Raw genomic sequence first — 72,089 nt, 5'->3', positions numbered from 1 at the left:
TGATGGGTAAGCATACCAGGCTGAGCCAACCAGAGACAACCCGAGACCGAAAAGGATGTTGAAAATGGGACCTGCATAACAGCCCGATATAGCTACTTGTGCGCCTTCAGGGCCACCATTCATAGCCAATATCAAATTTGTTATCAAATCACCAGTTGAGTTTCCCCAGGAAAGAACTGTTAATCCTAGTATAGAAGGACTTATTCCAAATATAAACCCGAGTGAAACTATCAAGCCCACCAATTCCTGAGCTATTATATAACTCCATGTAACACTCATTAAGAACCCTCCTGCTAGCCAAGGAAGCAGGCACTTCTGTGGTGGACTTGACTTCTCAGTTGTTACATATGCAAGAACCCCAAATGTCATTCCTAACATCAACCCAATTCCATATACTATCAGGCTTGTGTTTAGGGTGGCAGTCTCACCCTGGGCATTCCAAATAGTTGATAAGAGAACTGGTGCCACTGTCACTGAAGCAACTGTGGCTGGCTTGGACCATCTCTTTTCACAAACAACAGGAATTGTCAATCTCCTAGGTAAGTAAAGAGGCATCTCAAGGATCCGGATGAGTTTACGACAAGGAGCTGATAATCGTACACAAAAGCAACATTTGTTCATTTCTACTTCAGTACCACACTCCAAATCACATTCCTTCACATAATTTTGCTCCCCTTTTTCCATGCTGCTTAAAATTGGTATATTCAAATCACTGCCATAACTTGAACTAGCGTTCCTTTCGCTTTCATTTCCACCACCATTCCAGTGGACTTGCAGGACGTAAACAATAATGAAGTAAACAATATACATCGACAGAAACCCCATTGCTCCCCACAGATTGATCTTGCCATGAATCAGGATGAAAGTTAAGGATGCAAGAACAAAAAGGAAGAAGCAAGCATCCCTAACAAAGGCACACCTGTTAACTCTAAATTCCTCTTGCTTCACCAAAATGTTTATGATTCCAACCACAACACAAGAAACAAAGGAAGCACCACCTAGTACTGTATTAAAACCAACGTTAGATGTCCCGTCACCCATAAAAGACACTAGGCTGGCAAAAACATCAGGGGCACCATTGCCAAGTGAAAGGAGGGTAATCCCAGCAATTGTAGGAGACAAATTCAACAGCTTAGACAATTTTTCAAGTGAAGAACAAAAGTATTCAGAAGCGGTGTTTCCCAACAGATAAAACAATACTAAAAGCCAAAGAAAAGAAAGACAATAGCCCAAAAGAGGAAATCTTCCAAGATTGCAATAGAAAAGGTAAAGATAGTCAATATAGCCTTGGGAGACGCATGGGATATTTGATTTAATGTAAGAGCACTTGGCCTTGTAGTCATCCAGACTATGCAACCCCTGGCAGTCTTGTTGATCATTTTCCTTGAAAGATTGAGAACTCCCCAGCACAAGAAACCCAGCAGAATTGAATTGGATGATCAAGAAAACACATGCCACCAAGAGAAAAGAGATATTCAAGAACAAGACATATTTCTTGTGCTCAGGTATGGAGACCATGGTGCCTAATAGAGAAAACTCGATCAAATTCCCTCTTGAACACAAAAAAAGGTAATTAAAAAAATCATGATGAAGGAACAGGGCCTAGAATCACAAGACTTCTAGTTTCATTCAAGTTAGCCAAATTTGAATGCAACAGCATCAAAGAAAGAGATGGAGAAGCTAAGGAAACAACTCAATCAAAACCCTTTCCCTAGACAACAAGATCGCACTAAATCAAGGAAAAGAACCGGGTACAGGAAAGTAGAGGCAGATAGATTTATTCTAGAAAAAATTCTTCTGAAAAATGTGGTTGAGAAATGAAGACCATTATACCAAATACCAAAAACAAAACTAACCCCTTTGATGATACGTGTTTCGAAGAATGCTGGTTTGAGGAATGCAAATCGGAGGAATCTCCTGATATGGGGCTGTGAAGGCAAAGCAGATAATCTGGAGGGGACCAGAGGAGGCAACAATAGCATCAGATATTATACTACGAGTGAGAGACTCATCACTGTTCAGGAAGAGGGACACGGTTAAGGAAGGACTGGCACACTTGCTTTTCTAACAGTGGCAACAGGACATCGATGTAATTTTATGTGGCAGACGTCCTATGGCATGAAGGGAAGTGATCTCACTGAGCATGTGATCCTTGCGTGTGCTACTCTCGATGATGCAAGAAGCATCTCTAACCAAGAACAACCTGGCAGAAAGATTTTGTTTTGTAATATTTTATTTTCCTTTTCTATTTCTTCTACATGGAATTGGGAAATTGATTTACAGCCACCAGCCAAGTTCATCCGTCTCCCATTAATAAGTGAATCGATCTCCACTTTGCCGACCACGCCAGATCCCAACTAATTAATATATTGATTTCTGTTGCATTATCTTCTAAGGAAACTTTGGCGCCCGACATCTCTTGAAACACGTTGGAAGGAAAAAAAAAAAACAATTCTTTAGATAAACGACAAACTTAGAGGAAGGGATTTAGACAAATATCTCTTAGGGCAGGTTTGTTATTCGTTTCAAAAATGTTTTAAAAAAATTTAATTTTTTTATTTTAAATTAAAATATAAAAAATAATTTAAAAAATAAAAAAAATATTATTTCAAAATATTTTTAAACAAAATAAAATATTATTTCAAAATATTTTAAAAATATATTTTAAAAAATAGCTATTATCACAATTCTAAACATTTTTTTAAACATATTTCCTTTCAAATGCTTGTTGTGGCTGTAGTTCTTAAAAACAAGGTAAAAATTTGAATTTTATTTTTATATTTAAGTGTTTTTAAATTGTTTTGATATATTGTATTAAAAATAAATTTTAATAAATAAAAAATATTATTTTAATATATTTAAAAAAATTAAAAACAACTACAAAAGTATAAAAAACCAACAAAAAACAAATCAGCATATATATAATTATTTGAAAATCCATGGACATGAGAGTATTCCAGCTATAGCTTTTCCGCTACTTTAATTAATTATCTTCGTGTGTTATCCAAATAAGTAGGATTAATCATAAAGTCAATGCTTTCACATTAAATGTGAATTCATCAGTGTCGAGACTTAATGACATCATCACATGATTTTGTCTGGATTAAATTTATTTGAAATGGCAATTTATAATTTACATATCGTTTTCAAATATAAACTCTTTTATTTATTTTTTTTCTCTGGCAAATCAGTGCATCACCAGCCCAAAAGTCGTGAGACAAGTGACTAATAACTATTCAAAATAAATTTATTTTGATCATAAATCATAATATATTCAAAATATATTTAGTGATATGATTATTTTTTTTAAAAAAAAAATTAATCAGCCATAGTTCATAGTAATTGCTAGCTGGCCGGACAAGCCTTCGAAGTGTTAATAAATTATAGTTTAATTGGAGTTAGATTTTTTTTATTTTTTTATTTTTAAAGATCTCAAGTTGAGGGCAGAATTATGTTGATTGGTTCGGATTACGGCACCCTCAAAATTTAGAAAACCCCACATTCCAATCTAAAACTTTTAGATGTTCTTAATTATACCCTTCAGTTTTACAAGTTTTGCACTCTTAAAAATTAATTATTTTCTTATCCATCCCTCCAATCCTAAATCTTGGTTGCTCGAGTTCAAACTCTCATGACCAATGGTAGCCCAAAGCCACACCAATGTCTCATCCATCTTCTTTCAATATCTTCTTCTTTTCCTCTTTTCAACGTGTCTTGTTACACTAGATTTGTTCTTGTCTCATTATTTTAACATCAAGAGCCGAGACCCTTTCGTGCTAGACGTCGGCTCCTCCCTGCATCTTAGCAGACGGCGTGAACTTCACTGCCGCACAAGGGGGAGGAAGGATGCCCGGGTAGATATCAACGTGTTGACTTTATCCTTTGAATTCCTTCTTGGATTTTGTATTAAAATCCCACTCTGCACCCTGGCTGGAGGTCATTGGTTAGTAGGGTTGTCTTCCGTCGAAGAAGAAAGGGCAATTGTCTTATCTTTCCCAGTAATAAATTATCAAGGACGGTGACGGGGGAGCATCGTTTTCCTTATCTTGATGTCAACTCCTGTAAATAGTGAAAGAATCAAATTCCATTCCGTACGTCTTCTTAGCTAGCTGGACTTGTATCCTTTGTCTCTTGCTGCTATGGTGAAAATGATTGTTGATTATCAGTGCAGAAGCTCATCTTACGGTTCATTATCCATTGCTACTGTGTTCATCAACTCATGACTTATCTTGGTGCTGTTTCGAAGTTTTTATTTAGAATCAGCACTGTGGCAAAAAGGAGTTTTCAAAATATCTCAGTCTGGTGTATGGAGCCATGAATCATGTAGATATCTAAATTAATAGAAAGATGTCGCTCTATAAATATCTAATTCTTCATGGCATGATGAAGGTTTATTAACAAATAATAACTATCCCTTTTACCTCAGATAATTAATAATATACAATTCTTCAACTGTTTATCAATATCATCAAAGATATGTTAATGTAATTCAAGTTGTTATTAACAAATAATAACTATCCCTTTTACCTCGATAATTAATAATATACAATTCTTCAACTATTTATGTAATTAGAGCAATGTAATTCAAGTTGTTGTTGCATTAATTATATAATTATAGCAATGTATCTTAATAATGACAAAATAGTGCATTAAAACCACTATTAGCAATACATCACTACCCTATAATGACAAAATAGTGCATTAAAACCACTGTTAGCAATATATCACTACCCTTCATGCATATCATGCATATCAGGAAAGCTAATATTATCAAATTGTTAGTGGACAATGTCCATATTGGTTATCAAAATATAAAATAGATATATTACAAAATAATTTAACATCAAAAAATAATTTTATAAAAAAACATATAAAATATATGAGATAACAAATGCCTAATAAGGCTCACGTGCATCCAACTCATCAAACATGAATTCATATTGTAAAACAAAAAAAAGATAGTGATAATAGAAAACAATTGCAAATGTACGAATATGTTATCCACTTTAATATGTTTTCTTGTTATGATCCTTATCATTATATATATGCCACATTTATTTTGTATATGCATTCTTTACCATCCATGTCATTACGCAGACAAATGAATATCCTTTGATTTTTTTTGGTTCTCCATCTAATTAGATACTCATCTACTTTTAATTTATTATATTCAGGTCTCATCTACTTTTAATTCATTATATTCAGGTCATAGTAATAGGCTAAGTAAAGGTTAAGAATAAAAGATATAAAAATTTTTATACATGGTGTTAGAATAGAAAGGGTTCATGAACTGTACATCATCAACATTTTTTATAAGGTGCTATGTAACAAGGTGTAAACATAATTAATGGTACAATTATCATTTTTTATAAAGAAATTTTTTTTTTCATGAAAGTTAATTGTTAATCAAACCTCTTGTTGATGACCAATCTAAAAGGGTCTCAACTTGAAATAAGTCAATTTTAAGATTAAATAAGCCAATTATAAAATTAAATAGATTATTACTTTTAGGGATTAATTTTTAATTCTTGTCAAATTTAGAAGATCAAATAAAAAATATTATAAATTTATAACCATACTAAAATTTTTCCATAATTCATTCTCAATGATATCCAAAATCTCGAACTATGTTTTAGGTATCAATTTTCAAATTTTTTTAAAAAATAGGGATTAAATTCATTTTTTTTACAAATAAAGGTCCAGATTAAAATTTGGTTATCATGAACCTCAAACCCAAAATTTTTCACAAATCATATACTAATTTATAAAAATCTTTAATTCATTTTCATCATTTAAACATATCATAACTTAAAATCATCATCATTATCCAAAATCTTCTAAAATCAATTAATTAAACTCTTACCTTTACTATTAATTTTTCCATTAAACTTCACAACACCACTTTAAATCACTTTAAATCTCTGGAATCTTAAAATCAAATCTAAACTTGAGAATGATGCAAATAAACCCAAAATCTTACCATAAGACTTAAGAAAAACCATTTCTTCTCCTTTTCTTCTTCTAGTTTCATTCCCTTAAAAATTTTGGACACTTCTTCTTTTTCTTTTCGTGCCATTTATATTTATCAACTTTTTTATAATTATCAAAATATAACTCACTTATTTAGATATGTTTACTCCTTCAAGGATATTATTGTCTTTTCCTATTAAAATTTTCCTTTTCTTTTAAAACATTACAAAAGGGTTTGTACTTGAATTACCGCAACAATGATGCAACTGCAACGTTTAAAAATTTAGAAATTTTAATGCTATGACAACAATAAAAATTTTTATTAAGCTATGTTAGTAACGTTCTTGCAACTCAACAAATTATATTACTTTTCAAAATAAATTTTTTATTATGTTATTTCTTTTAAAAAAATATGGGAGTCTGCTAGTTTAAAAAATATATATTTAAAGTTACCCTTTTCTTGATAAAATTTAATTTAGTTACTTTTAATGGGTTTAAAAATTAAAGAATTATTTAAAAAAAAACCACAAAAAAAAGAAAGAAGGGAAACTGATGGGTTGGGACAGGAATGATATTGAGTGACAAATGTATTGGGCTAAAGTTTGTGCTGAAATTCAAACCCACAAACCCATCTATAACTAACTATAAATACGGATCTCCCACTCCCCGAGCTTTTCCAGCTCTCTTCTCCATCGTAAACAACGATCGAACGGGAGGCGCCAAAAGATAAGAAAGAAACCAGAAAACAGAATCGATTTCCCCAAAGTTCGAGTTTTGGGTTTTTTATAATTCGAGAAGTGTAAACATAATAGCTCTGTGTTTTTGTATTGATTCAATTATATAACTTTTCTTTTCTTTTTTGCGTTCAATGGATTCTACCATTAGAATTGGTTCATCGATTGCTTTTCCCATTTCTTCTTCTTCACCAAAATTATCAAATCTTCGGAGCAAAAATAAGATTGAATATGGGTTTCGATTCGGTGGAAATGGGTGCGTCTCTGCAATCACTCCTAATGGCTCTGTTTCTCCCTCTGCTGCTTCTCATGGGGTTAGTTTCAATTTTATGGGAATTTAGGAGATCGCTTGTTATTAATTTAATTTTTATTTTATTTTCTTCCGTGTTTCAACAAATTTTTCCATGATTACTATTGTTCACTGGCATTTCTCATTTTTAAAATGAGAGGAGTGCAGCTAATGTCTAGGCCTTTGTTAGGATTTATAGAAAGGTGCAATGTAGAAGCGAATGAATGAGGGGAATGCTAAATAAATTGATGTGTTTTTATCAATTTTTACTCCCAAAATAACCACGAGATTTTAAAATGATTTTGCCGGTACGTTTGGTATACATGTGAATGAAGTTCATGGGTGCTAATTCTTGTATGATTATTGTTATGCTGTTGGTTTTTCATTTTCATGTGTTTTCCAATGCACAACTTCCTCAGAAATTAATTCTTTGATGTTCCAGGAGTCAATTTCAGTGGGAGATGTGCATAGAAGAAGAAGCAGTCTTGAATCTACGTTTCGTTATGACAAGCCTATACCAGAGGAGAGAATTGAGGAGCCTGTTGGTATTTCTTTGGCTGAAAAAGTAATTGGAGATAATCCTCGTTGCACTGATTGCCAAGCCAAAGGCGCGGTTCTTTGCACCACTTGTGCTGGTTCAGGCCTATATGTTGACTCTATATTGGAAAGTCAGGGCATCATTGTCAAGGTCCGGTGCTTAGGTAAATTTGCTTTCACTTCACAGACCATAATCTAACAGATGCAGTATACTTGTACTTTCTGTTGTCTGAACTCCACTTAGCACTCCTATTCCCTCAAATTTGATTTGTGGTTATTTTAGGATCATCCAGATCTAACTTGAAGTTCCATACCGTATCATGTTTCCAATGAACTTACTTTGATAATGGATTTGGCATCTTTCACTATGACAAGTGACTAGTTCTGGGAGCAACTATTGAAATAGATGCCTTGAAAATACTTGCATATTTAAAGTATAGCCTCAATTGATTTGAGAATACTTTTTTTTTCTTGTGGTAAAGGGATAGCGAGCTGTACACTTGGGTCGTTGGTGTGGGAAGAGTATCTATCATCTCTTTTCCACTGCACCCTTTTTGATCCTCATCATTTTTCCTACTTTTGTACTAAGCATGATCTCTCAATTCAAATTTGTACTCCCTTTATGGCTCCAGTCTTTAATCCATATGCACTTGTGCATGCATAATTTGGAACACAAATGCCTATGGTTTTTTCCTGTGTAAATATTCTGGCAATGCTTGTTTTGTGAAATCATTTTGGTAAATGTCAAATACCATCCCTGGATTGGATCTAGGAAGTTCACAACGTTATTCCTTGAAAGCTATTGAGTGTGGCCTTACAATTGGATGGGATATTGTCATAAGTTTACTTTTTTACTTTTCGCCATATTAGGAGGATATTAATAGGTTTGCTGTGACTTCACTCTGAGGAGCTTTTTTTAGGAATAAATATTTATATTATTATTGGAAAAAACCAATAGCAACTATATTCAGGTGATATCATCTGATGGTTTTGTCCATATAGTGATTAAGAGTGCAGAATATGAGTGTTAAACCTAAAGTTATACTTACATGTTATTGAACATAAAAGTATCTCCATATATTTTGGAAAGTAGCAAATCTTGAGTAGCTCAGCTGGTAGTCGTGCATGGGTCTTGGTCTTGTGGTGTGATTGCTAATGGTAGCTGATTGGTGGTTATCTTGATGTGCTTGTTATATATGGCAATGAAAATGATACTATGTTATATATTTTTTTTATGGCAATGAAAATGATACTATGTTATATTTATTTATTTATTTGTAGGTTGTGGTGGAACCGGAAACATCATGTGCTCAGAATGTGGTGGCCGAGGTCATGTTGGACTCAAGTAACTTTTGCGTTTTGCTTTCTCATTGCATTTTGTTGTACCCTCTTGCTGCAACGTTTACAGTTAGGTTGTCATATCTGTTGTAGTTACGTAGCCTTGCAATGTTGTATTAAAGTTTTTGTGCATCGACCTTTTCATTTCTCAATGGTATTCTTCCTCTATAATTTACCCTTGATTTTTTGAATGGTCTTGATCTGTATCCACTTTACTGGCAAGCTATTGATAATGTTTCCACTTCCCTTTTATTCAATCGGTTTGATGTTGTTTTGCCTTAGAAAGTATCAAAAATGGATCTCAAAAGAGTTTCTTAACATGATTGCACTAGAAATCAAAATTTGGTAATTTGCTCTGCATCAATGCATTGGAATTTTGTCCTTTGTGACCTGAGATCTGCTCCATGGAGTGTGACCATGCAATGCATTGGAATTTTGTCCTTTGTGACCATAGTAATCATTCATGGAGTGTGACCATGGTAATCATTTGATTCAAGGGAGTTAAATTCAATATTTTTGAAGATGATCTACGTGCAAGAGAACTTGGGCAGATTATACTGAATATAAAAGCTGACTAATATCTCATTCACAGGACAAGTTCTCTTTTACAAACAAAAAAATTGCAATCCTGACGTGTTTGCATAATCACATGCCTTTCAACATCAATTGATGTTGCTCTGGTCTACGTGGTGTCTGGTGCAAATATTCAATCTAAAACTATGAATCTGTACTCAGCAAGCTAGATGAAGTTAGCTCCCCATGATTGTTAATCTCCGTATCTCTGGAACTCTTCGAGGCGAAATATAATAGCTGGGTCAAGCCGCGAGTTCTGTGGGTTCTCTGTGTACGCAATGTAGTAAGCTGAAACACATGATTGCAGCCATGCCATTTCTATCCGACACTGCAAGCAAAAAAATTGTGTATCAGTTTCTGAGTATTGTTGTAAGAAATGTTTCCAATTTTGAGTTGCTGATCTCTTACCATGAAGTAGCCAATCAGGAATGCATAGATTGACACCTCTGTAGCATAACTCTTATGAACTGCAAATGTCCATGCTCCTCCAACTAGCGTGCATATTGCACCTCCTGCCATCCCAGAGAGAAAACAGAAAGACCCTGTCAGATCTCTGTCAATTATAGGTTCCAACCCAAGTCGCTTCAGCATCTCCCATGTATCCATGGATGCCTGCACAAACCCCTTATTATAAACTCCTACTTGCACAAGACCCCACCGATTCCCATAGCTAACCAGAGTCGCGGCAACAGCAGCATAACAGTTAGCGCAGGAAAACAAGAACTCGTCTGCGCCCCCCGCAATCAAACTTATTGCTCGGGCTGAACCGTGGACTACAGTAATAATCGGCACAAGGACTGAGCTGATGCACACACTTCCCATTGAGTATTTGAACGTGTCCCGTAAAGCAATTCGTAAGTCCATATCTAGCCCATATGCAAAGTGTAGGTATTTGACGCGTGCAATTGTAACTTGCAACGTGTTTCTTATCACTTGCGTGCTCCATGCCAGGCTCGCAAGGATCGCTAAAATGAACAAGTAGTCCATTACAGTTCCAACAGCAGTGGCTCCGCCAATACCAGATACCAAGAAACAGGAATACACAGTGCCTGTGATGATTGAAAGATTGACCACTGTTGTAGTCTTAGCTGGAGGGGAAGCAGCAGCAATTGATAAAACCTTGGTGGCATAATTGAATCGAGGATTCACCCAGCAAGCATAAAGGAATAGGATCAGAGCAAGAACTATTGCAATTACGCCTATTGTTAAACCTGCAGCAGAGCCTATTAGTACAAACAGCACGCCAGCTGCACAGGTTAGCAAGGGGCTAAGCCAGAAGGCTGTTCTCAGTGCTCTTGAAGGGTTGCAGAGAGTGAACCATTGCCATGTGAAAGCCACAATTCCAGCGCATCCTGTTGCAGTAAGGAGTGGAGGATACCACTTCTTGGGATGAAAATGGTGGCTGTGGGCAGAGAGTAGGCCACGGATGGTGAGGCAGGTTACTAGGATGGCGATTAGGACCATGTGCAAAAAGAAAAGGACTCGAAAGAGCCTCAAGACTAATATCCCCGCCACCATTTCGGTTTCAAGCTGGATGCTTGATTCTTCAACCTGCAAAAATATTAACTAAGCCAGTTGGTAGATAAGTTACAAAGTCAACTCACTGTATCTGATGCTCAAGAACTAAGAAAGGAATGATAGTACTCTAAAGAAAGGAATAATTAGCAAGAATTAAAGAAGCAAGAAAAGGAACATGAAATGCCACCTGGGGGGGTGAGCTGGTTGGTGATTATGAATGGAAGTTTTTCCTCTTGAACTTTAATGTGGAAGTTCTGCACGTTAATAGCTGTAACTGTATCCTTATTCATTTCCTTGGATCTTTTCATTGATGGCTACTAAATTTTACACTCAAAAGTCTTGGTCTTTCTCCGCTTAAAACAAATAACCTCTTTGTTTTATTATCTTCCACTTTCTTGGCGGCCACGATTCTCCAAAATCACAGGCCTCAAAAACCTCAAATTAACATCGTTCTACCACTCTTGTTTTACTGTTCTTTACAAGTCAAGGGGTATGAATATATCACTGTTAAGACCTAGACTTTTAACTTGTGAAAGCCTTCTTTGACAAAATCTTGTAATTGCAAGAAACTGACCAAGTCCCTTCTCCTTCACATTTCCTCTCAATCTGATCACGTATTAGCTTGTGTGTGAGTTTTGGGTTTAATGAGCGGTGCAATATTGATTTGGAAGGTAGAGAAGTTAAGAGATAGGTCGACAGAGGTGACTTGTCGAAGGGGTTTCTTATCTCTCTAAGCTATTTCTCGTGATGCAGTTAGCTTTGCTTAAAGAAAGTGCAGAAAAAGAAAAAGGCGCAGCTGTTTCTTTATAGAAAGAGTGATGTTTGGTAGGTTTAACTAAATCTGTCCATCAAATACTGAAGAGATCCTCTTCCAAAAGATAACCAAGGTTCAATGTTACTCGACCTTCAGTACTGGGAAATTACAAGTGGAAGATTCAAATGTAACGCAATCTTGGACAAGACTTTAGACTGGATTGAAGATGGGGGCCCGGATTACATATTCTATAAATCATTTCTGGCCATGAACATGGCAAGGAGGGAGGACCAAGAAGAGGTTCATTTTCTTGTCACCTTGCTAGAAGTTGACATTTTCCTACACAATGGAGGTAGCCTTACAGTCTCTGAATCCGATCCCACCAATCCGAACATGAGATATTCAAGTAGAAACATCAAAGTGCAAGACTAATCTCCTATTTTGATTTTCTAGGGTTACGTTGACGATGACTGTCAACCAACCTATCATACATCAACTACGTTAGGTGGGGGGTGACTTCTGGTTAATTACAAGAAAACTGCTGAACATTCTTACAAATTATAAAATACCAGTGGTAAGTTAAGGTCAAGCTAAGCATATTCCATCACCTGCAACGAGCCGTGGAGGGGCCGAGGGTTGGGATCCTTTCTGGGATTTAGAAACAGATATATAGAGACCAGAAATCAAGGGTATATTTGCAATAAAACTGGAGCTGCAATATTAAGTAAATTGGTTTCGTTTCACAGTACCATATCAATCTCCTTGTATCGGTTTCCTCCTTAATTCAAAGTGTTGATCACAATAACAAATTAATTGTTTGTTTGAATTTGTGTTCCATAGTATTTTTCAAAATAGTTTTTGTTAAAAATATATTAAAATAATTTTTTTTAAAATAATTTTTATTTTTAACATTATTATATTAAAATAATTATAAAATACAAAAAAAATATCATTTTAATATTTTTTTAAACCAAAAATATTTTTGAAAAATATCTAGAAACAAAATCAAAAACACTTTCATAAACAATTTAAAAGACTAGTTTTCCATGGCAAGGAAAAAAAGGTAACCCTAAATGATACCAAACGAACTTCAATCCACTCTAATTCATTAATGAAGTTCATCTTTCTTTTTAGGTAGGAGAGATTTAATTATGACAAATTATGTAATGCTAGAGAATAATTCCAGTGGTCAAGCTTCTGCAAACAGTAGGAAGACCATTAGGTGGTCAGAAGCTGAGTGAGTCTCAATTAGAGTTATAGGCTAGGCTAACCATATAGTATTATAGAGCTCGGCCACTTCAAAATCTGGGAATCTGCCAAATTTTTTTATTGATTTTTTATATAAAAATAAATATCATATTAATTTTAAAAAAATTAATAGAATAATACCATTTAAATTTTTTTAGTAAATTAATATATTTTCTGTTTATCGCATTTTAAAAACATAATATTTATTAAATGTTATTATTTCCAAAGATCACTATGACACTTTATAAGAGCAATATCAAATATAAAAATTAATCTCATAGGGGTTAAGGGAAGAAGAGGAAACTAAAGACCTTCAGAGACTCGTGCTCTCTTTGTTCCTAGACAAGCTTTATCAGTTATCACATACAAGAAATGATCTAAGCTTATAAAAGAAAAGTGCTAACCAAATTGTATATTTAAGGCTAAATTTAGAGCATGTTAATCACACTTAAAGTAATTTTTATTTAAAAATATATTAAAATAATATTATTTTTATTCAAAAAAATTATTTTTAATATTAACATATTAAAATAATATAAAAAAATTAATTTTAAAAAATATTTTTAAAATATAAAAATAAATAAAACCTTAACAAAATAATGTGACTTGGTGATCTAGCCTAACAAGGCCTTGGAGTAGACTCTGGCCATCTTCTATTGAGTTGGGACCATCCTCCGAGAAAATGAATGGGAGGGACTGTAAGCCATGACCAGGCTTATGTGATTTCTTATAATAGTTTTTGCATCCATCCCGGTGATTAGTCTAGTTTAAGATTTGAGTTTTAGATTTTTATCTGGTCATTAAATTATTTGAATTAATTTAATTTTTTAAATTAAAATAATATTATTTTAATAAAAAAATAAAAATTAATAAGTTATAACTAGACTTTTGATCGGTCAATCGGATTATCAGGTTAACCAATTAAATCTATTAGATTATATTGATTTTTTTTTCTTTTGTTTTCTTGAACGTGGTCTGATTTTAGTATTGAGCCTGTCAGATTTCAAGTCGACCATTCTAACTAGATCAAATTTCAAAATTATGGTTCTTATATAGTAATAATTTATATTATAACTTGGTAGAAATACGACGATACTAGAAATATATAACTAGTTATTTGATTTGTATTTTAGTGTTAATAAAATAGTTTTTTTAAAAAAAGAAATTTATATATACTAATTTTTTCAATGTGTTTTTATAAATAAAACAATTATGTAAAAAAAAAACTCATGTACTCAAATAACTCAAATAACTCGAGAGCTATAAGTGTTAATAAGTGAAGAAAAAAGTTATTAATAATAATAAAAAATAAATTTATAAAAATTAAAAGATAAATATAAATAAAGATACTTAATTTCATAATACATGATATTTACCCGGTTGTACTTACTGGATTTATTTATTAAAATTATTTATTTATTAAATCAAACAACAATAGAAATAAACGTGAATATTAAATTGATTAAATAATATAAAATAAAAAAATATAATGAAAGGCTGCATATTAAAAATAGTTTTTTAATTTTTATTTTATTTTCAAAAACAAAGTTAATATATATATAAAAGATAAAAAAAATCCTAGATAAATCATGATAATCTTTTCAAAAGATAAAAACACACAACATCATTTATAAAAAATTTCTATCCAAAAATGTTAAATAAAAAAATTACAGATAAGCAATATTAATTAAAATATAAATTTAAGAATTATTTCAAAAAAATATTAATTTAAAAAATATTAGAAAAAAAACTAATCCAAATATTATGATTTAACTTATCAAATCTATGCCCTGGATAATAGATTAAACCAAGATTAATATTTGTTTTATTAAATTTATATTAAACCTTTAAAAAAAATAAAAATATGGCTAAAAAAATATTACATAAAAAAAACAAAATTACATAGGAGCAATATTAATTGAAACATAAACTTAAAAATTATTTCAAAAAAATGTTAATTAAAAATACAATATCATAAGAAAAAACACAGCTTAAATATTATAGTTTAACTCATTAAACTTACACCTCGTAACATTAACAAAACTTAAATCAATATTTTTTTTCTTTAAATTTATATTTAACCATAAATTTAATAATAAAAACAAAAAAGGTTAAAAAAGGCCAGATTCTTGAGCCCATGCCCTAGCCTGCCTAGGCCATTATAAAGAAAAACTCATTCACGTGGGTGGGCTTCAAGTTCAAGCCTGGACACCGGAGCTTTTTTATATTTAAAAGGGATAGATAACTGGGATAGATAACTTATTTTTTATTTTTATTTTTTTGAAAAAAACTATGCAAGTAACACGTTGACTGTGAAGGGCTCACCAAGGGAAGCATGAACATTCATACCAAAAATAATATAAATAAATTTTTGTATTAAAAATGATAATTTTAAAATCTAAATTATAAGTTGTATTATTTTAAAAGTTTAAGAAACTAAGTATATTGTTGAAATATGTTCTACACTTTTAGTATGCCATCTATGCTTGTATTTTTTTTTTTATTATAGACTCTTTTTTTTATTCAACTATTTTCTAAGAATAAAAATTAATTGATTTTTAATTAGAATGAAATCACCTATCAAAATTAAACTTAGAGGACCAAAATGAATTATAAAAAATACACAATATCATCCACAAAGTTTTTTTTATGTGTGTGAACAATGCGGCTCCACAATCCTTAACCAGCACATTTTAGATTATAAGTAATGATAATATGGCACAAGTCTATAGCCTGGTACATATCCGGACACAAACACAACACTAAGATATAACTTGGTATAATTACAAATTCTAAAAATTTAGGATATAATTTTTTATAGATAGAAATTAATTTTTTAATAATTATATAATATAATATTTTTTGAAATAATTAACAAATATCTCCTAAAAATAAATAATAATATATTGTTGATCTATGCTTACTTCAAAATTATAAATTAATTTGAGAGTTAATAAATAATAAATTTGTTTATAATTATTAGGATGATAGTGAATAAATCATTGATAATTTCATTTCTTATATTTCAAGATTAATCATTGCTACTTATTTCCATTTTATTTTAGTATTTTATCATAACAAAAAACAATTTTTTCTTAAATAAATGCAACAATAAAAACAGTGATAATATCATATAAAAGAGAAAATAATTCCATGATGCAACAATAAAAACAGTGATAATATCATGTTTCTTATATAAAAGAGAAAATAATTCCATCAATCTTTATATTTTAGGAGTTGTATCCCACATGTCTTTTTATATGCTTAATTGCATCCAATTTATCATTAAATATATAGTTACTGTTTCTTTAATATATCATGCCGTCAAATTTTTACCATAAAAACGCAATTTACGGAGCCCTTTTTCCTATATAAAAATTACAATGATTACTTGTTCTTCTTCTTCTTCTTTTTTTGTAAATAGTTGTAAATAATTTATTTGAAAAATATAAATTCCTACGAGTGGAATGTTTTTGTTTCTTCAATCCCTAGCACTAAAAAATATTTTAGACTTACTTTTTTAGTAAAATTATAAACTTCATCCTAAAATAGATTATGTTTATTTCTCGACATCAATATAGAGGATGCATTGATTATGTTTATTTCTCGACATCAATATAGGCATCTTTAGAATTATTTGGAAAAATATTTAATCAATAAAAAAGATTAATTTTTATTTATTAAAAAACTAGGTATTCGTTTGTTTTTTATTTATTAAAGATTAATTTTTTTTCTTTTCTAAAAAATAAAATAAAAAAGTAACACAAACTTGAAAAATATATAATATATTTATTTATCCATGCATATATAATTTGAATTTTCAATTGTTGTAAATGCTTTAAAGAAATTAATATAATATATAATTAAAGAACTATATTATTATAAACTTTTAAAAAAATTGAAGGACCTTTATGTGCATTCATCTAGTTTTAAAATAGAGTTTTCTTGATTTTTTTGTGTTTATATAAAACAATATTCAATATCTATTTTAGATCGAAGCTTATGATATGATATATAATTGGTTTAAGTAAAACTAATTTGCTAGGTACGCAATTCAATTTTTTTAGTTAGTAATGTTTTCATACATTTTCTCCATTTAACTTGATATATCAATGTTTAGTTTTTTCTTTTCTTTTTTATTTGCATATGTGGGAAGAGGAACTCATTTTATGTGTTATTTTTCTAATAAATGATGAAATAGTATTGGTTAAAATTTTAATATATTAATACATAAGTAATTTATGGATCTTAATCATAAAATATATTTAAAATTACATATGTTTTAGTACTGTTATATATTATTTGATTGATGATTGACATCTCTTATCATCTAATAAAAAACCATCGTTATCATTTCTCAACATATCTTTCTGCTTTTCCTTAATCCCAAATGCATCTAAGATTGATTTTTTTGCTTGTATTTTTACATACACAATATATATTAAATCATATAAATACATATCATGTAAATCATATAAAATCATGTATTTTTACATACACAATATACATAAGTAATTTTAATTTTATAAAAAATAATTAAATAAAAATATATTTCAAAAAAATAAGATTATTAAATCTAGTCATGACTATAATCTAGATCATAAATTAAATGGGTTAATCTGAATAAATTTAAAATGCAATCATTTTAGTATATTTTCATAATAAAACATTAAATTAATATATTTTTTCTTTTAAAAATCAAACAAGATTTTAATGTGGTGAATAAGTTTAAAATGTTTTTACTAGGTTGGCTGTGTTAAGTTTTTTTTTATTACTAATGTAGTTTTTTTTTATTACTAATGTAGGTATTCGAGTTAGTTTGCATGTATTTCGACTAAACTTATAAGTTTGGAAATTAACTATCATATAAGTCTTCAATAATTCTAAGGTTGGTGAGATTCAAATAACGATTTCTAAAAAGCAAATTTAGAACTTAATCAATTAGCTACACTCCTTAATGTTACTAAGTTTATTTTAAAACTTAGAATAATTAGTGATCTATTAATAAATGTACAAGCTTGATTAATTTTAATTTTAAATCTTGTTTGTTTTTGTGTTTTAAAAGTGTTTAGAAAAAAATTAAATTTTTTTCACTTCAATTAATTTTTTAGTATTTTTAAATTATTTTGACGTGTTGATATCAAATATAATTTTTTAAAAATAAAAAAATATTATTTTAATATAATTTTGAATAAAAACATACCGCAACCATTAGTATTTAGGAACGGTGTTGATATCATGTTTTTCAAAAATTTAAATATTTGTATTTAAAATTAATTTTTTTATATTTATGATTATTTTAGTATATAAATATTAAAAATAATTTTTAAAAATTAAAAAAATATTATTTTAATATACTTTTAAATAAAAAATATTATAAAAGTTACTTGGGACGGTGGGTTGGCTACTTTCGAGTTTACCGACTAACCCATGTGAAATTTTCACTCTTTTGATACCTTAATTTCTATCCACAAGTGTCCACTACAATCCGATCCCAACCTTATTGAAGGCCTAACTAATTTAGTAATTTCATCTCTTTCCTCTTCTCCATCTATACTTAATGAATCTCCATGGCAACAACTGCTATAATGACAACCGGAGGCCTTCCCTTTAAAGCAAGGAGCTCCGTTGTTGTTCCCGTTCTCACAATACCCTCCTTCGCCATTAAGCCACCTTAATTTCTCCCTCCCTTCATCACTTCCCTTAACATTTTCTTCTTCTTCTTCAATTAAATGAAATGGGCATCAAACTGTTTATGATCTCATTCATGGTAACCTCGATACTCTTCTCTCTACTATACATCCCAACAAAACTAACCACACCCATTGCCAAATACAGCCATGTTATCAACTTGAACATGTTGAAAGACCTCAAGCCATATCCAGTAACGTTCGCGTACTTGATATCAGCATCTAGAGGTGACGCGAAGAGGCTAACGCGTGTGCTGAAGGCATTGTACCATCCAGGGAACTACTATCTGATTCATGTGGATGCAGATGCACCGGAAAAGGAGCATAGAGAAATAGCTGAATTTGTGTCCAGTGATCCAGTTTTTGGCCTGGTGGGAAATGTTTGGATTGTCGGGAAACCAAATCTGGTTACTTACAGAGGTCCTACTATGCTTGCTACGACACTCCATGCAATGTCTATACTGCTGAGGACCTGCAAATGGGACTGGTTCATTAATCTCAGTGCCTCTGATTATCCCTTGGTCACCCAAGATGGTATGGTGAGTGGCCCTTTTTTTTTCATTTTATCTGCACTATCCTGTTATCTGTCCACCACTGATCTTGGCTTTTGTGTTTTACAAATCTTACTTTCATTAAATTCTTGTTGTTTTTGCTTCATTTTTGTTTCCAGACTCTATGTTCAATAATGTAGTAATTATTTCACCTATCTTGTTATCAGATCTGATCGATGCCTTCTCTACCTTACCAAGAAATCTCAACTTTATACAGCACAGCAGTCGCCTGGGATGGAAACTGTAGGGGACCTTTTCTCTTTCCCTTTTCTCTTTTTTGCTCATCATTTTTTTTTTTAATCTTGTGAAGTTATGAGAGGAATTTGATTATTAAAAATATTATTAATATTAATCGCCATCAGGAATAAGAGAGCCAAGCCAATCATGATAGATCCTGGTCTCTCCAGCCTGAACAAATCAGAGATCTGGTGGGTAATTAAACAAAGGAGCCTCCCAACTGCCTTCAAGCTCTATACAGGTCTCTCTCTCTCTCTCTTTCTCAGTCTTTTTGTTTGCTATGAGAAGGACCTTACTTATCACAAGACATTGCCACCATGACCTTCCATTCTCTTGTCTATGGGCTCCATGCATTGTTTTTCACCATTTTTATTTTTATTTCTGCCCCACCTGCTTATCAACAGCATGTGAGCTCTGAAGTGAAGAGACAGCACGCATTTCATAGCACATGGTACTCGCTATAAGATTTGTTTTTTTAAATGGAATTACTAATTTATGGGTTTTGCTTTCTGGCCATTATTTTGGATGTATTTGAAAATATGCCCAATCTTTCCAAATGTCTTACTAGTAGGACCTTGTATCATTCATATTTCCATATGAAGTCATTGCCGACAAAAAGTCCGTCCTAGCTTTACTTAAATGGTAAGGATTAGAATGCAAATCACATTTTCTAAAGCTATGCCCCCCTTTCAAATCTCCTAAGCTCTACATCAAAGACAATGCATGTTTGAAAGTACAACGGATGTTGTGTTTTAGGTTTTTTTTTTTTAAAATATATTAAAAAAATATTTTTCTATATCAAAACGATTTAAAAATATTAAAATTTTTATTTTTAAATAAAAATATTTTTTAAATTTTAAGCAAAATACTATTTTAACTATGATATCAAAGTCATGTACCTTCAGCCTTTTTTTTTTTTGGGATAAAGAAATATAATATAAAGGAATCTAGTTTTTTTTTTTAAATTTAATCAAGTAGTTCCATTTTGCAATCAATCTTCTACTTGTTAACAAAATTCTTGATGATTGTTGAATAAGACCTTGGACCTAATTAATGGTAGCTTCAACAAACTGCAAGTGGCAATATTAGAAATAAAAAATAAAATCACATCTTGGAAGATTAGGGTTAACTTCCGGCTAGATGGTTAGGATGTCATATCACAACAATTCAGGTAAGCCGTAAGCCAAGTACCTACGCAATCATTAATTAAACAATAGAAGTGCAGGTATTTCCGTTTCTTTTTCAGATGAAAAAAAAATTAATAAATAAACTCTACGCCAAATTATCGTTTTAGCTTTCGAACATCAAGCCCGTGTTCAAAGTGAAAAAAAGTAACGAGTGGGACAGTGTACAAAGTGAGAAAGACTGATCAGTTCAGACGCCACTTTCCATCAAAGATTTGATGTGCTGTCTTAATGCATCTTTCATGAAGTTCTAATATTTGAGTGCTGCCCAGAATGTGTTAATTCTTGATCATACAGCACAGACAACTGGGTAATGGTAGATAACTTCTTGTCGATGCCAGCTAGGTTTAATGTCATGATCAGCATTTTGAATTACTCTCAGAACATGTTAGGCATCCCATCACCAACCTAACCACGTCTGGCTCCACCATTTCGCAAGCTGCGCAAAACCTCAACATAGCCATTGAATCACTACCTGACACTGAGATGTGTCCAGGTTGGATTTCTAGGTGAGCCCTTCAAATGACCTACAAAGGGGACCAAAGACAGACAACTGTATGTTGTAGGCTGCACGATCTAGAAAATTCACATGACAAGGCCCAGTTGATGTTAGGATACACGTGCTCTCCTGTTCTTATGGAGAACTTTGTAGATTTTTAATAATGAATGCCCCCATTGAAAGAAAGGAAAAGACAGTAATTATTCTAAGTTGCTTTGAATTGATTCCAAGGGGCAACATGCAGAAAGAACTGAATATAAATATTCTTGACAAAAGAGGACATCAAGTCATGTACTTATACGTGTTCCAAGTCATGGATTTTATCGATTTCCTTTTTAGCTTTGTAATTACGGGTATGAGATAGATGTGAATTTAAATCGTTTGATTTCTTCCATTAATGTTTTATTTTGTTTTCACAAAATAAGATCAAGATTTCAGAATCATTCCAAATTGCAGAAAACATAGATAATGGCTTTGGTTGTGGATGTGGCAGTTTCCTTTGCAATATGGAGGGCTGGCAATCTTGATTTTTTCTTTTCAGATCACCCCTTCAAGCTGTTTCATCTTCCAAAAATACATTAAACATAATGTTCCTATGAAACAACAATTTTCTGTGGCAGTTTCCAATTTTAAATGGATTCATCTATATAAGTGCAGTGTTTTTCAAGTTTCCAATAGTTACAGCAATCCTAATTTCTCTCAATTGCTTTGCACAACAGGTTCTGCTTGGACAATACTGTCAAGATCTTTTGCTGAGTACAGCATTGTGGGCTGGGACAACTTGCCAAGGACTCTTCTTCTCTACTACACCAACTTTGTGTCCTCCCCTGAAGGCTACTTCCAAACTGTAATTTGCAACTCTGAAGACTATAAAAACACCACAGTTAACCATGACCTTCATTACATTACTTGGGATACACCTCCTAAGCAGCACCCTCGGTCCCTAGGAGTTAAAGATTACAGAAGAATGATCTTAAGCAGCCGGCCATTTGCAAGAAAGTTCAAGAGAAATGATCCAGTTCTCGATAAGATTGATCGCGAGCTTCTTAAAAGATACAAGGGACAGTTTGCTCACGGGGGCTGGTGTACCAGGAGTGGCAAAAGGCATGGAACATGTTCAGGTTTGCAAAATGAGAATTATGGTGTTTTGAGGCCTGGACCAGGATCAAGAAGGCTGCAAAATTTGCTGACCAAACTTCTTTCTGAAAAGAACTTCAAGCGGCAATGCAGATGAGAGTACTCTCGAAATGAAAAAACAAGAATAAATGCGTCGTATAATTACTGGGCTGGTTGTTTTGCGAGATATATTGAGAAAAGCTGATATAAGATGCTTATACTGAAATCATTACATGTTAATACCAGCTAGAGAGAATTGATAACATTTTGAAAGACTAGGATATAATTAGACACCAAGTTTTTTTTTTGAACTACAAATAAAGATGTATGAAAATTGTACTAGAGGTTGTGGTTTAGTGATTTTAGTGAAGAATTTTTTATCTTAGCATTCGGATTTGATTTTTTTATGTATATTTATTATTTTCGTGAGATGTTTTATTTATTTGTTAGGTTTACAGTAGATTCAAGAATTAATTATGATATGTATAAACTGATTGAGACATCACAAGTTATATATATACATAAAAAATGTATAAAAATTGCTTACAACCATGTCGTCAGTACAAGTAGAATTTAATTCTACTGTCGAAGTCATTCTCAAAATCTATATTTCATTTCGTTTCATAATACTAAAATAAATAGTTGTGAGGATTTCAATGATTAATTTTTTTTTCTTTTCTTTTTTATCCTGACAAAGGCATTTTTTTATTAATAGCATGGTTATTTGAATAAAAACTTAAAAACAATTAAAATAAATATTCATATAAATTTAAATGATTTAAATTCAAAAGAAAAACCATGCATTTCTTTAGTTGTAACTCCCCTTCATTCATTTCTTTTACATTTTGATGAAAAAACATGTTTTTTTTTAATCATAAGCATTGGCCTCTCAAATAAAAATTTTCTATGATTTTAAAACAATTTTTTTAAAAACAAAAACAAAAAATAATGGTTCAATAATGTTGATGTGACTGTATTAAAAATAAATAATTAATTTGAAGTAATAATATAATAAATTAATAATAAAAAAATATGTATTTTTATTCCTAAGCAAAATAATATTCAATGAGAATAAAAATATGTATTTTTATTCTCATTGAATATTATTTTGCTTCAATTTATTTAAAAAATTATTAATATAATTTTATACATAATTCTTTAAATTGCAAATAGTACCATAAAAACTCTATTCCTGTTTGAGAAAAAGATATAAATTAATTATTTTTCAATACTATTACTTTTATTTATCTAGCAAGAAATTTCTTTTAAAATATTAAAAAAAAAGTCAAGTGCATGAAGCCTCTTAGTGCTTAGGCTTGCGAGACAAGGCTTGCACACCTAGCTTTACTACAAAAAAGAAAAAAAGAAAACTTAAACTTGTTTGAGCTTGATTCTACAGGCTCTCATCATTTTTTAGCTTTTTTATATTTTAAAATAAAATAGTATTTAGAAAATTAACTATAATGATATTTAAAAATTAATTCAATTTTTCCTTATTTCTTAAATGATATTTGAAATTTAATATAATATTTTTTAATTTTTTAATTTTAATTTTTATGATTCTATAGGAAACAAATGTGCACGAGTTTTAAAAAGATTGGCATAGATATTCAATGAGAATATAATAAACATTTTATTATTTTTATTATTATCATTTTTTACATTATCCTCTTCAATTGATTATTCTTTTATTTTCTTATGCAATTGTATGAAAATAATCAAAATATAATCTTTTTTGTTTTTTATTTATAATTACTTTACATATTATGATATTTTTTAAAAATAATCACAATTTTAATAAAAATATATTTTCCCTCCAAAATTAAAATAAAATTAAGTAAAAAAATGAAGTTTTGGTTAAGTAAATGCATTTGTTTCTCACTTAATTTATAATGTATTTAAGAGTATGGTTGTGATTACTTTTCAAATTACTTTTCACTTAGAAATATTTAAAAAAAATATTTTTTTATTTTTAAAAATTATTTTTGACATCAGCACATTAAAATATAAATTATTAGAGTTTTTAAAAATATTTATTTTAATAATCACAAGAAAATCAAAATTTTATTCCCATTAAATTAAAAAAAGAGAGATTTATATTTGCATAATATATTTATAAAAAAGAAAATCATCTAGAATTGCATCTATCTTTTGCTTCTTAAAAGAAAGAGTAGATTCATGTTTTAGTTTTTAATTAATATTAACAACTTTAAAAAAAATTAAAAGCCTTACTTTGAAACGAGATTGGAGCTTTTTATGGTAAATATAATTTGTAGATTTTTTTTAAATACTCATGAATATTCAATGAAAATAATTTTATTGATTTTAATTTTAATTTTTTATTTAATTTCTGAAATTCATTGTTCTTCTATTTTTTTTATACTGCTATTATCATAACATTATTATTATTATTATTTTTTGAAATTTGTTTTCTATATGACACTCAGTTTTGAGTCTTTCTCAATTGCCCTTGTATGTGAAGAAGAAAGTGACGCCTTGTTCATCATTATACGATATTTCCCTATCCCTATTAAGCTTGATATTGTGGCATCATCGCAGAAAGAACTAATCCAAACCCATGAAAATGGGCTTTTAAAGGTACCTAACTCTCATTGTAAAAATATTTTAACTCTAGATTTACAGAGATTCATTACTAAAATAAAATAAAATAAAATAGTGTAATGATATTTTTATTTTTTAATTAAAAAATATTTTTACCTTTCTAATTTAAAAAATTTAACATTAGTTGAATCGTTTGATTATTTTAATAATTTAATAATGTTATGATTTTTTTTGTTTGACCGTTTTTGAAAATGCAATATTTAAAAAAAAATTATGTTAGAGGGTGACAAATTTGTCGGCCTATTAAGCTTTTGTCCACCGTTGGATCTGCTCTAATTTGGGTAGGGAGGTTCGCCCAACTGTCCTCTTCACTCTGAACGGTGGAGATTGGATTTGAAACTACTTTGCATAGGTTGGAATTCCGAGTTTATTTTTTGCTAATTTTTAGGGTTGCTTTGTTTCTCGTTAATACTTGCTGCTTTAACCGTTTGATTAGGCTGGTATTTTGATATATTATCTCAATATATCATATAAGGTGATTATCTCAAACTTTATTATCGGGATTTTGTGGTTTATTTTTATTTGTGAGATTTACTTGGTTTGTAATTTAGTGGTTTGGTAAAAAAATAAAAATAAAATTAATAAGCGTGAACTGTGAGTGTGTGAAGAGGTAAGTGAGAAACCCTAAATTTTTTTTAGACGGATATAATTGTGATTTTTTAAAATTTTAAGATTATACCTGTATTTTGGGTTAGGTTTAGATAGGATTTTGAATTGGATAAAGTAATATTTATTCCTTACATGAACTTAATCTTTTCACTTCATGTATTACTAGAACCTGACCCAAACTTAAGAAAGAATCAATATTTATTGATTTAAGGTGAAATTGATACTCCTAGCTGAGAGGTATATATCTTTTTTGTTAAATTTAATATTGTTTTTTTTTATTATTAAATTTTTTTAATAATTGATTTGTATATATCTTTTTTGTTAAATTCAATATTGTTTTTCTTATTATTATTAAATTTTTTTAATAATTGATTGAGTTGTTTTTAAATTTACCAAGTAAATTAAGTGATGTTAAAATAATTTTTACATAATTTAACTTTAAACTCTAGCTAAATAAAAAGTCAAATAGAAGGTTTAAAAGTTAATTTGATGAATTGGGTTTTATAATAATGTAAAATTGATTTTTTGAACATTTTTTTAATTAAAAATAACGGTACACAAGTCATGTAAACTAGTATTTTTAAATATCCATCCTTTCATCAACCCCATCTCATAAATGATCAAAATAATGGCAACCTTTTCCACATTATACATCCAAGAGGTACGCCTTGAAAGCGTTATTTATTGCTAAAAAATAACTAATAAATCAATCAATGGTTATAAACCACATTACAAAACACTTTTATGTGATTATAACTTCACCAAAAAAGTGAACCAAACCGGGCCACCACTCTTCTAAAGAATTTGGTCCGAAAATGACGGCAGTCGCCTGAAAAAACTAACCGGGACAGATGGCATGTCGTCACGGAACCTTGGGTGACGGAGGTAATAGAACCCAGATCCTAACACAAACACCTTAAACGGAACCACATAAAATACCAATGAAGCAACTAAGCAAAACACCACAAAAATCCCAGTAGCCCTCGGATCCCTCCAGTTCCACAAGGCTTCTAAGCGCTCCCCGTGGGCTGCAAAATCTCCTAAGAGTGTCTGGGCCCGGCCAGCCAGGGCCCGCAACCTATCATATCGGATACGAACCACATCTTGTGATCGTGTGGTTGGGAATCCATCAAACTCTTCATCAAGCTCATCAGGTCCCACCATGTCCACATAAGAGAGCCTCGAGTCCATGTTGAGTGGGACCCTTTGACGGTAGCGAAATCTGAACGCTAAGATCAGGAAGGCATACATGAATACGGTGGGGAGCACCAGATGTGGACATAACACAACAGCTACAAGCAGCACGTGCATAAGAACACTAGTGGGCGGGTGCACCCAGGTGCGAATCCCTTCAGTCCAACGTGCCAAAGTTGCGACGCGTGTGAGACACCCCACCACCCTAAACCAATTAGCCTTGCTCCTCCTCATGCTCCACATGTGTGTGTCACTATCCAACATGAACTGGACCACTTCCTGGCCCAGTGGTGGCTCAGACCTGGTTAGCCGAGCAGTCACCAAACGCATTGCTGTATGTCGCAAAATGTCTTGCTGGGTTGGACCCAAAGGCTTCACATAATGCATTCTAGGCAGCATTGGTGAAGTGTAAGCTTGGATTAGACTTAACCACGATGAGCATGAAAATCTAACGGCTATTTCGATCTCTCCCATTTTCTTGGCCCCACTAGGAAGTAACACCGTAAGAGAATATTGATTGAAGTACACCCGATTAGTATCAAGGGTTGATAAACGGATCCTTACTTTACCAACCCTAACATCTTTGCCTTGTTTTCCTGCAGCTTCATCATGCTTGTACCTTCCATTATCAAATACACCAATGGTTAGCACAGTGCATGGATCATATACATCCCACGTGTATTGCTCGTTCCACCGTGGATTAAATCGGTCGAGGATCGTCCGGGTCCGGACCCACTTGGGCCCATACTTAGCCACCACGTAAGCATCAGTGGTCCCACGTGTACCATCCTTTGTTTTCACAGGAAGCAAATTAGTGGCTCCTCGGATTCCAACTTCAAGCAACCCAATTGGAGCCTTGGCTAGCTGTTTAGCTGCTGCCCGAACATCACTAGTCACGTGAGCTGCCTCATCTAGCACGTGATACCCACCTTCTAAACACACTCTCACGTGTATCCTGCCCGTGTAGGGTTTGGTCTCATCACCTACCAAATTAAACCATCTTGATTTAAGCTCTGTCCGATCATCTGTCCTCCTTTCTATGCTTGCCACGTGTATTTTGGCATGCCCCACTGACTGCCCATTAGTCACATCCTCCACTGTCACAGTCAAGAATGGCTCAAACGGCTCAGCCGCCACAAAAACCAAATCCTCATTCCAAGTCGGATTAGCCGAGCTAGCAGATGTTGACCCAACAGAAGTCCTACCTGTTTTAAAAAGCTGGGCCCCAAGTTGAGCTTTAACGTAAAGTTCAGGGTTTCGAACCTTAGCTTCGGATCCCGAACCCAAATGCAAATCTTGGGTTTGGATAACCGTTAGTCTCAAATACCAAAGCTTTGGGGACAGATACACCTTGGCTCTGGTCTCCGGTAATAACCCACCTGAATCCGATTGCCAAGCCTCTTGAAATGCCTCATCAGCCTGAGTCCCAATCCAAACGGCGAGCATGACTTCATTTCCCGCAGAGTTCTCCGATTCCAAAGCGTACCATTGTGGAGCCAAAGGACTATCCGGGGGCACCCTCTTGGGCACCTCTTGCAAATCAAAAGATACAGTACCCAGAGAACACTCTTGTGTTGCCTCTTCATTCTCTTTCTTCTCTTCTGTCCAAACTGAAACTTCTAAAGAAGTTGAATTCAATCCTTCTTTATCGAAAGCGAAGACTCTATCCCAGTCTTTGTCACTCTGGCTCTTGGTTTTGATACTGTGTGTACCAATCATGAGCTTGGCATAAACTGGGCTTTTGGATTCGTTGTTTGCTGTTTTGGCTTTCACTACTCGAACATAGAGAAATGGCATGCGATCCACCAGATCATAAGCGCTTCGACCTCGATCACTGGCTAAAGACCGGAGTTCAAGATCACCGATTGTTACCTCAGATCTTTTTACGATCTCCGCCTTTTCCTTTTCTTCTTTCGACGGCTTCTTTTCACTCTCGGCCAACGGCGGATTCTCCACCTTAACTGGAGGAGCTGCCTCCTCAGGTTTTTTGGTATTCTCCTCTTGTGGCGGTGGAGCTGGCTTCTCCTCTTCTTTTTTTGCCTCTTTATTGGGCTCCGTCTTTGGCACTTCTTTCTTCTCCTCTTCTTTTTTCTCTTCCTCAGGTTTCGCCTCTTCTGCTGGCTTATTCTCTTCCGTCTCTGGTGCCTTCTCCTCAGGTTTCTGCTCTGCTGGTGGAGCCGGAGGATCTTCGTCGATGTAGTAGACTTTCAGCCCCAGCTCTCCTTTAATCTGCGAAAACACGCTTCGTTTCTCCAACGGATAATAAACAAGAGTTTCTCCTTCAGATTTAACGAAAGCACTACCAGCAATCCTTACTTTGCCCAGAAAAGTGCTTCTTTTACCTGTCTTCTTGTCATTGTAAAGACTGATCTCTAAAGTCTCAGTAGCCATAGAGTCAGTATCGTGGACAAGAAACTCAAGCTTCTCATCCCACTCTGGATTCAGATCTCTAAGCTTGGTCTTTGTTCTCCTTCTTTGGCCATCAAAATCTACAGTAGCAAATGCACTTGCTGTTCCTTGGCCATCTTTTGGCATCAAGTTTCTGGCATTGCAAACCTCAACTATCAGTTTTCTTGTACAGGTTTCTGCCATTCTTTTAGTCTTTGGTATCCGAAAAAAACAATCAACGAGTTGTAATAAAATGAGAGAAATTAAGGATCAAGAACTGAAGAACAAACAAAATGGTTAAAGAAAATGTTTTTAGAGAGAGAGAGAGAGAGAGAGTTTTCACTTTTTAGAGAGTGAACGGTAAAGGGAGTGATGATGGGTATAAAATGGAAGGGAGGGGCCAGATCGCAGGGTTTAAAAAGTCATGAGGAGGAGCGTGGACACGTCAGGAACTACACGTAGGACAAGAATGGACACGTTGAGAGATCTTTGGGTTGCGAGATTTTGGGCAGGTAGTACCGTAGTGGAGGGAGGCAAGAGCAGCGTGGGTGTTGCTGATAGAACTGAGCAGCGTGCCTGGTGCTGTTCTGGGTAAATATATAGAAATATGTTTGCAGATTTAGATCTTAATAAGATTAGGGACTGGCTTTTGTGGTTAATTACTACAAGAACGTCTGTGTTCTTTTCATTTGGTTACTAGCTGTGATGGTGAGTGATTTGTGAATTTTACTGATGGAAATCATGAACTAACTCTCCATGTTAATAGATTAAAAGCCCACGTACGTATCTGACACAGATGTTTGCCAATTTACTAATCTCGTTTAATTTAAGTATCCTATCATGCATTTCTTGGCCACGAAGTTCAGGGAGGAAAAAACCCCGTGGTTTCAGATTTGATGATGTCGCAACAAAATTGTAGTTTAAAAAAAGTTTATTTATTAGATAATTGATTAATATTTTGATTATAAAAGTAATATAATTTATTTATTTGTGTCAAAGTAGTTGCTGGTGGGTGTTTAACATTTTTTATGGATTTGAAGACTCTTTGATATTTAAATATGTATTTTTTGAAGAGAAAATATATTGATATTTTAAAAATAAATTCTAAAAATAAAACATGCCATGGAGAATGGAGATGAAGAACCTCTTCTTCTAAGGATTCAATGGGTCTTTATAACCCATCATCATTTTTTTTTATTGCATTCAAACCTTTTGTGTATCAAAAAGAAAAATATCTCTAACTTAATTAGAGGAAAAATATCTTTATATATATGAAAAATATCTTTATATATATGTAGGCTTAATGCTTAGTTTAGCAGATTATCAAACCTATATATGTGTGGGCGTAGCGTTTGGCTGAGCCTAAAAAATTTGGATTATCACTCGATCTTTGGTTATTTTAAATGAGAATCCACATACAAAAATAAAAACAAAATATATTGATCCATTAGTAGCCCTTCAAGCGTATTTATTATGCAAAGATTTTAAAAAATGTTACTAGTAGTAAGCGAGAGCTTTTTTTACCTTATTCATAAGATGTTTCTATCCAACAAAGGAATCTTGTGATTTTTTATGGCTAGGTGGCCTATCTTTAATTGAAGGAGGTGTCTTGGGAAGCAAAATGATAGCTTACATTTAATGCAGTAATTGAGTGGATTTATGAAGATTTAAATGATATGAAAAGCCATTTATCCAACAATGAGGGTTAGAAGATGTTTCTTTTATAACCCTATTCATTCTTGCCTTTATCTTTTCTTATAGATTCTGTAATTTTTGAAAAAATAATTCTATTGAAGACCCCGAACTATTTTAGTTCTAATACAAGTAGACAAATTTATTTCTAAGCATCTTTCCCTTTTTACTTTAAACTAAAAAATAAACCCAAAGAAAATCAGATTTGTCTCTAAAAATAGAGGTGTTGATGCCCCGAAAAAGGAGTTCAGGTTTTAACCTAAAGCTAGAAGAAGTAGCAGGGGGTATGGGTCCATCAGACTAGGCCACATGACTAGGGGTTGACATCATAGTGTTCATATCTAGTACGGGAGAGAGTAACTCTCTTTGCAAAAGTCCTTCTATTATCATCAAGGAATCCTAATAGAGATGGAGGATACCTTGAACTTTGAAGGACGATGTTTTTAGCACTCTAGAAGCGGAGGATATAGAGTTTGTTTCTCGCTTTTAACCAGAAGAGTACACAACTCAGATGCCTGACTAGGTTGAGCGTATCAGCCAAAAGACATTTATCTCTTGATGTGATTGGATGAAAGGTTGAAAAAATGATGGACGATTACCCTATCATTGTTGGTGAGCTCTTTATTTATGAGAGCTATATTCCTAAAAAAACAATAGTAGAAGTCAGAACTCTAGTAGAAAATAAAATTGAGGGAAGTCGTACTCCCCCAGCCAAGGGTCAAGTAAATTTAACTCCTTCTAAAGTGATTGCAGGTGCTGCCACCTATTTTAAAAGGAGTAAGGTCTTTACCTCTATAGAACCTAGTGTTCCAGTTTCGATTATAAAGGCTTCTTTGGTGGCATTTTCTTTGCCTTAACTTCTAGTTTTGTTGGTAAAAGCTGTAACAACTAAGCTTTTTACTCAGGGGTCAAGTAAATTTAACTCCCTCTAAAGTGATTGCAGGTGTTGCCACCTATTTTAAAAGGAGTAGGGTCTTTACCTCTATGGAACCTAGTGTTCCAGTTTTGATTATAGAGGCTTCTTTGGTGGCATTTTTTTTGCCTTAACTTCTAGTTTTGTTGGCAAAAGCTGTAACAACTAAGCTTTTTACTCGGGTTGAGGAAACTGAATTTGAGGATGCTTTCACCAATTTTATTCTGGGTCGATCTCCCTTTAATTTCCTTGTCTTGATAGAAAATGAGAGGCAATTTATGGAGGCTTCTATTGGTAGAAGGTTATGCATTTGAGAGGCTCTTTTTAAGGTGGTGAGACTAATGAAAAGGATTCTCACCATCCACTCAGACATCTTCATGATGTCTGATGAGAGCTATAAGCATTATTTGGCTCTAACCAATCAAATGATGTTTAATGTAAATAACCTTCTCATTTACCTTTTGTTTAGTTCAATGACTATTATTCCCAACACTTGTTGTTTAGCAAACTTTCATGATGTGCACCCATTCTAAAAAGCATTTAATGGCTAAGAGGAATCATGTAAGGGATGTCATTACCATAAACAGGGCAAATCGAGCTACCTTTGAGCGGCTAAAAGAGGAAAATATTGGTATAGAGGCCGAACTGAAAAGCCTCGATGTGGCTTATTCAATGATGGAGGAACAAATACAAGGTGTTGTTCTTTAGTTGGGCTTTAACAACAAACAACTTCAAGCCATTTTTAACCAAGTATATTCTCTAAAGCAGGAGATCCTTGAGGCAAAGACCATCTAAGATGGCATAAGGGCTAAGCTTTTTTGCTACCAGGGAATAAGCCTTGAATTTTTGAGATGCCAAAGGCTTTGAAGCACTCTCCTAATGAGTTCCAAAAATTGTTTAGAAGGTTTACAACTTTAACCATGATAATTAAGGATAAGATATTTCTTATGATGTTCAATCTGTATTTTTTTCAATCAATTAAAGGGAATGTATGTGGATTTTAGTGTCACCTTTCATTCAATTCTAGAACCTGACTTTGCGGATGTGTTCCTAATAAAGGTTGCTACTACCTAACATGAGGAATATCTAACTAAGGAGCTCAAGCTAGATATTTAAGCCTCATTTCCCCTTCTCTCTTTATTAATGTACACACCCCTAGTTTTGTGGGGTTTATCTATATAACTGTTTTATATTATAAAATTTTGATTTTGATTTATTTATTTTATTTAGTCATGTGTATGGATCTCACGCCTATAGTAAACATTCCATATAGGGTTGAAGAACCTTAAAAAAAGCTTTGAAATTTTATATGGTTTCAATGTCCATATTAAAAATTTCATGCAAATTTCATGACCCTTTAGAAAATTGTTAAAAATTTATATGGGTCCAACGCCTATACTTAGAAAAACATTTATCAAATTTGAACTTTGAACTATCTAACCTTAATTAAGATTTAGAAAGGATCTATCCTCTATTTAGAACCAAGAGGAAATTTTAATTTTAGGTATATTTCTATCAATCCAAATGAACCTGTGGTGGATTGTTGAAAAGTTGTTAGGTAGGAGGTGAGGATTGGTGTTGTTATCTTTAGGTAAAGCATCATTGTTGAGATGGTTTATCTCATACTTGGAGAAATGTGTTATCGCACTAAGAAGATCATATTAATCCCTTTCAAGGTAACTTATGCAATCGCACTAGAAAAACTGAGTTGGTGCCTTCCAAATTAAATTGTACAATCATCCTAGAAAAACTAAGTTGATCTCTTCTAAAGTAAATTATACAATCGCATTACAAAGATTGAGTCCGTTTCATCCTTGGAAGGTTGTGAGGCGTTGTCCTATAAAGATGTCGTGTTAATCCCATCATTTGAGAGTTATGCAATCGCACTAAGAAGTTGATCTCTTCTAAGGTAAATTGTGCGTAACTTATGCAATCGCACTAGAAAAACTGAGTTGGTGCCTTCCAAATTAAATTGTACAATTATACTAGAAAAACTAAGTTGATCTTTTCTAAAGTAAATTATACAATCGTATTACAGAGATTGAGTCCGTCTCATCCTTGGAAGGTTGTAAGGCGTTGTCCTATAAAGATGTCGTGTTAATCCCATCATTTGAGAGTTGTGCAATCGCACTAAGGAGACTAAGTTGATCTCTTCTAAGGTAAATTGTGCAATCGCACTACAGAGATTAAGTCTGTCTCATCCTTGGAAGGTTGTGAAGTCATTGTCCTATAGAGATGTCATGTTAATCCCATCATTTGAGAGTTATGAAATCACACTACGGTGGCTTCATCTCTATCTCTTCCAAGGTAAACTATGCAATCATGCTAGGGAGACTGAGTTTATGATATCCTTAAAAGGTTGTGAGGTCATTACCCTAAAAAGATGTCATGTCAATCTCATTTTTGGAAAGTTGTGTAATTGCATTAGGGAGGCTTCAAATAAATCTCTTTCAAGGCAAACTATGTAATTACGCTATAAAGACTGAGTTACTCACTTTCAAGATAAATTATGCAATCGCACTAGGAAGACCAAGTCTATCCTATCCTTGAAAGGTCCTATCCTTGAAAGGCTGTGAGGTTAATGCTCTAAAGAGATGTTGCATTAATCTCATCCTTGTTGTGAGGTCATTACCCTAAAAAGATGTCATGTCAATCTCATTTTTGGAAAGTTGTGTAATTGCATTAGGGAAGCTTCAAATAAATCTCTTTCAAGGCAAACTATGTAATTACGTTACAAAGACTGAGTTACTCACTTTCAAGATAAATTATGCAATCGCACTAGGAAGACCAAGTCCATCCTATCTTTGAAAGGTTGTGAGGTTAATGCTTTAAAGAGATGTTGCATTAATCTCATCCTTGAAGAGTTATGCAATCATACTAGAAGGCTTTAGATCCATTCTTTCCAGGGTAAATTGCATAATCATACTAGGAAAATTGAGTCTATTCCATCATTGAAAGGTCATGAGGTCACTACCCTGAATATCAGTTAAAGAAAAGAAAACATCATTATTGTGAATAGTAATTCATAAATAAAAAAATTATATTCCTAGTCATTAACCATTCTACATTTTGTTGCACTTTGAGGTATAATTATTTTAATGACATTTTTGTTGAGATCATAGTATCAGCTCTAAAAAAAAAAGAGAATAAAGTTTCTCTAATAGATGTCTTCTAAATGGTTGAAAAATAAACTTTATATATTTTATGGTTTGAAGCAACATTCCACTTGTATTCGTTGAAAGATTTCTAAAAGCTCGAGGTTCTAACTGTATTCATGAAGTTGGTGAATGTCTAGCCCAAATTTGGTTGTCTTATTAAGCTAATAGACAAGTAGAAAAATCATAATGACTTAAGGTGATCAAATTCCTCTATAGCCTTTCTTTTATATTTCTGTATAGCTTACAACTATAGAAAAACCTGTGACACGTCCCATTCCAGAAATATTTTGATTATCTATTTTTTATGGTAATTAGGGACATTGATAAAATTGTGGAACAACTATCGATGATTTTTTTTATTAGTTTCTCATAAACAATATCATTGATGATGTCTTAAAAAATAAAAGTAACTTAAAAAAAGACTTATGTGTTGGATAATTGATTAATCTCTTGGTTCTAACAATCTGACTTGTTCTTCCTTGCAAAAACAATTAGTGATTAGTGTTTGACACCTGCAGGAGGTCCCTTTTAGTGGATTTAGGGACTCTTCGATGCTTAAGTAAGTGTGTGTGTGTGTGTGTGTGTTAGGGACTCTTCGATGTTTAAGTAAGTATGTATATATATGAGAAAAAATGCTTTGAAATTTTAGAAAGAAACCTTAAAACTAAAATGTGTCATAAAGAGTGGAGATTAAAAACCTTTTCTTTTAAGGATTTAGTGGGTCTTTATAGTTCATCCTTACCTCGTTTTTTTTTAATTGCATTCCAACCTCTTTTGTGTCAAAAGGAAAAATATCTCTAACTTAATTAGAAAAAAATATTTTCGACTTAATTAAAGGAAAATGTCTATATATCTTTGAATTATCAAAGGAGAAATACATTTATATGCATGTGAGCTCAGTGCTTGGTTGAACCTAGAGGTGTTGGGTTTAGTAAACTGCCAAACCCATACATGTTTAGGCTAAATATATGGCTGAGCCTAGGGGTGTTGGGACTAGTAGATCCCCATACCTATATATGTTTGGGCTTAGTGCTAAGTTAAGTTTATAGATGTTAAGTCTAATAGATTGCTAAAACTATACATGCTAAGATGAACTCACAAAATAAATTAGTCAAAATTGATATAAAACTCTGAGATGAACTCTTAAAATTTGTTAATTGAAAATGATGAACTAAACAATAAAATTAATGAATGCAAATAATAAAACTTGAATTTATAAATGTTAAGGATGTAAAATGACATGAGAAAATCCAAATTTAACCAAAAAAATATGATTTATTAATATGGAAAGGGAATATGAAATCTACATGAATTTAGACCATGAATTAAGAATAATTATGATTATATTATACAAGTGATTAAGTTAAGTCATGAATATGGATTGAATATGACATCATCATATATATAGTTAAGTTAAAATTATAAGTAATAATTGTAACAAGGTTGGTTAAGATATAGGATTGAGAATGAGGAAATTATTATGCATATGACTGCCATAATTCATTATGTATAAGGAAGAAAATGAGAGAGTTCATAAATTGTTAAAAAGAATATATCATGTTGAAAAGTTAACATAGATTCAACATGGCCATAAATTAGAATAAAAATGTTATATCTTTCGTATACCTTTATCAAATATTAGTAACTATATTGATACACACTTTTATTATAATTATTTTATGATCTCTTGTGTTTCTAGGTATCTTCTTGAAAAAGGATTCCAATCCTAAACAAAGTGATATTGAGCTATTTAGTTTTTCATGATAGAAAAGTCCTAGTAAAATCTAATAATATTTTAAAATCAAAATATTGTTTGTAATGAGAATATGTCCTATAAGGTTGGAAGAAAATGTATATCAAGCATTTTATGTATCAAATTATTAAAACTTTTGAAATATGATAATCACCTTACAAATAAAGAGAAGTGTCTTCTATGTTTAATTATCATTGTGATGTATATTTTGTAATATGTGTAAGGAATGGTAATGTTCACATATGCGGTGGACTTAAAAAAAAAATCCTAACTTTGATGTACAAGATAATTAGAAAGATAAAAATCACACCAAAAGTTCAAGGTGTTACAATACTCATCCCGATCAATATGATACATCTTCTATTCTTGCCATTGAAACAGATTCTCAAAACTAGTAATGGATTTGTAATCACTCTTCTTATGATTCTTCAATATCATATTCCTCATCTTTTTTAATAACAAGATAATTCTTTAATTTGCCTCTCAATGTCTATTATCTTCGATCGATGAGTTAGTTTTGAAATTTATCTTTATATATCTTCTATTAATATCTCCTTGACATTTCTCTTCTAAGCGAGAATCTCTCCATCCTTTCTTACGTAAACATGTTATGCTTTACGATCATTTTTAATCATGGTTATTTAGTAGAACACAACAAACAAGATAACCTGGGATTGCAGCATTAAACAAGCAGTAACCTGTGATCATTAGACTTCGATACCAACTAATGTATATAAAAGCAACACAAGAAAAACAATAAGTAAAAAAAATACAAAATCACACCAAATAAGTATCACATAAAAATTCTAATTCAAAACTTTATTATTTTTTGTTCATGTTGTCTGACTATCTAAGAGATTTACAACTCCTTATATAAACCTAAAAACTTACCTAAACCAACAAAGAAACAAAAAACATAAAGGAAAAGAAATAAAATTCATAATAAAAAATAGTGAAAGCATACTAAATAAAGACAAAAAATAATAATAAAAGAATTATAATCCAAATAGAAAAAATAATTATAAACCAATTAGAAAAATATAACAAATCTTAAACAATAATATTTAGGGATTATTTGAAGTCCTTTCCAATCTTTGATTATTTTGAGATTTTAACCTATAGTAAATAAAGTCTCTAGGATCTCCAAGAAAAAATTTTATCTATATCTAATGGTTGAATTAAAAATTACGTTTAGTAACGTAAAACTACATATTAAAAAAAAATCTCCTATATCATTTTTTTTCTACCATAAAAAATCAACCAATTTTCCTTTTTTTTTAAATGAGAGAATAAAAAATTTAAAAAATAAAGTTTTGGACTCAAATTAAATTTATATAAAATTAGAGGACTAAAAAATTATAATTTGAAAAGTAGAATACGACTAAAAATTAGGAATAGAAATAATTACAAAACTTTCATCCACGATATCTATAGTAAAATATGACTTTCATCCACGATATCTATAGTAAAATTGATTAAGTGAAACACGATTTCCTTGTATTTTGTATTTTGTATAATGTTGCGACTATTAAAAATGGAGTTTCGTGACATTTGTGCATGGTGGTGTTAGCCATTTAATATCCACGGGAGTCAGGAGCAAAGGCAAGGTGCGCGCAGTTGGGAACTGGCGCACATTGTCCTCAAAATTTGTGCTTCAGAACATGTTTTCTTACCATGGAATATAAAAAAGAAGAAGATAGTAATATGTATTTGGCTTTTGGTTAGTTCTGGGTTCAAGTCCCCAGTACGTGCATTTTTCATTTACTCCATGTTTATTTTTTTTTTTTTTTGCAAATAGGATATTATTTTATATTTATTTATTTTTTTTTGCAAATAGGATATTATTTTAGAGCACAAATTATTTGAATTGACATAGGTTTAATAGTATTTAGAAAAAAAAAAAACATAGATTGTTGTCTATCATTATTCTCTATGCTTCAACTTCCCTTTCATTCTTATCTTTCTGTATGAAATTATGTTGCTAATACTCTTTATTTATTTTTCACTTAATGTCCTATCCCTTTATTTTTCTTTTCAAAATTTTCCTTCACAATAATATTCTTTCTTTGATCCCTCATGCATAATTTATTTTAAGAAATAGAAATGTATAATGCAATTATTATTCTTTCCCTCCTTGATCTTGGTCAATATATATTTAATATTTTAAAATTTTCATATTTTTTATGTATAATAGTTTGATTCATTACTATATATAAAAAATGAACTTATTATGACTATTATATCTTTAATGCAATACTTTTCTTTTATCTTAATCTTTAAAAGGTGTTTGGAAATATAATAATGGTTATTTTTAAAATAAAAAGCTAATAAATCATATTTTATAATTAAAAAAAAAAGACCAATGATAATAATAATGATAATGATAATTTTTTTAAAACACCAATTCCTAAAATATATGCTATTTTTATAATGAATCTAGAAATATTGGTCAATTCTTTTTTATTTTATTTTATTTATACATCATATAAAATCTTAAATAACATCAAATATGCTACTTAAATCATTCCTAAACTACTATATTGGTATTTTATTTTGATTATCAAAACTCTAAAAAGACTTAAAACAAACCAATAAAAACATAAAGTGTTAAAATTCAAAAATTATCAAATTGCATCAAAATTCATCAAGTTATTAAATCAAATCCTTGGTTATTTTTTTATAGGTTATTTTATTTAAATTATTTAAAAATAAAACATGTTTATTTAATAAAAAATAAAATGTATTTATTTATAAATAATTTATTAAAAATATAAAAAATATTATAAATTTCTCCACGAACCAAAATAAAACTGCATGAAGTATTTACCTTTTGTTTTGTCAATATTCAGCGTTTTGACGAGGCATTATTCTAGAAGCTTTGCGTTGAACACGTATTCTTGCAAGAATAAATTAAGAGCGTGTACAAATTCATAAAATATCACTCTTTTCTAGAAAATCATTTTCATGAAAAATAGAAATAGAATATTATGTTTAAATAATTTTTTTTTATCTCCTCATAGATATTTGGAAAAAAAAGTTTAAAAAATGTTTGAAAATATGGTAATAATTGCTTTTCAAAATATTTTTTATTTATAAATACATCAAAATAATTTTTTTTAAAATTATTTGTAATATTAACATATCAAAATAATAATAGAAATATAAAAAAGTAATTTAAAAAAAATTAATAAAAATATAAAAAAGTAATTTAAAAAAAATTCAAATTTACTCCATCCCCATTTAAAATGCAATATCAAACAGAAGTTTAGATTAGAATTTAGAAAATCTTTTTGATGTCCCTGACTTTTATATGAAAAGACACAACTGCATCTTTAAAATATTTGAGAGATAAGCTTTTTTGTATTAATTAAATAAATATTAGCTTTGGTGCCCATGTATTGCTGCGATGTTAGACTATTATTGTACAAAAAATAATATTCAGTTGCTGCAATCATGCTTTAAAAAAAATGCTACTCGGAGTCATAGACCCAATTGGATTGAATAAACTACTTTTATTTCAATTAAATAAAAAAATCATAGTAAATAAATTAAATTTAAAAAGTAAAAAGATTAGAATAACCTAATTTTTGTCCAAAAGATAATAAACAATGTTTCTTAATCCACAATTAATTAAATACAAAACAATGAAATAAGATAAGAAAAAAGATATAATTTTTTTTTCTTGATTAACCTGAATTAACATGATAAACTTGTAATCTTGATAATTAAAATCAAATCAATCTTAGGTCTCTTGTTAAACTCGTGATTCAAATTATAATTAAAATAACATGATAAAAAGATAAAAAGAACTATAAAGCCTTAAAAAAAACATGTTAGTTCTTCAGATTTATAACCGTCATTAAAACCAAAGTACTTTATTTAGAAAAATTTTGAAGTTTAATTATCAATCAATTAAATATTAAAAATAAAACTAAAAAAAGAATTTTAATTATATAAAATAATTAAAAAATAACAATTAAAAAAATAAGAATCAAAATTAAAATATAGAATAAATTTTATATTTAATTGACAAGTAAAATTAAAAAGAAAAATAAGTTTAGCAAAAGGACCTGGAAAAATAAAAAATATGAAGGTTAAAATTAATAGAAAAATATAAACAAATTTTAGATTGAAGGGTAAACTTAAAAAGGATAATAAATTTTTCCAAAAAAATCAAGAAAAAAATAAAAATTAAAACAAAAAGGATTAAATTAAAAAATATAATATTATCAATTTGGATTGAATAATGAGATTAAAATTCAATAAACTTTTTTACAAAAAAATCAAGGAACAGAGGTAGAAATTAAAAAAATAAAAATTAAATTAAAAAAATATAATATTTAATAAATCGAGTTAGGTTTTAGCAATTATTTTTTAGTATTGTAATAGCAATTATTTTAAAATATTTTTTATTTAAAAATAAATTGAAATAATATATAAATACATATACACACGTCAGCATATTAAGATAATATAAAAATATTAATTAAAAAAATTATTATTTTTTTAAATATTTTTGAAACATTGACTCGTGAATATACACAGTTTTTTTTAAGGAATGAGAATGATGCACACGATGAAAAATACATTGAAGTAAGCTTTGACAAGTAATAAAGGTGAAAACACTGAAAAGGATGGCCTATTGATAGGCAAAAGCAAAAGCTAGTCGTTAATATTTTGTAGACAGATGGTCTGAATCACCTTTGAGTTAGATGGTGGTTGAGGGAGAGAGAGAGAGCGCGCGTTTATATTGCATGTGTCATTAGTCAAAAGTCAAAAGGGTCGCCTAAAAATAAGAGCAAGGAAAAGTGAGATCTTACCTTGTCAAAGACAACCCAACAGTCCGAAGGAAACTAGTCGGTAGAACCGCACTTCATAAAGGTTGGATAAAAAAGCGTTTCAAAATAGACTTGAATTATAAAATTATAAAAATTAATTTAAAATTAAGTAAAAATTAAATGATAAAATTAAAAAAAATAAAAAAATCAATAAAAATAAAAAAAATTAAAAGATGATTTTTTTTCATATAAAAAAATTATGTAACATTATTATTAAACTTAATGTAGTAGATTAATATTGAGACAACGACATATTGAATCGATTTGAAATTCATGCCTTAACTTGCTAAACATATATCCTTAATCATAGACTTTACTATATATTTTTTTGTATTTAATGATATTATAAACAAAATAAATACTTATAAAATTGAGTATAAACTAAATATTATGATATTTATTTGAGACTGCAATAACCTCATAGAAAATAAATCAAAATAAACTATAGCTACCAATTCAAAATCAACAAAATATTGAAGATTAAAATTTAAATAAAAAAAAGACTAAAAGCATTCAATTGAAAGCAAAAAAATAAAAAAATATATTTAAAGAAAAAAAAGTTTATTTTTTTCACTCTTCATATGAATAATGAAAGATGAAAAACCCCTAATGTTTTTAATATAGTAGTTAAATATGAATAGTGAAGGACATGGAGAAACCCTAACTTTTTTAGTATAGTATTCTTTTTTGGTGAAAATGAGAATATATATATATATATATATATATATATATAAAATAAAAAGAAAGCCTGAACAAAAAGAGCGGAGCTTTAGCTACAGAGGTTGTGACCTAGGTCTCAATCTAACTACAAAGAAGAAAAATAAGGAATAAACAGCCCTACTAATGGAGCAGTAACATAAAAAACCAAATGATTTCATAACTTAAGCAAACCAAGCCGAAATACATTCGTAATTCCTATATATATTGGCACCTATATACCCAAATGAAGAATTCAGATTTCTAATCTAATCTGTAGCAAAGTAGAACAAATGCCATATGATATCTTTTCAGATAAGCTGTTTTTCCTTAAATATCAAATTGTTACTGGTATTCTATGGAGTCCAAACAATGCTAAATATAAAGCCCTTCTAAACAAATCTTTCAAACTTATAATGATTTTCCTGTAAAAAACCTAGCCATTGACATTGTAGGTCGTCAAGGGCATATGACATTACCCAGCTCAGACCTCTCCAAGCTACAATTTTATTCCATAGTTTCCAGACCACTAGGTAATGCATGAGGATGTGGGAGACAGTTTCAGAATGGTGCTCATAGAAAGGGCAACAATCATCTTGAGGGCTCAGGATATGTCTCTTAAACAGGAAGGCTCTTATGCAAAGGCCTTCATTTAGGGCTAGCCATAAAGTTATTTCTATTTTTGAGGGCAAATAAATTTCCAGGCATCTGTAACATAAGTTTTAGTTTTAGCAATCTGATCCTTACAAAGACAAGCATACAAGAGTTTAAAATATAGCTAATTTTCTTTTCCCATTTCCAAATCAATTTGTCTTCTTTTGATCGATGAATAACTATAAGATTAAGATCAAACATTAACCTTTGAACATCAAATTCTCTCTAGTTTTAAGGGGTCTTATCAATTTCAGATTCCAATAACAAGTATCCTCTATCCAGTATCTCATCTAGCTAACGATCCTTGTTTTGAATGAGGACAGATGGAAAAGAGCAAGATAAGAGTTAACTAAACAGAAGCTAGTCAACCAAGTATCTGACAAAAAAATTACATAGTTACCATTACCCATTTTAAGAGTATAGCCAACACGAATAAGAGAGCTATCATGATTCTTACTAGTAATGGTTGAGTAGATACCTTACCAAATCACTGAGAGTTTTTTTCCTGAATTAGGGCATCCCATTGATGAACTTCGGTCTATATTTTTCTTTAATAAAGTCTGCCCAACTAGCTTTTTCATTGCTTTCTAATTTCCAAATCCACTTGAAAAGAAGAGCATTATTTTTTGTCAATATAGTCCCAACACCAAGACCTACCCTGTATTTTTTTTCACCACTGTTTCCCAAGCTAATCTGTTTATTTTCCTATTATCAATATTCCCAGCCCATAAAAACCAAGACTGCATTGCTATGATCTTATGGGCCATTGCCTTTAGGATGCATAAAATAGACAAGAAATAAAGAGGTATGACAGAAATTACATTTTTGATGAGAATTGCTCTCCCATCTATTAATAATAGCCTCTTTTTCCAAGAGTTGAGTCTCCCTTGAATTTATTAGAGAACAGTTTTCTATATGGAGATCTTATTTGGATTAGCACCTAGAGGGAGTCCCAGGTATTTGATTAGAAAGGGATCACATCTACATCTAAGAACACCAGAAATCCCTTCAACATATATCCCATCAACATTCACACCTACTAAACTGCTCTTATGGAAGTTGACATTGAGCCCCGAACACAAGTTAAACTATCCTAACATTCTCTTGACATTTAATATGCATTGAAGATCATTTGGTAGGAAGAAAAATATGTCATTTGCAAATTGCAAATGATGAATAGCCTTTACACTTATAGAGTCCATCCTATATAGAGCACCAATTTTTAAACTCTTACTAATGAAAACAAAGATACATTCAACAGCCAAACGAAATATAAAAAGAGAGGGGGTGTCCTCCTGCTGAAGACCACAAGAAGCTACGAACTTCGAAGTGGGGGAACCATTGATTAAGATTGAAAGTCTTGTAGTTGAAACACATGCCATAACCCATTTTCTCCATTAAGTAGCAAAGTTCATGTAACCTATAACATCATTAATGTGAGACCAGGAAAAAATGTTAAAAGCTTTTCTAAAGTCAAGTTTAGGAAGGAATCCTTGACAGCTCTGAGATTTCATAGAATCTAGCATTTACTTGGCTATAAGCACCAAGTTTAGGATGTTTCTACCGGCAATGAAAATTGATTGGAAGACACTAACCACACACTATATAACCTCTTTTAATCTAGTGGAAAGAATCTTAGCAATAATCTTATATAACCTATTCAGTAAGCTAATAGGTTTAAAATCATTAAAGGAGGAACTGCCAATGACTTTTGAGATTAAAGCAATATAACTGGTATTAATACATTTACTAAGTTTATCTCTCTTGAAGAATTTAAGAACCATTATGAATAAATCATGTTTCATTAACTCCTAGAACTTCTTATAGAAATTGAAGTTAAAACAATAAAGGCCTGGGGCCTTAAAACCTTCACTGCTGAAGATGGCAAAATGAACATTTTCTATAGTAACTTTTTTTTCAAGCCATGCAACCTATTTTCACTTAGCTTTATAAAACCTTTATTACCTATTATAGGTCTAGAAATTAGCAGATTAGAGTTAATGCTTGAGAAATATGCTTTGGCTGCTTTGATTTCAGCTGGACTCAAGAGGCTATTCCTATTATGTATTATCTGAAGAATATAGTTTTTGTAACCCTTAAACTTTGTTGAGATGTGAAAGAAATGAGTGTTTTTGTCTCCCAACTTGACCCAAGAATGTTTAGCCTTTTGTCTCCATATAGATTCTACATATATATAGAGTTTTCATAGTTTGCCCTTCAACTTATATAGCCTTTTTCTTTAGAATCAAACAACCTTCCACTTTTAACCTGATCCTCGAGATTCTAGATAGAAGACTAAAGATTTTGTAGAGCCTAGTCCTAATTCCCAAACATAGTTTTATTCAACCATCCTAACTTTAGTTTTAAAGCATTGATTCTTCTGATCGCCTGGAAGTCACTAGGGACATCTTGTATAATATCCTCCCAAAAGACCTTAAGGGTGTTATGGAAGGAAAGGGCCATGAGTCAGAAGCCTAGACATTTAAAAGGTTTCCATCCCCAGTAAACTTGTTCATTCCTAATAAGCAAGGGGCAATGATCCAAAAGACCATGATCTAAACGTATCAATTTCAAAAACCTAAAATGAGACAAACATTGTGTATGAGTAAAAGCTCTATCCAACCTGCTTATAGAGCCACCTTTAAACCAGGCGAACTTGTGATTCCTTAGTGGGTATTCAACCAAATCACAACCATCAATAAATACTTGGAACTCTAAAACCCCTCTCTTATCTAATAGAACACTATTTCTTTTTGAATTAGATAAGGTCTCATTAAAGTCACTTATTAAAAACCAGGGACAATCTGCAAAGGTATGTCTGAGTTCAATAAACTTCATCCAGGAGACTACTCTTTCAAAGGTATCATTAATAGTATCTCTCAATCTATAAATCCAAATCCACATACATAATAAAAAAGTACTAAATATTTTTAAAATAAAAAAATTTATTGATCATCTTCATTATCTTTTAACTTTTAAAGGATATGACCCATTTAAGAATTATACAATCCCTAGATTAATTCATAGATAAAGAAAATAATCAATACACCTAGTATGTGTGTGTGTGTAGAAAACAATAAATTCTCAACTTCCAAAGATAAGACCTATTTAAGAATCTTACAATCCCCAAGTTAATTCTTTAATAAAAAAAAAAATCAATCCCCAAACAATCACATAAAAGAAATTGAAAACAATCTTATATAATCCTATCAAGTAATTTAGAAAAGTCATTGCAAATATTTATTCTAGCACAAATTCCACAATGAATAAATATGCACATCAACACATAAAATTTCAACATTAACATCAAATAATTATACCTTAAATAATCTTGTTGCAACATGTCCTATTAACCCCGTCATGAAATATTGATTCCAACTTTATCACTCAGAAATAAATCTCTAGCAACTTTATATTCCCGGGGTTTCCATATAATGGTGTGGATCTTAACATTTTATATATTCCTCATTAAAAAAAATCAAAATATGTCAAAATCTAATCAAAATATACAAGAAAAATGCATTAGAGGTTTGTCACACCCAGATATCGCGACGACCCTTTAAAAATTAATCACTTGACTGGAAAAAAACAGATATCTAACATCTTGTTCTTTTAGAGGAAACGATCTATTTCAAGGAGTTGCCACCTAATATTATGGTCATTAGGAACCCTAACTGGTCAACATAGATTCTTTGGTATAGGATTGATTATGCGAAAGGAAAAATACTATCACCTCTTAAACGTCTTACCTAAGATAGGTTGCATTGCTAGTTTTATCTTAAATTGCCAAAGATTTGTTTTTGTTATGTTTTTATGATCTTCCTATAATCTTCCTGACTCTAGCGTCAGTGAATATTTGTCTATGAATATTTCCAACTTCAGCGTTGGTAAATTTAGTGCAATCTAAAAAGTACAATATTCCTGATTCTGACATAAGTAAATAAATCCATAAAATTTTGTATTAAAAGAAATGAAAACTATTTTTTTATTTTTTTTATTTATATAGCTTGTTCTCAAAACTTAAAAAAAGAGGTTAGGTTATTGGTTCAAACCAATGACTTGGTATGACCACTTTTGCATGCATCCATGTCGTAACTCACAAAAATCAATTAACAAGTTGTAATAAAATAAAAATATTTTTAGAGAGAGAAATTTAACTTTTTAGAAAGGGAAAGTAAAGGGAGTGATGATGGGTATACAATGGAAAGGAGGGGCTAGATCATAGGATTCAAAAAGTCATGAAGAGAAGCATGGACACGTCAAGAACTACATGTAGAACAAGAATGGACACGTTGAGAAATCTTTGGTTGTGAGACTTGGGGGAGGCAGTACTATAGTGGAGGGAGGCAAGAGGAGCTTGGGTGTTCCCGAGAGAGCTGAATAGCATTCCTGATGCTGTTTTGGGTAAATATACGAATATATGTAGGAGTGTTATTTTAGTTGATTTTTAAAATTTTTTTATTTAAAAATATAGGAGTGTTATTTTAGTTGATTTTTAATTGTTTTTTATTTAAAAATATTAAAATAATATATTTTTTATTTTTAAAATATTTTTAATATTAGTACACAAAAATAATTAAAAAAATACCAAATAAATATTAATTTAAAATACAAAATAAAAAAAATTTAAAACTTTTTTAAAACACTTTTAAAACACAAAAATAAGTAAAAAGCTTAGAATAAGTTTGTGTTTGGTTTTGTTTGTTTTTTTTTTTTTCTACACCATAAAAATATATTATTTAATTAATTATAAAAATATATTATTTGATTAATTATAAGAAGTGTTTTAAATAACTGATGTCTCACCTAGATATTTTAAAATAACTTTGAGTTTATTTGATATTATAATAACTTTTATAATTATAATTTAAAAAATAAATTTAAAAAAATTATTTTTTATTATGATTGGTTGGATTAAAATATGTGTTTGGTTAATATACTATTGAAATAATTATTAAATAAAAAATAATTAAAAGATATTTGATTAAAATTATTATTAATAATAAAATGAATAAAAAAACATAAAATAATTTTATAGTTTTAAATTATATTATTGTAGATTAGATTATTAATACGTTATTAATACAAAAAAATAATATTAAAATTCTATTTTTTTTGTTCCATTAATTACCTTTTTGTTAAAGATTTTGCTAAAGTATAGGAAATTTTTTATTAAGAGCTCATTCTGGCATGTGTACTGTGTCAATGGTTCTCTCTCTCTTTTTTGGTCGGCAAAAGACAAATTAAAAGAAAGGTAAGGGTTAAGGTTATTTTGGTCTCACTGTATTTTCAACGGTTCTTTCTCTGTTTTGAAAAAAATAAGCATATAAAGATAAACCAATAACTCCAGTTACGTTAACGTCAACGCCGTTCTAAAGTTTCGCTCCTTTTTCTCAAATAAAAAATGTTTGATTCAAATTAGGGAAACTCCTCAAAATTTCACAATTTCGCGTAAATCAAACCCAATTTAATTATATCCTCCTTTTCAAAACCCTAATTACCGTCTAACTAAACCCTAATTCTCAACCATGTTATAAGCGAACAATTTCTGTTTTGATTGCAGAGAAAACAACGGAATATTAGCTGAGAAAGGTAAGAAAATCGAAAATCTCAGTTTCGAAACACTCGTCCAAATAATATATATATATATAGTCGAAAATCTCAGTTTCTCCTGTTTTGACAGTGAATACACAATGAAGGTTTGCAGCTCTTGTGGAAAAAAAGGTCTCCACAACTCGCGAAGATGGATGAAATCGAGTAATTAATTAAATTTTCAATGTGTTGGTTTTTTTTATTTATTATTTAATGTAATGTAGAATTTCGATTTCTATTTGGATCTTTTTTCTTTCGTACTGAAATCTTATGCCAGTGGATAAATAATGAAGCAAATAAATTTCTTTTATTTTGTGCTGGTTTTGTGAAGGTCATGCAATATCTGCGGGAAAGTTTTGGAGTTTCCGGGCTTCAGAGCTAATCCCCTATTTATAAATGGGGAGGTGTGGTCTTGATCTTTTCTTTTCGTCAACTTTTATCTGTTTTGTACGTTTTATTCTGTTTTTATTATATTCTTACCACATTCATTTTATTTGTAGGTAGTGCCGAGACTCCTATCGAAAATCCCAAGTGAAAACATTTCACGGGAAAGATTGTATGAAAAAGGTTTGTTTTGTTGCGCTTCTTTCCTTGTTTGTTCAACAATACATCTGTTTCCTATAAAAAAGTTTCGAGCACGTGCCATTATTTTCAAATTTCTTGCTAGAATAGATAGAAAACTGTGTTTACTTGCCAAAAGTTGAAACTGGAATGACCATGTTTCTATTTTTTCAAGTTTGTGAAAGTTGAAGTTTTACTTAGTAATTGAACTAAATTATTTGAATTTTGATTTGTGTAGTTAGCTAACTAGTATACATGCTTTCGAATAATTTGGTTAAAACAAAAGTTTTATGAAGAGTACATCATCATTTTTCTGCAAAGTGCTGTTGGTTGCTATTTATCACTAGAATTATTGTTTAGATTTGTATAATTTATGCGTTTTAGTTCAATTTCAAACCGATAAGCTGCATTTAGAAGATGATATGACTTCTAATTCTTTAGATGACTCAAATGACTTTTTTGATATAGATGATGCTGAGGTGAACAACCGTTTTTGTGTTTTTCTAGGCATATTACTACTTGTCTAATTCCACCTTTGAATCCCATGTAATGGAAGAGTTAGTGTAGGAGATTTAAAAATTCAAATAGCATTTGCTGATTTTCTCTGCTCACGGTTGCTTTGGGGGCCTTCTTGCCAGAAATATCAGAGGAATTAACTCAAGTAAAAATAATCATATTTCCCATTTCCTACAACTTATAGCTGAATTCTATACACAACATTTCTGTTATATCTGATCTTTCATGTTTCAAAAACAACCACCTGATCTTCCAGGTTCCAAAAACAACCACAGTTTTTTAACCATGAATTGCTATTCCGAAGATCTAGAAACTGGTGTGATTCCATGTTCAAGCTCTGTGATTTGTGATTTACAGGAACACTCATGCCATCTTCATATTCCTGCTTGTTATTGCTGTTATCATAGATGTTATTATTCAAGATTTGTCTCCTTCTGGTATTACTTTGTTCTCTCATGTGAGTGCATGCGTTCTGCGATCATGCACATGCAGGTTTGTTTGTGCTTCCCTTAGGATTTTCAGGAACTCTTATGCAATCTTCTTCGTGCCTGCTAAATTGATTTCTAGTGCCTTTTGCTATCATAAATACTATTTTAAACAAGAATTATGTTGTCCCAGTGTTGCTTTGCGCACTCTAGTGAGTGTGTGCACATGCAGTCTGTGTGATGCAATCTTTCATAGGGAACAAGATTTGTGTTGTTCCGGTGTTGCCTTCTGCACCTTTTCATTCGTTTATATCTTGTCAAAAAGTGAAAATCTCTGGGTTTGGTATCCTATTACTTCTATTACTTTCTTCAATTTCCTGTAATCAACTGAGCAAATTAAAAGAGCACGAGCATTATTCAACATGGCTCCATTTTCTCTATTTCCCCTACTTGAAAATGATAACGGTTTTTGTGAATTATCTTGTCAAAGAGGTTCTTCAATATTTGCAGTTTGTTGGGTTCGTCTAAGAATATAACTTACATTTTTATATGAACTGTCTGGCAAGTGTTCCAATGACCCCCAAAGATACATACGACTGATATCTGAAAATACTTTAATTTCATAATTCTTATCACAAGTCTAGGTGCATGACTTGAGTTTTTTTTTGTATTTTAAAATCTATTTCTTTTGCTTTTGTTCTTTTAATGCATGGTTGAAATTGTTGCAATGTCTTTTCAACAAAATCACTCAGCATTGGGAATGGGAATAAAGCTCCAATCCTTGATGGTTTTTCTTTTCTTGGTATTGGTATATCTTTCTTGGTAAAGAAGAAATGGAGTCTTTTCTTGGGCCACCCATGAAGAGAGTCTGGGTAATGTACTTACAGGAGTTGGAGTGTGATTAGCCTGTTCGTTAGAGCATGGAGAGGCAGGATGTAGTTGGCTCTTCTTTTGAAATTTTTTAACTTTAACCATTAGATGATTCATTCTGCACACCTAAGCAATGTTTGCTTAATTTTTATTCTTAGGTATTTCCTTCTTTTCCAGCTAATCATTATTAGTAGAAGATATACAAACTTAATACAAAAGAAATATGATATTGGTCTCTATTTCTAAAGAAACTTGTGTAGCGAGTACCTATTCTTTCGTGATATGAATAAGAAATGATATAAATTTTTTGATTTATAAACTAGTGATTCCATTACAATTTTTATTTGAATGCATAAGAATATAGTTTTATGGTACTCTGAAAGTAAGAGATAGTGAGCGACTTCTATTGTTCTTTTTAAATGTTGATTATTTATTTATATTTGTCTGCTAAAACATTCAAATTGCCTTGTCAAACTTTCTGAGATATGAAGTAATTTTCAGGTTTTAATATATCTAGAAATTCATATTGTACTATCCTTTGGATTTGATTAGTTTTTTCCTTATAGTTGTCATACACAAAGATGCATGCATCAACTGACATTTTTAACATTCCAATTTATATTTGAAGAATCACGCTTATTTTCCATTTTTTTCTTTAAAAAACAGTTTTACTATTTTTATTTCATAAAAGCATTAGATCTTTTTTACCCATCAATATCAATATACAAACTCGTGGTCCAGTGGCCTGCTTTATCCCCCCCAACTCCCCCCAAAACAATGCTCACCATTCCTGCATTTGTAACATCACTTGTTGAGTTTTAATTGACTTTTTTTATGGTTTTGGCCAAATTATTTGAACAACAAATATAACCTGTAGGATCAGTCATCACCAGAAAAATTTCAACATTACATTTTTAGTTATAAACTAAAAAGTTTTTATAGTGACAATTATTTGATTTATGTTTTGTTCATCTTGCATCAATTCATATTCTATGATACATATGATTTACAAAGTGAATGTGTTGACAATATGGAGGAATATGTCAACTGCTCAAATAGTAAGCCTGCATGCATGGCTGCTATGATCGTACTTGCAACTCTTTCCAGGTCAAAAATTGCACTTGTATTTAATTTTTATTTTCCTGCTATGGGATTATGTCATTTGATTAATCTTCTTTGAAACTTTATTTGAAGGACATAAACGAGTAGCAGAAGCTAGGAACTCAGTTCCTGCTAAATCTGCTAAACTTCTTGAAAATGCTTCTTTAAAATCTTATTATTTCTAGAAATTAAATCTCAATATATTTATTATCTAAGATATGCATCAATTAATTATATATAAACATGGCTGTAAAAAGTTTAAAGTATATGTGTGACAAGATAATACAAGAGAAATTCTGAAATGTTTTCTGTCCCCCTTTCACTAAGAGAGTTACAATATATATATATATCAAGAAGTATCAAAACCCTTAATTCTAGCATCTAATAAACATAATCAGATTCTTTAATACTAGGCCTAGACAATAATTGAGATCTTTAGAGAGAATCTAGGGATATACAGCTATGACAGAAATTAAACAAAGAAAGAAGAATATAGTGACAGCTATGAAAGAAATAGAATAAGAAAAGGAGAATATACTGACAGCTACAAAAGAAAGACTAATAGCTATTAAAAAAATGAAATAAAAGAGAATATATTGACATCCCCCCTCAAATTGATGCGGGTAGGTCGAACAACATCAATTTGCGACTGAGAAACTTATGTCGTTGGCGTGTCAAGGCTTTTGTAAAGGCATCAGCTATTTGAAGAGCAGTATTGAGATGAGGAAGAGTGATAACACCGCGAGTAAAGGCCTCCCTAATATAATGACAGTCCACCTCTATGTGCTTGGTGCGTTCATGGTAGACCGGATTTGCAGCTATTTGAATAGCACTAGTATTATCACCATGAAGTGGAGTAGGAGCAGTAGGGGGGAACCCAAGTTCAGAAATAAGACCACGTAACCACACAATTTCAGAACAAGCTGCTGACATGGCTCGATACTCAGCCTCTGTAGAAGATTTAGAGACACAATCCTGCTTCTTACACTTCCAAGAGATCAAGGCATCTCCAAGAAAAATGCACCAGCCTGTAATAGATTTTCTAGTATCTGGGCAGCCAGCCCAATCCGCATCACTATAGGAAGTCAAGGTAAGAGTAGAATGTTTGGGAAAAAACAACCCACGAGTAGGGGACCCAATTAAGTATCGAATAAGACGACGAACTGCAGCAAGATGAAGATGTCGAGGTGCCTGCATAAATTTGCTAACTATATGGACAGCATAGGAGATATCAGGCCTTGTAATTGTTAGGTAGATAAGACTACCAACAAGTTGCCGATATAAAAAAGGATTAGGCAAAAGCTCGCCTTCATCTTTTCGGTATTTCACATTCACCTCCATTGGTGTATCAACAGCAGTAGCATTCTTTAAATCAGCAAGCTCAATGAGATCCTGAATATATTTATGTTGATTTAAGAACAAACCATGATCTCTAGAGTGAACTTCCAGCCCCAAAAAATATGTGAGATGTCCAAGATCTTTCATTTGAAATGTACTATGTAACATATGTTGAAGCTTGGTGATCAACCCAATGTCATTACCAGTGAGGATAATATCATCAACATAAACTAAGAGAAATACCATACCAGTGGTGGTCTTGTAAAAGAAAAGGGATGAATCATATTGACTTTGTGTGAAGGAGAAGGTGAGAAGAGTGTTGCGAAACTTCTCAAACCAGGCTCTAGGTGCTTGTTTCAACCCATACAAAGAGCGTTTTAGTTTGCAAACTGCATTAGAAGCCTTTATGGACATACCAGGTGGAAGTGTCATATAAATCTCTTCCTTAAGATCCCCATGCAAGAAGGCATTGGTTACATCCATCTGATATAAAGGCCAGGCTTTAGAGGCTGCAATAGCAAGAAGTGTTCTCACCGTAGTCATCTTAGCAACGGGTGCGAAGGTTTCTTCATAGTCGAAGCCATATTGTTGTTTATTGCCAAGAGCAACCAATCGAGCTTTGTATCTATCCAAAGATCCATCAGACTTGAGTTTCACAGTATAAACCCACATGCTCCCAATAGGCTTAACATGTGAAGGACAAGAAATAATGTCCCAAGTATGATTGGCCTTAAGTGCGTGAAGTTCTGCCTCCATGGCTTGTTTCCAGCACTCATGTTTGCTAGCCTGTTTATAACAAGTGGGAATGGAAATAGAAGAGAGAGTAGTAGACATAGCCACAGGAGTGGAAAAACCATACCTTTCAGGAGGTTTGTGAGGTCTAGAGCTTCTACGAAGAGGAGGGGGATCATAGGAAATGGGCAGAACAGGATCAGATGTTGCAGGAAGATGTGAAGGAACCTCGGTGATACCTGGAGAAAGAGCAGAGGCAGGAGTGCGTCTATGATAAACATAACCAGGTTTAAACCTTTGTATTAGTGTTGACGACTTAGAAAAAGATGGTAAAACAGATAAAGATGGAAATACAGAAGGCTGTTGGGTGCAAAAGAAAGGCTGATTTTCAAAAAATATAACATTCCTAGAGACACGAGTTCGACGTGCATGTGGATCATAACAAAGAAATCCTTTTTGGGTGACAGCATAGCCTAAGAAAGCACACTTGACGGATTGGGCAGTAAGTTTATTTCTCTCATGTGCAGGAAGGTGAACAAAACAAACACATCCAAAAATATGAAGATTGGAATAATTTGGTGCATGTCCAAACAAACGAACATAGGGAGAATCATTGTTCAAGTGAGGAGATGGTAATCGATTAATTAAATAAACAGTAGTACATAAAGCTTCACACCAAAAATGAGAAGGAACATATGACTCAAGGAGAAGAGTTCGAACAACATCAAGAAGATGACGATTCTTTCTTTCAGCCACACCGTTTTGTTGTGGGGTGAAAGGACAAGAATGTTGTGATATGATCCCATGACTTTGAAGAAAAAATTGAAATGCATTTGACATATATTCACCACCTGAATCAGATTGCAGAATTTTAATTTTGGCAGAAAATTGTGTCTCAACTAAGGCAAGAAGGGCTTTAAACACAGAGAAAACCTCACTTTTAGATCGAAGAAAATATACCCAAGTAAAACGAGTGAAATCGTCTATAAATGTAACAAAATATCTATAATGTTCATGAGAAATGACAGGTGCAATACCCCATACATCAGTATGCACGATTTCAAAAGGTTTGGTGGTGTGAGTTTTATGCAATGGAAAAGGAAGTGTTTTGCTTTTACCAAGTTTGCAAGATGCACAATCAACAATATCATTATGAGAAGAAGTTGAATTTTTATTTCCTAATAAACCAGATTTAAACAAGACTCGAAGTACATGAGAATTAGGATGTCCTAAACGTCTATGCCACACCTGATTATCACAGTGAGCAGCATTACATGCAACATAATTTAACATAGGAGAGGGAGATAGAAACAAGGGAAATAGACGTCCCACTTTAGGTCCCTTCACGATCATCTTCCCGGACACTTGATCCTGCACAAAACAACCAGATTTGGAAAAATGAACATCACAATTGTTGTCAACTAATTGGCCAACAGATATGAGATTAGTGGACAGCTTAGGAGACACAAAGACAGTATTTAGAAGGGCTGAAATATCACCAACAGCTGTGATAGACAAAGGATTACCATCGGCAGTACGAATATGAAGATTACCTTTATATTTTTTAACATTATTTAAAGGTAAGACAGTGTTGGTCATGTGATTAGAAGCAGCAGAATCAAAATACCAAGGCTTAGGAATGGAATTTCGGTTACCTGAAAGGCCTAAAGCAGAAAGGGCAGAAACTATCATTTGTTGGACCATTTCAGGGGTAATAGAGGACTGACCAGGACTAGGAGTATTGGAGGAACCAACCGAGACATTATAGGCGGTTTCAGATTTCTTTGGAGGCCGGATGGAGCAATCTTTGATGATATGCCCTGTTTTCTTACAATAGTTGCAGAATTTTTTGGTACAAGTAGTGGCAATGTGCCCAAATCCTTTGCAGCTATAACACTGAACATTTGACATATTTCTACCTCCTTTAAACCTCCCTTGAGCAGTGTATGCAACAGGGATTGGAGTAGAATTTTGAGCTTTCTGCTCCAAGACAGCTTGTGTAATGATCCGTTGTTCTTCCCTGAGAAGCTCTCCTACACAAATATCCAAGAAAGGAACTGGTTCTCTATTCATCAGGTTGGACCTGATTGCTTCAAATTCCCCTCTTAACTTCATTAAAAATTGATCACGCTTGCTAGTCTCATGCACACTTTGAATAACAATAAGTCCTTCAAGAGGTACACTTGCATACACAATGTCTGTGTACTCAGCCCAAAGATTTACAAAGGAAGAATAAAATTCTTGTATTGACATACTACCTTGATTGAGTTGACCCAACTCAAGTTCCAATTGAAACCTTCGTGCTGTATTGCTTTGGTTGTAAACTTTCTTTAGGTAATCCCACATTTCTCTAGATGATTTGTAAGGCTTGAGATTGAGAAGCATGGAGTGTTCCATACTTCCAAGGATCCAAGACATAATCTGAGCATCCTTCACCTCCCATTTCACATATTTCTCCTTTTCCTGCTCACTGTCAGGTGCAGGAACTGTCCCAGCAATATGACCCCATAATTCCTTTCCCTTGACAAAAATCTGAAACTGGAAAGCCCAGGCAGAATAGTTCTTTCCAGTAAATCGAACAATAAAATGTTCAGATCGTTCCATAGACAAGATTTAACTAGAAACAAGAACAAAAAGATCAAGTCCAAGAAAAACAGAATAAAAGAACCAGATAAGGAACTAGACACAAGATGAATTGATTTCAGAATTTTGGCTCTGATACCATGACAAGATAATACAAGAGAAATTCTGAAATGTTTTCTGTCCCCCTTTCACTAAGAGAGTTACAATATATATATACATCAAGAAGTATCAAAACCCTTAATTCTAGCATCTAATAAACATAATCAGATTCTTTAATACTAGGCCTAGACAATAATTGAGATCTTTAGAGAGAATCCAGGGATATACAGCTGGGTAGCCCTAAAGCACCAAACCTGCGTTGTCAACTGAATTGCTTCCTACGTGTGTTTCCTTTTTCTTGAAAATGCTTCTTTAAAATCTTATTATTTCTAGAAATTAAATCTCAATATATTTATTATCTAAGATATGCATCAATTAATTATATATAAACATGGCTGTAAAAAGTTTAAAGTATATGTGTGTGTGTGTGTGTGTGCAAGTGTCCACCAAATGATAACTACGAAGGTATAAGACATGGACATGATACAAGAATTTATTTCTATAATTTCTATAATTTTGCTTCTAATAACACTGTCCTTGTGATAGCATTTCTATTGTGAAATTCTTAACTTAAAAGAATAGAATTTGGAAGTAGAAAAACTGGGGTTGTTGGCAATAGAATTTGAACAATGTGGACCATGGGTTTTGAAAATCAGATTCTAGGATTGTCAGCAATAAATATGGAACAACTATGGCAGTCATGTTGAATTTTAGTTTAACCATATAATTAGTCATAGGAAGGGCCTAATCTAGTTGATGTCTTTTGGATCATGTGAATCAAGTTATAAACTCCATTCTCATATGCATGAATAATTTCTTGCTAATGGATTATGTGATATTTCAATGTACAATTTTGGGTGTATCAATACAGAACACCATTATCTGATGTGTGAATATGTAGGTGCACTCTTGCCTGCTTATTACAAACAAATAAATGCATCCATGCGTCAAAATATATATGAAAATTAGTACATTTGCTTGATGTTCAAGATAAGAATGTAGAACTGAGCTATACTTTCCTGACCTCTCTAAAAATATAAGAAATCTTAAATATGAGCATAACAAAAACAAGGGTGGGAGTTGAAGTAGATTGATGAAATGCTGTGGGAAGGAATGATGAAAGAATACCATGGTGAAAAGTGACATTATAGAAATTTTGAACTAGCTTTCTGCTACTCAACCAAAAAGGCAGCTAACTAATTATATTTTCCTCTTTTAGCCCTTGCTGAAGAAGCAGCAAAAAGATGCAACCCAGCTTTAAACTTCTTGTTTAGTTAGCTAACTGCTATGGTGCAACTAATTTATCTAAGATTTTTCATTTGGGTAGCTAGTTTTATCAGTCATTTTCTCAGCTTCTTGTCATATTGTTTTGTCACTTGGTATGCCCTACTACCTTTTCTTCGTTTTATTTTTTTCATATGACCAAGGATACAAAATAGTGGCTTCGATAGAGCAAACCTCATGAATCTTAGGCATATAATCTGAATTAAGGCAGTGAATAAGAACATTATTGTCACTTGGTATGCCCTACTACTTTTTAAATGATTCATGCAGCTATTAACGAGAATCTAGAAGGATATTGCATCAACACGTGTCAAAATTTAAGACAAGCAGTCTATGTATTCTATCATGTTCACAATCACCTTAAAAGATAAAAAAAGAAGAAAAGTTCTGGCTTTTTTTTTTTCGAATCATTTGGGAAGGTTTCTTATGTACAATCTGGTAGGTTGAAATGTAAATAGACTCTGGAACATTCTTCTGTTGGAACTTTAAAGATTGGTGCACAAGGGCACTCAATAGAGATATCTGAAATCTTCATATTACGATAGGAAGTTAGAAATTTCAAGTAAAACTCAAAAGTGAAAGACAAATGACATTTAATAGTCTAGAAACGTTTTTGGACAGACCCATAATACATTGGGGTTTGCTGACTCAAAACCTTTTGCAATGCAATATTATCCATTCCAAAAGAATAAAGAAGGCTAGTCATATTTTCTGTTGATTTCATGAGAAAAAGAACAAATAATTAATCTACAAGTACTTCCTATCAATCATTCATGGTTCACTATGCACATGCAAGCTTTCAGTACAAGTGTCTCTAAAAAGTACCTTCATTTTTTTAAAAGTTCACTAGAATTCTCACCGTGGAATCTTTGGATCATGCTGCTTCTTTTGTTTAGTGAGAAATGTGAACATTATTTCTTTGTCAGAGACGCAGTTCCAAGATCAACTATGATGCATTGGAGAAACTCTTTGAGGAACCTGTAAGTTGCGTCATTTATTGTGTCTTCTCTTCTGTGTCTTCTCGTCCTTGAAGCGTTATACAAATGCTTTTGTTTTTAGTTTAGTTAAATTAATTTTAGTTCCTCTTGCATGTTCTTAAACAGGCAGTCCCATGTTCTGATCTAAATTATCACAAGGGAAATGTTCAAATTTCTGTTCAACTTATAACATGTCACTTGTTTTCACTTGTATTATTCATTTGGTGCAAAGATATATTCTGAACCTCTTTATAATAATCTTTTTTGCTGACTACTGTTGAATGACAAGGTCAGGAGCTGTTCTCACAAATGATTGAGATGAAAGTAATAAATCTAAAGTATTAACTATAAATAATAGCCATACTCTTATATAAAAGAGTTATTCAAGGTCTTCCCTCAGTTTACGGGTTTTACTTGAAGGCTTATGCCTCTATCTATGTTTGTGAAGGCTTCCTACTTTTCGTGTTCCATAAGTTTTGAGTTCTAGATAAACAAACATGACTGTACCCAAGTATGAATCGATCTTTTCACAAATTTTGTTGACTGGCATCACACAAGAAAATGAACAGTGCACCTTGTTTTGGATAAAGGAAGAGTTTTTTCCTTAAAATTTTTTCTTGTTCATGGACTATTATTCTGTTTCCTTTTTCCTTTTCTTTTCCCTTTCTAGATGAGCATTTAGTAACTGCATAAGCATAAAAAACCGTTTGCTCCCTGTTTAACTTTTTTGGGTTCCCATGCATTTACATGTAAGTCATTCATGTTTTCTTATAGGGGACTGAGGATGCCAAGAAACTACGCTGAATCTCTCTGACAATGTTGAGAAGTTGTCTAATACAAATGGCGAAGATCTTGAATTAGAGGACATGAACCAAAATGATGGTTTCGGGTCACAAGATGAAAACAAGGATGATGATGATGTTCAAGAAGCATATGTCACAAGATGAAAACAAGGATGATGATGATGTTCAAGAAGCATATGATGATGGTGATGATCTTTGTAATGATGTTGCTGATGAAAGATGTGACTGTGAGATCTTTGTAATGATGTTGCTGATGAAAGATGTGATTGTGATTATGATGATTAATAACCACAGAAAACATTTTGATAATTGATACTTTCTCTGTGCTGTTCCATTAGCAATTTTGCTCGTTCTTCTTCTGCTGCTTTCCCTTGGTAGCAGATTCAGTTCTTTATATTGTAGAGTGAAAGTTGATTTTTCCCTTTTCTTTAATAAATTGGTTTGCCAACAATTATTTCTCTAGTTCTTTCTATTTATTACAAGCAGTCCTGTCCTGTTGTCCCCAAGAATTTATCAGGTGCACGAAGTTGGCACAGTAAGTCGAAGTCTAATGGCAGCTTTCGATGCCAGAAGCAAACACATAGCTGTTAACAGATATTATTTTCTGTGCATTCTCTGCAAGGATGAGAGGTATTTGACATGGCTCCTTATCGAAGTGGAGATCAAATTGCAGATATAATGACCAAGTCGATTAAACCAACAATTTTTTAGAAGTTGAGTTTACTTGATGAAAGAATTTCAGAAATTTTCTTGTAAACTGGTGTGTAAATATTACCAGTTTAAGGGAGAAAATTTGGAATAAAAAGCTGTTAACAGTTCTTGGTGGAAGATCATTTTAGGAGAGAATCAGGTGCTGAACTATTCTCTAGAGAATCAACCAGCAATGCTATTTCATAGCAGATACCAAGTCATTAGGAAGTTGTTTATGCTATTAGCAATAATCCTAGCTAGTTAGGTAAGATTTTAATCATGGGATTGTGATCCCTATTTCCTTTCTTTCCTTCCAAGTTATGCACTGTTTATTTAAGATAGAACTTATTTGAATAAATGGTAAATTTCATATTCCTTTCGGTCTGCTATTTTTTCAATCTATTCTTGCACTAACATATGGTATCAAAGCCTTAAAATTATGAGGGGAGTGAGACACGAGAGAAAGCTTGTGAGGAGAGTGAATCACAAGTGAACAGTGACCGAAAGCAACTCTGAAATTACAGTAGCAATCACCACTAGCATTTGGATTACTTTGTGCAGCATGCAACCCCATGCTTTGATGGTCATTATGACATTTAGAGTATGTTGATGGAAAACCTTTTAAGATCTAAAGTGAATTGGCATTTTATAGAGTTTGATATTCACAAAGAAGAAATATCAAGATGCATCACATAAAAGATTCATGATGTATAAAATCTGAAAGACCTCAAAGCAGACAACTACTTGTTTCAAGCTATAGATAATATACATACTATTCTTTAGAAAGATAGCTCCAAGCAAATATGAGACTTTATGAAGAAAAAATATCAAGTGACAACCTAAGTGAAACAATATTTTTAAGCTTTTTATAAAGAGTTTGAAACTCTTAAAATGAAGTTAGGAGAGTCAGTAGATAAGTATTTCTTTAAATAACTAGCTATAGCTAGTAAAGTGAGATTTCTTAAGAGATAAAATAGAAGATATTACAGTGATAGAAAAGGATTTGTGATCAATGATATCAAGGTTTACCTTTGTTGTTTATTCAATTGAAGATAGTGGCGGAGGCAGGGGGGCTGGCAGGGGCCCCGGCCCCTGCAGGAAATTTTTTTCTCAGCTCTTGTAAATATTGTAAAAATAATTAAAAATTTAACTTTACTCCCCTTAATTTTTAATTTGGTCCCCCTTAGTTTTTTTTTCTTGCTCCGCCCCTGAATTTGAAGAGTCTACTAACATTGACCCAATTTCAATTGATGAACTACATGATTCATTGCTTATTTATAAAAAAAACTTCAACAATAAACAATAACAACAAAAGAACATGCATTATAAGCTATGACATATCAAGGAAGAAGACACGGAAGAGGCAAATACTAAGAAAGATGAAGAGAAAAGAGAGATGAAGTTCATGATTCAAAAAGAAAAAGGGAGAAAGAACTTAATTTTCAAGCATGAAGATTGATAAATTTAGAATCAAATGTTATTGATGTGATCATATAGTCATTATCAATCTAAAAACTACACCAACTTGACAAAATGCAAGATTGAAAAGGAAAAATTTATAGAACAATATAAGAAGAATCAAGATGAGGCTATACTATATGTTAGGAAGTAGACAAAAAAAAAACCTCAAACCTATGGTATTTGGACACAAGTTTTAACTACCACATGTGTAGATATAAATCTATATTTTAACAATTGGATAAATCTTATAGAACAACTGTGAGATTTGGAGATGATTCTAGAGTGGTTGTAATGGGAAAAAGATATACTAATATCCAAGCTAATAATAATCGCTGCATATCATTATTGTTGTTTCCTATACTCTATAGTTGAAAAGTAATCTTCTTAGCTTGGGGTAGCTTCATGAAAAAAGGGTATTCAATTATTATTAAAGATGATGCCTTCTATATTGAGGATTAGAAGAAAAGTTTAATTGCAATTATATTACTTAGCTGGAGAAAGTGCAACCACGTCGTGACATACAGAATATGAATACCTAAATTTTAAAGGGTTAAAAACTCTTCTTGATAAGCAAATGGTAATTGCTTTCCTTCAAATCATCTATTTAAATACAATATCTAATACTTGTATTATTATAAGTAACAATAAGAGATATTCTAAAAAAGAGAGAGCATAAAAGCCATTAGAGCTGATCCATTATGATATTTGTGGTCCTATTTTTCCAGCTTAAAATGAAAAAGATAGATACTTCATTACTCATACTAATGATTTTAATAGGAAAACTTGGTACAACTTCTATATGAAAAATCAAAGGCTTTGGGAGTATTCAAGTGGTTCAAAGCTTTTATGGAGAATAAAAAAAACATCAGGATTAAAATGTTTTATAGTGACTAGGGGAAAACACACATGAAAAAACTTCAAAGATTTTTACAATAAACATGGAATTTAAGGCAATTTAAGACATCATATACACAAAAAAAAAACATGTTGCATCAGAAAGAAAGAATTGTACTAATATAAATATGGTACTAAGCATGCTGACTAATGTAAATTACTAAAATTTTTTTTGTTTGAAACATTCAATTGAAGTGTGCATATACTAAATAGATATCCCATATTTATAGTGAAAAACATGAGACATAAGGAGGCATAAAGTGTTTATAAGCCTATTGGTAATCATTTCATGATTTTTGGATGCTTGGCCTTTGCATAAATACTATATCAGAAACACCAAAAGCTATACAATAAAAGTATAAATGTATTTTTCTTGGTACAAATGATTCTTCTAAACCTTACAAGTTGCATAATCCAAACACTTTAAAAATTATCATTAGTAGAGATGTAGTATTTGACAAGAATAAGAAATGGAGGTTGAATTATGACAAGTTAGTGTAACAAACAAATAACTTGTATATTAATCTTGATGAAAAAAGAATATGGTCAAAATGATCACTAAATTTTAGCTTTAGATTCCTCTAAAATACAAACATCATTAACATTGCCAAAACCAGGAGAATCACGTGCAAAGAGAAAACCAATTTGGATGATGGACTATGTTAATAAAGATTAACTATTTGATAAAGAAACAAATGCTTAATATGCTTTACTTTTTAACAATGATCCTATCACCTTTAAAGAGGCCATCAAAGAAACAAAATGGTAAAGGGGTCGTGTTAGAAGAGATTTAAGCCATCGAAAGAAATTAGACATAGGAATTAATAAGACTTTCTTAAAGGCAGAAACTATTTTGTGTCAAATCGATTTACAAGACAACGGTGAATGAAAATGGAGTTATGAAGAAATATAAGGCTTGTTTGGTGGCAAAGTGATATAGTTAAGAGTTAGGAGCTAAGTATAAATAAGTATTTACTCTAATGGTTAAACAAGATACCATATGGTTGATTCTCTCAATTCCATTACAATATATATGGTTTGTTTTTGAAATAGATGTAAAATCAGCTTTTTTACATAGAGATTTATAAGAGTATATGCATATTGAGCAACTTTTTAATTTTATACAAAAGAAGAATGAAGATAAAGTTTAAAATTGAAGAAAGTACTTTATGGACTACAACAAGCACCTAGATCTTGGTATAGTCAAATAGATACGTACTTAAAGAAAAAAGACTTTCATAAATGAACTTAAAAAACATACATTATTCATAAAAATTAAAAAAATATAAGAAGATGCTACTAGTCTATTTGTATGTAGATGATTTTATTTTTCAAAAGACTTGATGAGATAATAGCTATAGAGTTTAAAAACTATATAATGAAGGAGCTTGAGATGACAAACTTGAGATTAATACACTACTTTATTGGGATTGAAGTAAAGTAGTCATTACAAGGAATTTTCATCACTTAAAAGAAGTACACACAAGAAATTTTAAATAAATTCCAAATAAAAGACCACAACTTTGTTGTCACTTTAACAACCTAGGTTTGAAGTTATATAAAGATGCTATATGAAGGAAGGTAAATGCTATTCTTTACGAACAAATTATAAGAAGTCTAATGTATATAACCATTGCAAGACCATATATTATGCATGCAATTAGCATTATAAACACATACATAGAACACCATACATAAATTCATCTTAGTGCAGCAAAAATAATATATTAATATATAAAAATGGACAATTAATTTTGAAGTATTATAGTCAAAGCAAACATAACTAGATATGAATGCAATGAAATAAATGAATATACTAATATATAAAGGTGATACAAATGATATAAAAAACATTCCTGGTTATGTGTTAATGATGGGTCAAAAGATATTTCATTGCCATATAAAAAACAATCTATAATGACTTTATCTACAATAAAAACATAATTGGTAGCCTCAACTTCTTGTGCTTCTCAAGCAAAGTTACTTGAGGTATTATGCCACAATAAAAAAAGGTTTTACTATTATGTACGGTGATAACATGTCTATTATAAAACTTGCAAAGAATCTAGTCTTCCATTACCAGAGAAAATATATAGATGTACGATATTATTTTTACATAATCTTTGAAAAGATGAGGTGAAAAAATTTCAGAATTAAACTTGTAAACTAGTTTATGAAGATTACTAGTTTAAAGAAGAGTTTTAGGAATAAAAATTGTTACAATCTTATGTGAAACATTATCAAGTTGGTTATAATTTAAAAGACAAACAAGTGTTGAATAATTCTCTATATATAAAATCAACTAACTATGCTATTTTATAGGCAATGTGTTTGACCTTTAACGGTGATAATACTAAACAAAACATAAAGAAAATGAAGCACTATGGTTGTTTTTGGTTCTTAAGAAAAAGAAAAGGAAGAAAAAGAAATTGAAGTGCTTAATGGTTACTATGTAACAATTCTATATTTGTAAAAAAGGGATTATGGATATAAAAAGTGATAATAATAGAGGAAGGTCTTCGATCTGAGATGGAATGGTTGGGTTCATGATTAAAAAAAAAGTCCCCAGCCTATGTTTACAAATAAGAAGTCCAAGAAGTTGGGAAAGCTTATAACAATGGCTATGATTAGTACTTAAAAGTGTACGCTTTGATTACTAGGGACTAGTAATAAGCTGGTTGGGGGGTGTGATTAGTACTTAAAAGTGCATTTTTATCATGGTTTTATATCATCATTTTGCACTTGAAGTATCAATAACTCCTTAACTAAAGCATGTTTTATAATAATATATCTAATAATATAAGATACCTTTAATTTGTGGTAAATGTTCATTTTAAATGCAGGCCTATCACATAAATGAAAGGATTGATTGATGACTTTAAGATGCAGGCCTATCACATAAATGAAAGGATTGATTGATGACTTGAAGAACTTAAATTGCAAGGATAAAGAGATGGCCAAACTTAGAAAAGAGATGTCGGTGCAATCCAAACAGGAACACTGTTCGGTAATTGGGTCATATCTGGAGCTATATATCTCAGATTTAGGTCCAATTTATATGGATGGATAGGTAAGACATAGGCCTACAACTTTCATATGGAGCTCAAGATCTAAAAAGGCCATTTTCAAGTCCAAATTGTACCAACAACAAAGAAGCCCGAATCTGTCTTCCAGCCTGAGTACTGTTCGGTATTTTGGCCATATCTGGAGTTCTAGAAGTTCAAATGAGCTGAATGTTTTACACAAGATAGCTGAGACAATTGCCTACAACTTTCATGTTTGCAAGTAGTTCCCATTTTGACGTTATCAATGACGTTTTGGGTATAAAGGGTTAAAAACTCTTCTCAATAAGAAAATGGTAATTACTTTCCTTCAAGTCATCTATTTAAATACAATATCTGAAACTTGTATTATTATAAGTAACATCAAGAGGTATTCTAAAAAAAAGAGAGCATAAAAGCCACTAGAGCTGATCCATTATGATATTTATGGTCCCATTTTTCTAGCTTAAAATGAAAAAAATAGATACTTCATTACCCATTATGATATTTGTGGTCCCATTTTTCTAGCTTAAAATGAAAAAAATAGATACTTCATTACCCATTATGATATTTGTGGTCCCATTTTTCTAGCTTAAAATGAAAAAAATAGATACTTCATTACCCATACTAATGATTTTAATAGGAAAACTTTGTACAACTTCTATATGAAAAATCAAAGGCTTTGGGAGTATTCAAGTGGTTCAAAGCTTTTATGGAGAATAAAAAAAACATCACGATTAAAATGTTTCATAGTGACCAAGGGAAAACACACATGAAAAAACTTCAAAGATTTTTGCAATAAACATGGAATTTAAGGCAACTTAAGACATCATATACAAAAAACAAAAATGATGTATCAGAAAGAAAGAATTGTACCAATATAAATATGGTACTAAGCATGCTGACTAATGTAAATTAATAAAAAAAAATTGTTTGAAACATTCAATTGAAGTATGCATATACTAAATAGATATCCCATATTTATAGTGAACAATATAAGGCATAAGGGGGCATAAAGTGTTTATAAGCCTATTGGTAATCATTTTATGATTTTTGGATGCTTGGCCTTTGCATATGTAATATATCAGAAACACCAAAAGCTATAAAATAAAAGTGTGAAATGTATTTTTCTTGATACAAGTGATTCTTCTAAACCTTATAAGTTGCATAATCCAAACACTTTAAAAATTATCATTAGTAAAGATGTAGTATTTGGCGAGAATAAAAAATGGAGGTTGAATTATGACAAGTTAGTGCAACAAACAAATAACTTGTATGTTAATCTTGATGAAAAAAAGAATATGGTCAAAATGATCACCAAATTTTAGCTGTAGATTCCTTTAAAATACAAACATCATTAAAATTGCCAAAACCAGGAGGATCATGTGCAAAGAGAAAACCAATTTGGATGATGGACTATGTTAATGAAGATTAACTATTTGATAAAGAAACAAATTCTTAATATATTTTACTTTTTAACAATGATCCTATCACCTTTGAAGAGGCCATCAAAGAAACAAAATGGTAAAGGGGTCGTGTTAGAAGAGATTTAAGCCATCGAAAGAAATTAGACACAGGAATTAATAATACTTCCTTAAAGGCAGAAACTATTTGGTGTCAAATTGATTTACAAGACAAAGGTGAATGAAAATAGAGTTACGAAGAAATATAAGGCTCGTTTGGTAACAAAGTGATATAGTTAAGAGTTAGGAGCTAGGTATAAATAAGTATTTACTCTAGTGGTTAAACAAGATACCATTTGGTTGATTCTCTCAATTCTATTACAATATATATGGTTTGTTTTTGAAATAGATGTAAAATCAGCTTTTTTACATAGAGATTTATAAGAGTATATGCATGTTAAGCAACTTTTTAATTTTATACAAAAGAAGAATAAAGATAAAGTTTACAATTTGAAGAAAGTACTTTATGGACTACAACAAGCACCTAGATCTTGGTATAGTCAAATAGATACGTACTTAAAGAAAAAAGACTTTCATAAATAAACTTAAAAAACATACATTATTCATAACAATTAAAAAAGATAAGAAGATGCTACTAGTCTATTTGTATGTAGATGATTTTATTTTTCAAAAGACTTGATGAGATAATAGCCATAGAGTTTAAAAACTATATAATGAAGGAGCTTGAGATGACAAACTTGAGATTAATACACTACTTTATTGGGATTGAAGTAAAGTAGTCATTACAAGGAATTTTCATCACTTAAAAGAAGTACACACAAGAAATTTTAAATAAATTCCAAATAAAAGACCACAACTTTGTTGTCACTTTAACAACCTAGGTTTGAAGTTATATAAAGATGCTATATGAAGGAAGGTAAATGCTATTCTTTACGAACAAATTATAAGAAGTCTAATGTATATAACCATTGCAAGACCATATATTATGCATTCAATTAGCATTATAAACACATATATAGAACACCATACATAAGTTCATCTTGGTGCAACAAAAATAATATTTTAATATATAAAAACGGACAATTGATTTTGAAGTATTATAGTCAAAGCAGATATAACTAGATATGAATGTAATGGAATAAATGAATATACTAATATATAAAGATGATATAAAAAACATTCCAGGTTATGTGTTAATGATGGGTCAAAAGATATTTCATTGCCATATAAAAAACAATCTATAATGACTTTATCTACAATAAAAACATAATTGGTAGCCTCAACTTCTTGTGCTTCTCAAGCAAAGTTACTTGAGGTATTATGCCATAATAAAAAAAGGTTTTACTATTATGTATGGTGATAACATGTTCATTATAAAACTTGCAAAGAATCTAGTCTTCCATTACCAGAGAAAATATATAGATGTACGATATTATTTTTACATAATCTTTGAAAAGATGAGGTGAAAAAATTTCAGAATTAAACGTGTAAACTAGTTTATGAAGATTACTAGTTTAAAGAAGAGTTTTAGGAATAAAAATTGTTACAATCTTACGTGAAACATTATCAAGTTGGCTATAATGTAAGAGACAAACAAGTGTTGGACAATTCTCTATGTATAAAATCAACTAACTATGCTATTTTACGGGCAATGTGTTTGACCTTTAATGATGATAATACTAAACAAAACATAAAGAAAATGAAGCACTATGATTGTTTTTGGTTCTTGAGAAAAAAGAAAAGAAAGAAAAAGAAATTGAAGTGCTTGACGGTTACTACATAACAATTCTATATTTGTAAGGAAGGGAGGGATTATGGATATAAAAAGTGATAATAATAGAGGGAGGTCTTTGATGTGAGTTGGAATGGTTGGGTTCATGATTCAAAAAATGTCCTCAGCCTATGTTTACAAATAAGAAGTCCTAGAAGTTGGGAAAGCTTATAACAATGGCTACTTATAAGCTGGCTCCAAGTTGTTGAACCTTTAGACTTGGCTGATTAGAACAATTATCCACTTGGTTCGTTCTTTTTTTTTAGTTATTTTTCTTTTGCATTCAAGATTTTTGGAAATTAATAGACTAAAAATTTATTGAAGTGTGTTGAGAGTTGTGAATTATCTTGGATTTTGTTGGGGGTAGGGCTATAGTTTTTAAACCCGACCCAAAATCTAAGTTACAAGTTTTAATTGGATCATTGAGTCAACCTATATCGACCCTTAATATATATTTTTTAATAAACAAAACAATGTTATTTTAAAAAAATAAATAAATGGTAAATGAGTTTCAACTAGATCTTACTAGGTCAATTGAGTTACTGAGTCAACTAGAATTTTTTTGACATAGTCACCTAAGTTTTTCTTAAACCTAGACTAGTTTTGGTCTTGGGTCGACTTATTAGGTTAGGTTGAATTTTAAAAATATAGGTAGAACACTCCTAAAAATTTAAAATATACTAATGAGATCCTTAGTTTTAAAGATGTTTCATACCATGTATAGATTTGGCACCTCTGAAAATAATTTATTTTCTTTTCAATCAGTTTTTATATTAACCTAAACATTGACCCCTCAACTCCCATATGTATGTGTGTGTGCGCGTATATGTCTATGTATAGTAGTTTTTTTTAACACATATTATTATTTAACTAAATTATAATAGTCTTTTCTAATTTCTAATTTTTTTATAATTATTTATAAATTAATAATTTTTTTATTAAATTAACATGTTTGATTTTCAAACAGTTTAATATAAAATTTGATATTTATAACTACATTAATACTTTTTTTAATTTTTAACCGTATATAATAATTTAATTGGACTTACATCAAAATTGAGAATATAAATTGAATTATATCTCAAAATTTAATAATTAGGAGTCAAGATAGATACATATGACTCTTAAAATAATAATTATAATAAGATTTCACCTAACATCATAAATGCTCTGTTTGAACATTTCTTTTTAATTATATGTAACATTAATGTCATACATCAATTTTTATCTCTATTTTTTCTATATATCTAATTTATTTTTTAGTATTTAATTTGATTTTTGTTAATAAACAAAAAAGAGTTTAGGGAGTGAAATAAGAAGAAAGACAGAACGAGGGACAAAAAATTAATAACAAAAGAAAATGAAAAAAAATAAAAATAAATTAAAGAACTATAAAAATTGAAAAAATTATGGGAAAGAGATCATATACAATAAGAAGAGAAATTTAATTAATTAGGAATCTATAATTAAAAAGAAAACATATATAAATTGCCAAACATTATTTTTCCAAATAGTTTTTCTTATTTTATGGAGTATCCTAAACAATATAAATAGAGAACATACAAACATTAAAGGAAAGATTATAGCAAAATAAACTAGCAAAAACCCTAGCACAAGAAAGAAAAAACCAAGCAATCAAAGTTTTCAAGTTCTTGATTTTTTTTCTTACCTCAAGGCTATTCATTATGATTATTGCCACCACTTTTGATCAACAAGTACCACCCCACAACCACCAACCATGTATCATCTAACTATAATAGTAGCAACAACCATATTAATAACAAATATAATAACAACAACAACAATGATAAGATAAAAACAACCTAAAAAATCAGTGTAAAGTGAATGAGGAATAACAAAAAAATTTTGGTCATTGATCTTGTATCTCAAGAAGAGGTGATTGACACTATCCATACCAAAAGAAACAGGAAAGAGTTGCGTACCCGGTGCAATAGCAACTTGCTTCCCTAACATGGTGGAGTGGGCAATTGACACTCACAATCCCATTAGTTTATCCACACGACAATATTATTTGTCTTCATTCTAGTCAATCTGGTTCAATTTCAATTGACTCTAATGGCTGGTATACATTAATTTTGAATCCTAATATATGATTTATTTGTTGTTCAAATAATTTTGTGATTTGTTTGTGAATTCTCGACTCGTGAATGTATATTAATATGGATGTTGTTTTGGATAAAGTCATGATTGTATATGATTTTTTTTATTATTATTCTCATTTGTATTAATTAAATTAGTTTAAATATATGCAATTATTTATGGTAGAAAAATAACAAAAATTAGCCTAAAACAATTAATCAAAGATTTAATTTAATAACTTCATGAATTGAATTTTGATGTAATTTAATTATTTTTAGATTTATTACTTTTTTTAGAGTTTTGATAATTTAAATAAAGTACCAATATAGTATTATATAATTTAAAAGTGATTTAAATAGGTTTTTTTAATGTGTAAATAAAAAATAAAAATGAAATTACCCTATATTTTATTATTAAATATATCCTTTTTTTTAATAATTAATGTTTTTCTTTTTAAAATGTTTGCCATTATTGTTCTTTTGTAACTAGAGATTGAGTATGAGAGTGAATTTATTTATTTTTATTGATAGTATATATTGAAGTTATGATAGTGAATCAAATTTTTTTAAAAGAGGTTGTACTTTTAATGTTGTATAACATTAAATTATTTATCCATGTTATTTGCAGGTCAGATAATTTTTTTCTAAGTTAATAAAATATTTAGGCATTGCTAACATATTTTCAAGAAGTAATAAATGTAAACTGTATAGAGATTGATTTAATATGACCCAATAAATTTAACAAGTTCAAAGATAACCTAAATAACCGAAAAAAATAGTTTGATTAAAATTTCAAATCGACATCCCTTTTTATTTTTTTTTGAATATTGAGAAAATAATTTGTTAAATCGACTTAAGCTAACCCAAGTTATCATATAAAATCCATAACTTAGATTATGAGACCAGGATAATCTCATAAAAAGTAAATAAAAAACATTTAGAAGCTCAATTCTTAATCAACCAAATGTTTAACTCATTAAAAAAAAGTCAATTAAAAAAAATAAGTCAACTCATATTAACTTGCAAAACATAAATCATAAGATCGAAATAATCCAATATAAAGTGAATAAAAT

General features: G+C 31.1%; 5 protein-coding genes and 2 long non-coding RNA genes across 11 annotated transcripts in view; 4 read left to right on the top strand and 3 right to left on the bottom strand.

The window, feature by feature from the left end:
- The window catches only part of LOC105132452 (cation/calcium exchanger 2-like), a 2,759-nt gene extending 416 nt beyond the window's left edge, over window positions 1–2,343 (bottom strand). Inside the window, exons 1-2 of one of the 2 annotated variants that reach the window (XM_011035962.1) lie at window positions 1,857–2,343; window positions 1–1,523 (exon numbers count right to left, since the gene is read on the bottom strand). The exon at window positions 1–1,523 is cut by the window's left edge and continues 416 nt beyond it. In XM_011035962.1, coding sequence (XP_011034264.1) covers window positions 1–1,518 — 1,518 coding nt within the window. In that variant the 5' untranslated portion in view covers window positions 1,519–1,523; window positions 1,857–2,343. The other variant, XM_011035961.1, reaches the window with a different exon arrangement.
- A 4,295-nt stretch (window positions 2,344–6,638) lies between these two features.
- LOC105132451 (uncharacterized) lies at window positions 6,639–9,118 on the top strand. The gene is made up of 3 exons (XM_011035959.1): window positions 6,639–7,018; window positions 7,436–7,694; window positions 8,812–9,118. Exons 1-3 carry the CDS (start codon window positions 6,839–6,841, stop codon window positions 8,877–8,879), a joined length of 507 nt encoding a protein of 168 aa, XP_011034261.1. The 5' UTR covers window positions 6,639–6,838; the 3' UTR covers window positions 8,880–9,118.
- Window positions 9,119–9,354: 236 nt separating this feature from the next.
- Window positions 9,355–11,873, bottom strand: LOC105132450 (protein PNS1). Of its 3 annotated transcripts, none has more exons than XM_011035956.1 (3): window positions 11,160–11,873; window positions 9,850–11,007; window positions 9,355–9,769 (listed from the first exon to the last, which is right to left on the bottom strand). In XM_011035956.1, the coding sequence occupies exons 1-3, from the start codon at window positions 11,265–11,267 to the stop codon at window positions 9,635–9,637; spliced, it is 1,401 nt and encodes a 466-aa protein (XP_011034258.1). In that variant the 5' UTR covers window positions 11,268–11,873; the 3' UTR covers window positions 9,355–9,634. The 3 variants fall into 3 exon arrangements, with proteins under 3 accessions (XP_011034258.1, XP_011034259.1, XP_011034260.1); XM_011035957.1 differs by having other exon boundaries at window positions 11,147–11,242; XM_011035958.1 differs by having other exon boundaries at window positions 9,850–10,992; window positions 11,147–11,242.
- A 6,578-nt stretch (window positions 11,874–18,451) lies between these two features.
- On the top strand, window positions 18,452–22,509 carry UNE7 (Core-2/I-branching beta-1,6-N-acetylglucosaminyltransferase family protein). The gene is made up of 4 exons (XM_011035955.1): window positions 18,452–19,185; window positions 19,370–19,445; window positions 19,565–19,680; window positions 21,842–22,509. Exons 1-4 carry the CDS (start codon window positions 18,699–18,701, stop codon window positions 22,354–22,356), a joined length of 1,194 nt encoding a protein of 397 aa, XP_011034257.1. The 5' UTR covers window positions 18,452–18,698; the 3' UTR covers window positions 22,357–22,509.
- A 3,624-nt stretch (window positions 22,510–26,133) lies between these two features.
- On the bottom strand, window positions 26,134–29,623 carry LOC105132448 (C2 calcium/lipid-binding plant phosphoribosyltransferase family protein). Its single transcript, XM_011035954.1, has one exon. The coding sequence runs from the start codon at window positions 29,253–29,255 to the stop codon at window positions 26,265–26,267; it is 2,991 nt and encodes a 996-aa protein (XP_011034256.1). The 5' UTR covers window positions 29,256–29,623; the 3' UTR covers window positions 26,134–26,264.
- Window positions 29,624–48,108: 18,485 nt separating this feature from the next.
- Window positions 48,109–51,706, top strand: LOC105132447 (uncharacterized). Of its 2 annotated transcripts, XR_843577.1 has the most exons (5): window positions 48,109–48,347; window positions 48,439–48,512; window positions 48,679–48,751; window positions 48,848–48,914; window positions 49,782–51,706. It is a non-coding gene; the product is annotated as an uncharacterized LOC105132447 (long non-coding RNA). The 2 variants fall into 2 exon arrangements; XR_843576.1 differs by having other exon boundaries at window positions 48,848–51,706.
- Window positions 51,707–56,994: 5,288 nt separating this feature from the next.
- On the top strand, window positions 56,995–59,818 carry LOC105132446 (uncharacterized). Its single transcript, XR_843575.1, has 3 exons — window positions 56,995–57,037; window positions 58,783–58,836; window positions 59,608–59,818. It is a non-coding gene; the product is annotated as an uncharacterized LOC105132446 (long non-coding RNA).
- Window positions 59,819–72,089: the final 12,271 nt, after the last annotated feature.

This window comes from Populus euphratica, unplaced genomic scaffold (assembly GCF_000495115.2).
Source record: "Populus euphratica unplaced genomic scaffold, PopEup_1.0 scaffold27.1, whole genome shotgun sequence".
NCBI classification, from domain to species: domain Eukaryota; kingdom Viridiplantae; phylum Streptophyta; class Magnoliopsida; order Malpighiales; family Salicaceae; genus Populus; species Populus euphratica.
The sequence above is the reverse complement of the archived record's forward strand: the minus strand, read 5'-3'. Positions and strand labels throughout refer to the sequence as shown.

Bases quoted from the DNA above. Each gene is read 5' to 3' on its own strand.
- LOC105132448 (XM_011035954.1), bottom strand. From the start codon at position 29,255: ATGGCAGAAACCTGTACAAGAAAACTGATAGTTGAGGTTTGCAATGCC.
- LOC105132450 (XM_011035956.1), bottom strand. From the start codon at position 11,267: ATGAAAAGATCCAAGGAAATGAATAAGGATACAGTTACAGCTATTAAC. The intron at 11,008-11,159 runs CTCACCCCCCCA...CAACTGGCTTAG, and splicing joins CATTCATAATCACCAACCAG to TTAATATTTTTGCAGGTTGA. The intron at 9,770-9,849 runs GTAAGAGATCAG...TTTTGCTTGCAG, and splicing joins TCCTGATTGGCTACTTCATG to TGTCGGATAGAAATGGCATG.
- UNE7 (XM_011035955.1), top strand. From the start codon at position 18,699: ATGGGCATCAAACTGTTTATGATCTCATTCATGGTAACCTCGATACTC. The intron at 19,446-19,564 runs GTAGGGGACCTT...AATCGCCATCAG, and splicing joins AGTCGCCTGGGATGGAAACT to GAATAAGAGAGCCAAGCCAA. The intron at 19,681-21,841 runs GTCTCTCTCTCT...TTTGCACAACAG, and splicing joins TGCCTTCAAGCTCTATACAG to GTTCTGCTTGGACAATACTG.
- LOC105132451 (XM_011035959.1), top strand. From the start codon at position 6,839: ATGGATTCTACCATTAGAATTGGTTCATCGATTGCTTTTCCCATTTCT. The intron at 7,019-7,435 runs GTTAGTTTCAAT...TTGATGTTCCAG, and splicing joins CCTCTGCTGCTTCTCATGGG to GAGTCAATTTCAGTGGGAGA. The intron at 7,695-8,811 runs GTAAATTTGCTT...ATTTATTTGTAG, and splicing joins TGTCAAGGTCCGGTGCTTAG to GTTGTGGTGGAACCGGAAAC.